Genomic DNA, 67,059 nt, shown 5'->3' with positions numbered 1-67,059 from the left:
TCATAAACTAAATGCAAAGCATCTCCGGGTTTTAGCAAATCTGTAGGTGGGAATGCAGCTCTGTCAGATGTTGTTTTGAGGAGAAAGTGATTAGTTTGCCGTCTCCATCGTGCCTCACCGCTGCTCTCTGCTCACCTGTTCCTCCTCCCCCATCAGCCACCTACCCGGCTGCCTACAGCCTGGTGGGACAGCCGTTCCCCCACCAGCCCACACTGGTGGCTCAGCAGCCGCAGCAGCCGCAGCAGCTGCAGCAGCGAGAAGGTAAACTCAAAGAGCCGTACACAAATATTCAGGTCTCGGAGAAAACTTCCAGGGGCTTTTGCATGTTTTTGCCCATTTACCATAAATCACACACACAATGGCATTTTAGTATATCTGTTGGTTTTCATTCATGGTTTTAATGATATGAAAACGTTTTGGCAGACTTTTACAACTCATTTGAATTATGTAAATCACCACAGTGGAGATAAAGACTGCAACTGCTGATTATTTACATCATAGACCAATCTATACAGGATCATTTTGTTACTGACAAATCACCACAGGCCAACATCGACATCTTCAAATCTCTTTTTTTTGTCCGACGAAGAATCAAAAAGCCCCAAAGATATTTGGGAAATATGTCCAACTATTCCTTTAAAGCACTTTTGAGATAAAGGTTTTCAAGTCATGTGAAGCATCTCTGATCATCTAAGTACCAGACAAGTAAAGCGTGTTATTATCATCGCACATTGAGTTACTCGCACTTATTTAACACTGCAGTCCTCACTGACGGCCTCACGTGTCTTCTCGTGTCTGTGTCGTCGTGTCTCTATCTGTGTCCAGGTCCAGAGGGCTGCAACATCTTCATCTACCACCTGCCACAGGAGTTCACTGACTCTGAGATACTGCAGATGTTCCTTCCCTTCGGAAACGTCATCTCTGCAAAAGTGTTTGTGGACCGCGCCACCAACCAGAGTAAATGCTTTGGTGAGTCACTGAGACGGCCGTGGTCCCCTTACGTAAAGAAGAAGAAACACGTGCTTTCACATCATTTTAGCATCATCTACTTTTACCTTTTTCTTCCTCATAAATGATGCAGCTGTTGGCGAATGCTCGTGTTTGATTCCCTCATTCTGTTTCTTCTCCCCCCCCCCTCTCAGGTTTCGTGAGCTTTGACAACCCGTCCAGCGCGCAGACCGCCATCCAGGCCATGAACGGCTTCCAGATCGGCATGAAGAGACTGAAGGTGCAGCTGAAGAGGCCCAAGGATGCCAACAGGCCTTACTGAAGGAGGTGAGTTATTGTGTATTGACATACTCGAGGAGACGCGGGTGGGCTCACCGAGGGATTGATAGACAACTGAAAATGGGACTGGAAGTTTTAGAGACAGAGTAGATGTAATTGGGGGGCTCAGCTTAAATGGCTGTCTTTCATGTGGAACCGAAGAAGTCAATAACCCTACAGTAGATTAACTTTAATGAGGTGGCAGCGCTCATCAATTTGAAATGCATTGTGTGCTCAGTACGTCGAGGGACAGTTTGATTGAGAGTCTTTTACTGGGTTCAAATGTTCTGTCTAACCAGTGTTCTGTCGCAGGGTTGAATGCCAACTGCTGTCCGTCATTAATTTTTTGTTTTACTTTTCATTTATTGTTTTTGTGCTGTGCCATATGCCATTTTTCCCGAAAAAAAACATCACGCCACTCTCAAGATTGTCCTCGTCCGTACATATATCGTGGAGACGTGCGTCGCTATGGCTACGGTTGCCTAGCAACCGCTAAAAACCTCCCCCCCTTCCTTCTCACTGCGTTGTAAGTTAATTGGCCTGTGTTGGTTGCTGTGGCGATATTGCCTGTGATGGTTGCCATTAGCAAATTTTTATTTTTGGGCCGTTGCCTTGATTCACCATGCTCAAAACTGCATGGCGGGTTACTGTGGCGACCATGAACTGTGTTTGGTGCGTTGTGAGTCTCCTCTTATTATTTTGTCCTGGTTTTAATCCTTCAAACACTGATCAATAACTGTCACTTTACCTCAGCATCTGTAAGTAATTGATTATCATGACCAAGACCTCTAAAAGCTTCAATGCTAAGAGCTAAATTAGCCTGTTGTCCATCAAACATGGATATATTAGATTTTATTTCCCTTTTAGACTTTTTTGGTTTTTGATTAGTTTCTTTTTTGTCTGTCATGATTATCATTCTTACACATTCCCTCTGTTTAGTTGGTTGGTGTGGTAGTTTTCGGTGAGTGCGGGGTTTTTGTTTGGTTGTAACTCAATTCCAAGTGACTTTGTGCCTGAACTTTGTTGTTTTTTTTGTGAAATTGGAAATGTACTGAACGTGCCCCTGTACATGGTCGACAACATGTTTCTTTGTGTGTGAATGATGGTGACGCGTGTGAGTGTTTTGTATTGGCTAGATGTGAACAAAATATTTATGTGTGTGTGTGTGTGTGTGTGTGTGTGTGTGTGTGTGTGTGTGTGTGTGTTGTACCAACTGAGACACTAACCTTACTCTAGAAGGTTTTGGGTAAAGCTGTTTGGTTCCTGTGACACGTGCTGCTGGCTGAGGAACTGTAATCCTCCGTAGGATTTCTGGGACTCTAAAACCATGCTATGCAACACCAAAAGCTACTCGTAGTGTTATAGTATTCAAAAGGTGCATCCAAAAATATCCCCTTGGCATTTCTAATAACCAAAAACACACAAAGTGGCTTGTGCACAGGGTTTCTGCAGTCTTCTAACCACGTTTAAAAAGGTTGTATATTGATTATCAGAAAATAATCAGAATTATAATTTATAGAAATCTAAGAAGGTTTAAACAAAGTTTGAGAGTTAATGACTACTTGTTGAGGATTTTTTTTTCTTTGTCAATATTTATAAGCTACAGATGATTTACATTTGTTGTTCAATAGTTTTATTTAGATGAACTGGCATTAATAAGGTCTTAAAATGTCACAAATAGATTGTTCTGGTACCTGCAGATGCCCTGTTTGCAGCAACCTGCATCACAAATCTCGTGGATGATTTGAATACTCTTACCTCTCTGAGAAACTACAGTTTGGTGAACATGGTTCTGAATATCATTAGAATAAATGTAAAATGAGCTCCAACTGTTTTCTAAAAATTTGGAGGTTAGAGTTATCCCCGCCAGAATTCCTGCTGTGCATGTTCTGAATTTATTTGCCTGCCAAAAGAGAGGACAAACTATTTTCTAAGAACGTGCATATACTTGCAGCAGTATGACTATCACTATTTGAGTTGCATGGACACGAGTTGATTAACGAGATTCCCCTGAGGCATCAGTACAAGCAGTGTGTATTGCAGACACCATTCCACTTCCAAAGTCTTAAATGTATGTGTTTGATGTGTGTGATTTGGTTTAAAAATGCTCTCTGCTTTTTGTCCCTTTTCTCTCTCCTCTTCTTCTTTGCATTCAGGAAAACCTAAGAGTTCAATCAAGAAAACCACTTGGGATGTCCCAGCCTTTTTTGGTTGTTTGACCAACCGTATAGCACAGGAGCAACACTTCACAAAAAGCAGTATCACGTGTATGCGCTTTCAAAAACAACAAACGACAGCAGTAATATCAGCGACAAAATACATCTACAGAATCCGCATCCGCAATATCAGAAGTGCTCCAGATTTCCTATCATTCCACAGCTGGATTCATTTATATTATGTACATACTCTATTGTCAGCAACAAGATCTACATGTTAAGAAAAAGCATATCAATGATGTTATTCTTCTGAACAGGGTTCTACTGTATAGTGTGATTTGTGGTCTACGGCATTAACAGAAAGCCAGTCTACCCAGTCGGAGGCGAAAAGAAAATACTATTCTGTATTATTACCATTGGTAATATTGTTATGTAGAGTTAGTTTTATTATTTATACGTAAATTAAAAACATGGGGTAATTAAACTGGAAGATATTTGAATTTCCTCTCGCTGTACATACCTTTGTTTAAAAATGGAGTTTAAGGACTTCACAAGTTAAGATTCTCTGCTGCCACTACTTTTCAAATTAACAAAGCTGAAGGAATGGCTGGGAATTTTTCTATCTTGATTTTTTACGTTTAATTTATTTGGTAATCAATTTGATGAGGGTGGGGCGGGTTCGGGGGGTATGTGACAATTTCTTTTTTTAATTTAAGAAGAAGAAAAAAAGAGGATTTCTGTGGTCTTCAAGACAATGAACACACTTATTATAGAGTTTTTAATTGCATAAATGTACCTATGGAAGTAAAAAAAAAACAATAACATAATGTTTCTTTATTTATTCTCTACAATCGCTGTTTTAAAACATATATCTTTAAAAGAAAATAAAGTACAATTTAGAATTAAAATGTGTGTCTGTTTAACTGTTCACATCATGCGATTTACCAAAAAAAATCCCATTTTTCCTCTGCATGATGAATCAGAAAATGATGGGATAGATTAAGGTTGTGTCAATGTTTGGGTGTTAGCTCATTTATGAGCTATCCAGGGGAGTTTGCTGCTCTCTATAGGCCTGAGGAAGTATTGAGCCGAGTGGAAAACATCTGGCCTCCTGTGTTGGTTGCATGAGAGAGACTGTTACCTGCTGGACCAACCTTACCGAGGACCAGGAAGAACGTTATTTTTGCTGCATTTTAAGTTCAGTATAATTACAAGTCCGTACACAATCGCCATTATAATTGCACACAATTATGTTAAATAATTGATAACCCAACCTCAGCCATGAGTTATTTACGACACCGCAGGCATAACTATCCAGGTCAGGTATGGAAAGGAGGGAAAAGGCTGAGAGGTGTGTGAGTAACCACATTCGGGGCGTGCTCAGTCCGTCTGCCGCGGCTCTTTGGTTTGGGTCCGACGCGTCCAAACAAGTCTCGGCCTCGATGGCAAGCCTAAAGGTATGAAGGGTGATTAATGCCATAAACGCATACCAGAATGAAGAAGGGGAATCTGTTATCTGATCAGAAAAACTGCTGCAAAAGACTGTAGCTTGACGATTTACTATTATTTACTATTAAGCAGCGCTTTAATATATATATATATATATATATATATATATATATATATATATATATATATATATATATATATATATATATTGTTACTGCATTGCCTATTTCCTGTTCACCCGGCTGCCATATGGAAAACAGTCGAGTCAAAACTATGCAGTGGCCGGAGTCTGGATGTAGTGGAGTATTGTCAACCTGAGCAGAGCATGAAGTGTCCCTCTCCTGTGTGTGTTGTGATCCGAGGGGGAGCATCTGCATTCATTGTTTATACAGCCAAGCTGATCAGGCGTGCTTTTAGTGCATGTTAGTGCGTGTGAGCGTGCCCCAAAGATTACACAGTGGTTACAGCTGATAACGCCGTCCTGGCAGACAGAGTTGCTGCAGAAGCATTGCTGTTGTTTGCACTGTTAGCATCGTTAGCTGAGAGCCACTGGCTCAGCCCACGCTATGTTGAGAGCGGTTGAGAGACAATCGCCCTGCCAATTTTGCATACTGCAGTTGTAATGTGTAGGTTAGGTCAAATACTAAGACACTCTTCATGTGGATATGACCGTACAACAAAGTCCAGTAGAGCAAGAAAAAGACACAAAGAACAGAGCATGCACACAATTGGAACGGTGGGAAATGCCACATGTTTAAGACACTTGTGTTATTGTTGTTATTTATTACATTGCAAGTCGACCTTATAAAACCACAATGATGATGATGAAAACTAAAAGAATAACAATAAGTAGAATACGCCTCAAAAGTTGTTACATTCAATTTGAGAGAACAGAGCAGTGCATTGGTTAAGTAGGCCACCTAGGTGGCAACAGGTCTGATGAAAGGCTCTAGATGGCACCAAGGACATGTTCATGTAATAATCATAATCATCCCATTTTTTTGGAAAAGATACCCTGTATAAATACATGTGAACTTACGTTGGTGGCCTACTTAACCAAAGCACTCCTCTCTGTTCCCTCAAATTTAATGTAACAACTTTTATTCTACTTGACTACAGTTTGGTTATTTCTTCAGGGACATTCAGGTAAATGATAGGCAACTATGTTAATGAATACTTCCAATATACGTTACACATTTCTAGTGATTCATTTTTTTAATTACTAACTTGACTCTTTCCACTGGAGGACATGTGTTCCTCACCACCCTCCCTCTTGTGGCACTAACCACCTCTCATACAGAGTAAAGGTCCACGTCACTTTAGCCCCCTCCCCTCTCCTATCCTAACATACAACCGTGATAACCACTATATCCCACCAATTGAACTACCCGGCTGAACGGCAACACGCCGAGGCCCACGTTACTTTGGGAAGACGGGAAAGTGTCAAGTTAGACTCTTTTGTCCTCGGTGGACAGAAGAGTTTCCGGGAGAAAGTGCGACACTTTTTGTCAGTTTCTTTGAGAATGTTGCAAACCTGAGTTTGTTGAGGAGAAGAAGGAAGGAGAAGGGGTTGTCGCTCATTTAACGTAACGTTAACGTTCGACAAGTTGGAGTGTTTTTGTTTTTTTTTTATGTCCAGAACTAACGCTACATGAAACCCCCTCCGCGACAACAGGAACAGAGGACGAGCAGCTGCTGCAGACGAGAGGAGACATTTTAAAAGCGGCGACGTTACCTGCCCGGATACAGTGAGGTGAGGAGAGGTAAGCTGGCTGCACCGTTAGCTAGCGTTACACGGAGGACGTGTCAGTTATGGTCGGTAACGCTGCTTTAACTCAAGTCATGGACGCTGCGTTACGCTAAGGGGAGAGTCTCCCGCGGGAGGCGTTTACGTGGAAGTTTAATCAGAAGTGTAACGTTAGGCGTCAAACTTCGCTGACCTGTTCTTAACGGTAACCATCGGGTTCAACCGTCAGGAGACGTCAAACGGGACTCGTTCAAAGTTTAGCTCGCTAACGGGCCTTTTTCTCGGTGTCGGGTCTATTTGTTAAGCTACACCGCGACAACCGGAGGCCGTGAAAGCAGTCGAGACTAACAGAGCTCAATGATCGACCCCTGATGAAATGCAGAAGTGGTTTCCACCGGATAAACGGCCGTGTGTGCCTCGGTTGTGGTGCGAGTTGTGAATGCGCTAAAAAGTTTGTTAACGTATACTGCAGAGTTGCCCACTTTGTTATGTTATTACACGGGGAACGCTAAATAACGAGTATCCGTGTCTTTCCTGTGTGGGCGAAAACAAATGAAGCTTAAACGCGAGTGAGTTGACGATTGTTTTGACAGTGTTGGAGAAACTTTTGGAAAGCTCCATCTCAAGTCAGGCAGTCTGTTCCGCTATGTCCGGGAGACTCCCCATTTACGCCATTCATGCGCACTCTGCCACTCCCTGCAAGAGTTTACGCAAACTGCGCAGTGGGCTGTGTGGCTGACAAATTGGACACTTTAAGTGTGGACGACCCTGAAGTTTAAAAAAAAACAAGGGTCTGCGGCGTCATTGCAGCCTGAAGGACGTTGCCTGTCTGACATTGTTTTGGATATTCAATGCGAGTCATGCTTTTGTGTCTGCTGTAGTCAAGTCAGTCTTATCCTATTAAGATCCAAGGACTTTGAAGTCTGTACAACAGGAGGCATAATCCGTCCTTCAAGGTTTTATTGAGGAAGGAAAATAACCTCATAAAGATCCTCTTTATTTTAAGCACCATTCCGCTATTTTATACTCATGAAGTTCAGTAAAACTCTCTGATATGCGTGTCTGTGCCTCAGGGGAGAGCTTTCCAAACTCTGAAAATGGCAGACTTTGTCTATCTTGCCTGGGCTTGAGGCGGTAAAACTTTAAAGGTGTGTCTTGGAATTTGTTAAAGTTTTTTAAACCTGCGCAGTTTACATCTTCAAAATCACTTTTGCTCGTTCATAATTGCATAACTTGGTTCGCCCTCCCCTGCTCAAAACCACACATTCTACTATTTAACAGGAAACTGGGGAAGTAGAGAAGAAACGACCACAAAGTGTTGCAAGATGACATATTGTTGTATGCCAGCCGTGGTAGTTGGCATTATACTGGTTTCCTCGACAAAAAGTAAATCAGAATCTGTTTCATTAACCATGTGTGTTTAGTTATGCATTGAATTTGATTCCGGTTTCACATAGCTTTCATTGTACATATGTACAAATTATATACAATAAACAAACTCTGTGCACATAATCTGACCCTTATTTTTTAACTCTGTTTTATTTGTCCTTCAGCTCATTACACACAAAATGTTTTCTTTCAAAGTATAGTTATCAGTCAAAACATTGCTCACAGATGGACTGTAGATGCGTAGCAGTTAATATATTAACAGTCTTTCTCGTACAGAGTATGCTACATACTGCTGAGATTTGAGAAAATAAATGGGAATTAAGATTGTAATTTGAGTTTAGACAAAGTCACTCTTCTTGGTGCCTGTCTAAAAACTTCACTCAGACATTAAACCATCGGTGGCACAGTGCACTTTGGTCTCTCCAAACACTTTAATGGAAATGTGCATTCATTAGCTGAGTGGCGAGTAATGAAAACAGATAGAGGACAATGCAACAAACCAATTATTACAGCGTGCATTAATCTGTTCCCTAATACAATTTCCACATGTCTGATGTTTCGTTTCCAAGTGGAATAGCATAAATGTTCAGAAATTGCTTGTTTGTTTTTGTTATAAAATCCCAATTGTGATAATTTGAAGGCCTATACTAAACTGTATACACCAGTCTACTGGTCTTACTTAGTACTTAGTAGATATAATCAACAGATCTGTAAAACTTAAGTTTCTCAACAATCACACAAAAGCCCCAATTGTAAATCTTGTGCTTACCTGAGATTTTCTCAAAGGTTTCTTTGAAATTAATCATTCGCCATGAAAAAGCATAATACATGAGTTGTCGACCAAAGAATTTGGACCAAAACTATAGACTATAAGGGAAGCAGCCCTACTCATTTGTTACATGCCATACTAGAAGATATGTCAACATAGTTCACTCAATTAAATGGAAGTTTACTTTAGCTTGCAGCAGTTGCACCGGCTAAACCGCTGTTACCTGACCTGTTCTTCTGTAAACTATTGAAGAAATCGCACACCAGCAGGAGCAACTGTAAAACTCTTTCTGGCTGGTGCTGCGGAAATATCTAGGAACACAGGGATGTGTATTGTGTTTAACCTGTGCACACTTTACTTCTGGTTGCTTGTAACATTGCCAGTTTGAAAATCGTCAGCTGCTGTCACATGATTGTGTGCTTTTTCAGCTTGGATCAGCTCACACAAATGAGTACTTTGCATGTAAGAAGTGGGATGTACAACTGACGGCTTTTGCAGCCCCATGGTTGGTTTCCAGTTTCCACTATTAGACCGAAAAAACATTTCCGTTTGTTGACCCAAATCATATAGTTCACTTCAGGACTAATTAGAAAACTTGCACTCATTAACATATTTTAAAACAATTCACAAAAAAAAAACACATTCTCTTTGAAGCATTCAAAAGCGTTAACGCAATCTTTTGTCAGTGAAGCGTAATGATGGACACATAAAGTCAAGTTAGACATTTTTGTATGGAATATATGAGAGTGGTGACACACAGGAGGCAGCAGGTTCACCCACAACCCCACACTGATTAACTTTAAATGATAGGATAAGTTGAGATATCACCGCTATTGATCCCAAGTGAAACTCCTCTGCTGACAAAGGTAGTCTGCATAAGTTACTGGGCATTCACAGTTTGCTAAGAACGGGTTAAAGTCCACACTTGTGTCATTATGAAGAGATCTTCCAGGAAATGTGTGACAACCGGAATTCCCCTCTTAAATGATATGCCCCATAAAGACGGTCACACTAAAGACACAAAACTTTTACTGAAAAAAAGAAAAGAAAAGCAGTAATATGAGGTCATCTGCTCAAAATCAGCTGATCCGAGATTAATTAATGACTTAATGTATAATTGAGGAGTTGCCAGTGATTATATCATCACTCCTGGCATCTTAGGTTGTTTGATAGCAGATCCTGTTGGTCTTTCTGCACTATAATAACGTAGTACAAAAGTCCGCTAAGTTGAACTTGGGCACTGTGCGATAACATTTGCTAATTAGCACTATACCCAAAGTACAGCTAACAGATATTTTGTCATAAATGAAAGTATTGGGCAAACTTAAATTTTAACCTGATGATACAGAGTGTCTCAGAAATTAGAAATTATTTTTAAAAAAAAGACATCATCACAACTCAGACGTTATTGGGTGTTCAAAAAAACAGTCTGTTAAGTTCTAAGGCCTTCTGGCAGCTATTTACGGCTCACTATTACGGGTTTATTACATATGGAGTGATTTCAGACGCGTGTCGGAGTAAAGATGTCATCCAGTTGCAGTAATAGTTTTTCAAGGAATTTGAATTGGTGCCAAACTGCAGTCTGGGTTAGAGAGCCTAATAAAATGCTCATGGGTTATTGATTACATTGTGCGCAGCCTAGCCAAAAAAAAAACTTCATCATTCCTCTTCATCTGGAACAGGAAGTGCCCAGATACGGCGCCTGTTGCAAAAGCCCAGTGAGATTCATCACCGCTAATCAATACTCATTCCTCTCTGTTTCCTTTTCTTTCTCTCGGCCTATTGTCACAGCTGAGTGAGTGCTATATTTATCAAATGGAAAATCTGAATAGAGATCACCAAGCAGACAAAACCTTTTTATTACCGGTCTCAATTTCCTTCCACATAATAGAAAAAAAACACACAAATCCTTTTTTCCCTTTTTTGTTTCATCTTTTAGGATGTGGTCTCAGTTTAGTGAGAAGATATGGGCGGACTGGATTTGGTTTCCAGAAGGCCACGGCTGGGCTGACCTGACGGACCACGATGGTCAAGTTTTCCCTAAAACACAGGACCTGTGGGCTACTATACCCATCGCACTGTGCTTCCTGGTGTGCAGACAGATTTTTGAGAGGTGAGTCATCTCCAGCGGTGACTGTGTAGGGTTTTATCTGTGTCATTTGCCTGTTGATCTGACTATCCCTTTCTGATTTGCGTTTTCCATTCCTGACAAATGTGAGATGACGTTTAAGTGAGGTTTTTCTCTTTTCAGGGTGGTGGCGACTCCTCTCGCTTCCCTGTTGGGAGTGAGTGACAAGCCGCGTGTTCGTACTCCTCCAAATCCCGTCCTGGAGTCCTATTTCTGCAGCACATCAAAGCATCCAACACAGGTAATGATCCTGCATACGTTAGGAAGCCAGTACTGTTTCATACTCCTGTGGCAATAGCACAGCTTGAGCCTAACCATAGAACGCAGAGATGTTTGAGGTGTAAACGGATGAGAGAGCCAATATAAAAATAACCATAAATCTTCAGTGTTTTATAACTTCAAACATTAAAGACAGTACTGACTCTTTCTTTCCCCTTTGTCCTGCTTTTGCTGTCAGAGCTCCATAGAGAGTTTAAGCAAACAGACGGGCTGTCCAGAGCGACAGGTCCAGAGGTGGTTCAGGCGGCGGAGAAACCAGGACAGACCCTGCAAACTCAAAAAGTTTCGGGAAGCATGGTAGCTAAACATCCCCAGCCAGACATCAAATACACCTTCAACCCATTGTCTATCTTTTATTCTAATTTGTGTGCTTGTAAACGCCTGATTTTAAACCCTAAAGAAGATTTTCTTCTGTATGTATTTCATGATTTGTTTGGATTGAAAATGCACGAGACCGCGAACACTCAAGTCACAATGAAATGGGGTTTTCTGTCATTTAGTGCGTTTTAGGTTCTAACAAAAAATTTGCAGAGGTCATGACGATAGATGCTAATTTGGATTTAAATTTTTTCTTTATCCGATCAATACCCAACCCTAGTTGACGATCATTACCCGTTAACTGAGATTGGTGCCTAGAATGCAGGGGAGCTGTGGTCGATGCACTAGGCTGTCCCCAGTCAACCCGTCCGGCAGAATAAAGCAGCTTTGTTTTTCTTGCATCAATTAGTTGAGCTGGGAGGTTGTGAGCTGCGTGTCTATTTGGCAGACTCTTGTCAGGGTTTCCACAGCGCTTGGTTGGCTCGGTGTAACAGGCCCTAGTATACCTCCAGTCCGGACTATACCAAGGGTTAAAGGTCACTATTTTTACTATATATTGCGGCCTCGGCCAATTCATACCCCTCACGCCAGGTTATACCGCGATTATATCAGTAATGATACACAAGAATTACTTTATTTTTCAACATTTTATTGGGGGTTCAGCTTTGTCAAAACATAGACTTTTATTACTTCAACCAGAAAAACACTTCTTAGTAATGTTACAGATTCAAATAAAAACAAATACCCAAAACATAATGCATTTGTAATTTAATGTAATTAAAGTAATAATGCCCTGAAACTTCAAAGACTAGCCAGGACAGTTTATCCCTGAGGGATACTCTGGCCTGGGCCAAAGTATACCCAGGTTAAATCTTGGCGGGACTTAATTACACCGGCGTTAAAAAAATAAAAAAATAATAATAAAAATATATATATATATATATATATATATATATATATATATATATATATATATATATATATATATATATATATATATATATATATATATTAAGCATTATAGCATTATTGAGTCAGAATAATTTTTGGCGGTGAATGATTTAACCGTTAATTATTAACCATTGTCATAACTTGCCAGTTAGATTTCAGGGGTCATGAGGTTATAAGAGAACAAAGTAGACAAATATAATTCTGCAATGCAAAGGTCATACAATCTTATAAATAAACTTCTGGCAACACCTCAGTCGGTGAGGTGCAACTTTGTTTTCACAAAACACCTCCACACACTGCACCCAAAACAAACGCTGCAAAATATAAAATGCGTCTATCAAAGGGAGGTTTTTTTTTCCCTGGTGAAATTGATTATTTGGGGATCAATAAAGTAATTATCTATTGAATTGGATGTTCAAACTCCAGTGACACGTGGGCTGGAGATTACGTTTTTTATTTTGTCAGTGACATTTGATTTTAAAATGTTAGCCCGTTTTATATTTCCTTTTATGATTTACAATATCTGATGTCAAAGGTAAACTTCCAATTTTCCTCAGCTGTTTCCAATAACCCCAAATTTGATTTCTGAGATCGCTGTGCATTCTCTTACAGTTGGAGATTTACGTTTTACCTTCTTGCTTTCTTTGCTGGCCTGGCAGTCCTTATTGATGTGAGTACTGTGTCAGAATCTGGCACTCAAAGTTTTCACAATGAGCAAAAAAAATCACTACATGTGTCATTCTGTGAAATCTAACCATGTAATAGTCATACTCTAGTCATAACTTGAAACATATTAATAATTATTTTCCTGGCAACTTTTGTCTTCCTGACTTGTTGCTTCCTCTGAAACAGGAGTTGTTTGCTACATACAAACAAAAGTACAGAAATGTAGGAAGTTTATATGTAACTCAACCACAAAACACTTTGTTTCCCACTTTGTTCTTGTTTAGTGTTTGTGCTCGAGAGTGCTTGTGGTGTTTTGTGGGACACTTAAACCCTCATTAATAATAAGTGTCCGTTTCTCCTCAGAAACCATGGTTGTATGATATGAAGCAGATGTGGGATGGCTTCCCGAAAATGGTATGCCAGTCCAGTCTAATCTGGAACCTCTCATTTCATTAAGTTTAGATTTTAATATTCTCACATTTATATAAAATTGTAAACAAGGTGAGAGGGCATGTAACTTGTAGAAACATAATCTAGTTTACCAAATGACTTGACTATCTAATAGATACAATTATTGGTTGCATCATCAGCTTTTCTTTCCTGTTTTCTTTCAGCCACTGTTGCCTTCACAGTACTGGTACTACATGATCGAACTGGGCTTCTATGTCTCGCTGATTTTTAGTGTAGCATCGGATGTGAAACGTAAGGTAAGTGAGCTGCCTGTCCCGTGTTTGCATCCATAAAGTCCCTCAGAAACCTTCCATCAGGAGAGGTTGTTCTCAGAGTGCATGACTTTATGAGAATGACCTGCTGTGTATTTTGAGGTTTGGATATTGATTTCTCCATTAAAATGTCCAGAGTTTATGCTTTTTATTGAGTGGAGCTGTCAGCATTCTGGACATTATAGATGATGTTCAACGCCACTCATCCGTTCCGCTCTGTCGGTTTGGTAAAGGCGGAGTGAGCGAGCAACAAAACTGCGCTGTGGTGCGCTGTGAGTTAATGTGTGACGGGAGCTCTGGTGCAATCGCACTGTGGAGAGACAGAGGGATCGTTTTGTCCACAGGTCCCTGTTGTGACAGACCTTCAAGCCGCCACCTCTGTGCCAGCCCTTGTTTTGTAACTCCAGCTCACAAATGTGAGGAACTAATCTGTTAAAACCAAAACAGTAACTTAACAGTTTTCCTGAGATCCCCTGTGTTGAAATCAACCTCTAACGTGAGGATTTGCTTCCGTCTGTGGATTTAGTTTATTTTCATAGCTGTGAGGCCATATAATCTGCCATGTGCAGAGAGTTAATCATTTGTAAATCCAGTATCAATCAATCAGAACACACACTGTTGATCGGTGACCAATCTTTACTGCTCGATCAATAAGTGACCAAACATGTTGTATCATGTTGTCTTTAACCCATCTCTTTCTGTTACTCTCTTTTTTCTCTCTTTCCAGGATTTCAAAGAGCAGATAATTCACCATGTGGCCACAATTTCCCTTATAAGTTTCTCCTGGCTGGTCAACTACATCCGGGCAGGGACTTTGATCATGTTGGTGCATGATTCCTCCGACTATTTAATGGAGGTATGACGACACGCTAATATGGCAGAAAAAGGGCTGTTTTACTGATAATGGCCTGAATTAGATTATTTAGTCGACACAAATAAATAAATTGTTAGGTTTGTCACATGCAAATAACAGGTGATGTGTCTTTCATTTTAAATCTAATTTCAATCTTAGTAAACATCATAAAAGCGACTGATTTGCTGCCCTCTAGAGGCGAATATTGGAAAAGGTGAAACTCTGATCTCTCTGCCTTTCATTGCAGTCTGCCAAAATGTTCAACTATGCAGGTTGGAGGAAAACCTGCAACTTCATCTTCACCATGTTTGCTGCAGTTTTCATTGGCACTCGCCTCGTAATACTCCCCTTCTGGTAAGACTGATGTCACTGTGTTAGTCACTGAGTTTACTGTAAGAAGGGAAAGTGCAACATTGACACACATTTTTTTTTTAAAATTTGTATCCTGTGGCATTTTGCAATGTGTGGAAAAAAAAGGTGTTTATTCTTGACTCGGGTGGAAAGGCTGGGATATGTAAAGAGAAGATGTGATAAAGACTGATTGTGAATACATCTCACAAAACTATGATTTTCATCCCACATTTGTAAGATATAGCTATTTCCTGAATATAGTCCCAAATAGTGATATCTGCTTCAAACTGCTTTAAGAAGTTACACAACTAATATAATAATAATAACTATTATTATTACTATTTTCTGGTAATGACAACAATATTAAATAATACCATATGAAGGTTAACTCTATCACAACAGCAGCTCAAAGGAGACAAAATCATTGCGATAAAATGCTATTATGAGTTACATGTGCTCCATTTTATTGATCATGACTTGCTGAATATGTCCACGTACAGGTAGCTGATGGAAACACGCACTGATTCTTTTTGCAGAAATGTTGTGAATTTGCTTAAAGCTTGAGCAACAATTTAATGGAAACGTAACAACAGACACATTGTGTACAGTTCTGGCTCCTCTCAATGGGCTTTTGATGGGGACTGTAGGTGGCTCTGACTGGACTCTCTGTTCTGCCTTTGTCCTCGTACAGGATCATATACACAACGTGGGTGTACCCCCTGACCCTCTACCCCCCCTTCCTCGGCTTCTACTTCTTCAACGGGCTAATGCTCGTGCTGCAGGCTCTGCACATCTTCTGGGCGGTGCTCATCGTGCGCATGGTCATAAAGTTCCTGCCAGCAAACGTACGAACTGCCACTTTCAACTTTCCTCATCCCACCACACAGCACGTTCACCTCAAGGCAGCAGCTGTACAGATGTTCTGTCTTGTTTTACCCCACAGGACATTGTCGAGGACGAGCGGAGCGATAAAGACGAGACCGAGACGGAAGATGAGGACGGTGGTCTCGAGCAGAATGAAAAGTTTAAGAACGGCCATGTGCAGAACGGCCACACTCTCCTGAACAACAACCACAGTAAGACGGACTAATTGAACTGTAAGAGCTGGAGATGAGGCTGTGTGAGGCGTGACGATGGGCCCTCGCATGTGGCCCTCACCTGAAAGCCAAAGAATGGGAGCAGGGCATGTTGAAAAGGGCAACAGGCAGCAACACACACACACACACACACACAATTTTCTTTACCCTCCTTTCTGAAACCCCAGTAGTCCAAAGTGGATAATTTCCCTTCTCTGCGGGTTACATTAACTTTACTTGGGGGAGGAAGACTGTAGTGGAGAACCACAATGATCTGCTTACCACCTAAGCAGCAGAGGGGTTATCTCATTACACACACCTTCTCCTCTTTTCTCACCTCCTTTGCTTCATGCTAAGATTTTGTGCTATTGACCGAGTTGTCACATGCCAAATCTAGCTTTATGTTTTGTCCATGGGAGTGTTTTAAAGAGACGCTGTGGTTAGGACGGTCACGCCCTTCCTGCACAGTTAATTAAAACTCTCCCGAGTATTACTGCCCTTAAACCTGACTGATTTTGAGTCTGAATAACCACACTGAAGTCAGTGACATGGTGAGGAAAGGCAAGGGGATGTCTTTTTATGGACCTTAAGCTGATTAAAATCTATTTTCTGAAGTATCGGTTGATAACAAATTTGTGCGATTCAGTTATTGCAGCTGCCAGTTTGTCACTTCGTTTTTTCTAAATTTGATTTGTTTCCATGTTTAAAACAAAAATAATCGGAGGTAAATAATGTTTTTAACAGTCTGAAAAATGAGCGATGAGGTGCTACATCTGCATCGTGTGTCGAAATGTGCCTTGAGTGGAAGTCTTGAATTCTTCTGCATTTTTTTTTTTTTTTTTTTTTGGAAAGCAAAATGCGCAGAGATTATTTTAAATGTTTTGTTTGTTTAATATTGTTTTAGTTGTATGATTTTGTTTTATTTGTTTTCAGTTCAGTCATTGGTTTAAATTTGGGAGCAATTTGTTTGAGTGTCCCAAACACATCAGTAACTGTTTATGAATTCTTTTGTGCTGAAAGAGTCAATAGCATTTCCATTCAGTGTTGTTTTTCTCATCCATCCAAAGATGCACTTTATGGTTCCCTCTATAGACCAGCCGTGGCTAAATATCTTGTGAACAAGCTTAGTCATAGAGTTTGATGTCACTTCAAACCAGGTTGCCTTTTTAGTTTAGAGGGTATGATTTAAATTTTGTTCATATTTATTCATGTCATCATCCTCCCAAGATCTTCCTCTTCGCTAGTGTTTTGGTACATTTTGTAAAAAGACAAAAACATGTTTAATGAAATTTAAGTCAAGAGGTAAAAATGAAACACCAAAGTATGGTTTACATTTTGTACTACCGTGTCATTTGCAAGTGCCTACATCATTTCAAGTGTTGATTGTAAAAAAAAAAAAAAAAAAATGTTATTTCTCTCCCATTTGTCTTTATTTCTGCTGTCTTTGTGCCCCATCACCACCAACACTCCTGCACTGTAACGCTCTGGGCCTCTAACGCTCCTCCTGCCTCGGCTCACGACAACCAATCACCTGCAGCTCCCTCTGAAGAGCTTTGCTACAGGAGTGGTTTTAATCTGCATTGTGTTGCTGGGATGTAAAATCATAATGACAATGATGATAAAGATAATTGTGGATAACTATCCTGTCTTTTACTTTTTTTCCCTCCTTTTTTCCATCAAAATTGGAAATTATCATTTAACTCATTATTGGGGCTTCAGGAACTAATAAGAAAACAAAAGAATAAAGGAAGAAAAAAGTATATTCCCTTGGCTTTGATTTGTTTTGACTGAACAAAGTCTCAATGATATTTAAAAAAAAATATGATTGAAAAAAAGAAATAACTGGAACCAGATTAAGTTCATATAGATGACTAAAATAGTGAATTGGTCATTAGAATAGTTTCCCACAAATTCTATGTCAATTAACTAATGTATTACATCTTTCTAGCAATTAACCTTTTAAAACCAGAAAAGCTCATAATGCAGTTATAAAGTAGCCTCTTGTTTTTTTATCCCTCTAGTGCTGCCTGTTAGCAAACCTTTAGAGAAAGGAACTGCTGAACGTGCCTCTCGTTGGAGATGCTCTGTCACTGCGGAAGTGGAGCAGACTCCGTCTGGCACGAGCAGCATCCATCAGTCACAGCTTCCGCTGGTGTAGAGTGGCCCCTGAAGGCACCGTGGAGCTACAGTATCAGGTGGCACAGTGTGGTGACACACGCCGCGCGGCACCGGGCTGGCACACTTTTGGGAGTCCCACCATTGCCAAAACACATCTCCAATGTTTTTATAATCATCCTGAGTGGAAGCGTTGGTCTTCATCCAGCTTGAAAGTTTGAGTGAGTTGATCAACTTCTTTTTTTCCATGTGCCTCTCAGAAGAAAAAAAAGAAACCAGTTCTCATGTCTCCCTACATCCTTTGCCACTTTCCCCTCCAGTATTTTTGGCTTCGGCCTAAAAGGCCTTCTTGGCTAATTGCACATGGAGCGGGATCACTTTACCCCGGTGCCTCCACGCTGTTCTTGTCACTGGCAGCCTCACTGTAACAATCTCCGCTTTAAAAAGCGGCAGGGTCAATTTCCACCCGGCCCTCGCATCTGGCTGCGCAATTTAATTGCTAATGCGTCTCCTGTTTCTACTGTTCCGACGTCTGGGCTTTCCTTAACACCCCCTTCTGTGTCCGGTCCTCCTCCTCCTCTGTAAATCTTAGCCTTTCCTTTCACATTACGTTTCCCCTCCTTCCTCCGTTGCCTTTTTCGGCCTTGCGTAATGAGAAAAAAAAAGCTCAGTGTCACCTTAGGTGCTTGAGTTCTAGTGGTGTGAAGTCTAATTGGCGACAGCTATGGAGGTCCCTGTGACAGGAGAACAAAGGCGCCGGGGTGTTTGATTCACTTGTGAGCTGTGTCGACTGTTATTCAATTCCTGCTTAAGTATTAATAAAGGCTTTACATGCCAGGGGGAGGTCGCAAGGTGCAAGTGCATGCTTGGGTGTCTCGCATGTGTATGTTTGTGTGTGTGTGTATGTGTGCGTGTTTGTGTGTGTGTGCTAATTTGTGGGCTGCTCATTTTTCCTGTGATGATCATGAGAGGAGGGGGACAGTTAAGTCTTCGGTGACGGATGACCGTCTTATGTAACTGGAGTAAAAAAAGGGACCTCAGAGGGAGTCGAGGTAGAGATGCTATGAACGCTTTTAAAAGCTTTGGATGAGCGGTGGAGAGACTGCAGCAACAAACGCCTGATGACGACGTAGCATGGTGAGTTTGAGATGGAGTGAAAATGTGTTTCATCTTTAAAATCATGTGCTGGTGTCAGTTTTTACACTTGATTATAACCACTATGTGACCTTAATGCTGAATTTTTCTTTGAACACGTTTAATAAGTACATGCGATAATTGTTTCTTACCATCTAGTTTCCATAATTCATTTTGTGACCTCATCTATCTGTGTTATTGAAACCGGAAAGGCTTTGTTCGCTGTGTTCCTCTAAACGACAACCAGACACAAAAATATTAACACTGACTAAATATCCCAGAACAGTGTGTTACAGGTGTGTTAACTTGTCCAATATAAAAGCAGTACATTTCAAAAGATTAGCGGATTAATTGAAGGGTAAACTGACATTAAAGTACTATATAAAGCACAAATTTTGATATTCAATTACATGTGCAAGTCATTTTTCAAGCTATAATATAAAATATTTTCTGGTTCTGCGTTCGATCAAATTTAACATTTGAATTTTTTGTTTATTGTGACAGTGAACCAAATATATTTGGGTTTTGGACCCCTGATTAATCAAACAAGCAATTTAGAGACTATCTTTCCAGGTTATTTTGATGCTAGTGTAATAGTGTAATGTGTAATTAATATAATTACACATTTAAAAAAAATAAAAGAAGAAGAGAGAGAGATACAACAAAGGTTCCAGAATCAAACAAAGGACATTACAGACATATAACATGCTTTAAGAAACAGGACTGAGTCCTCTCTCTGCATTCTGAATCATTTCTCTAATCTCTGTATGTTTTTATGATTTGTATTTCTGGCATCAGGTAGCCTAATCCCCATCATTTCCAGAGCAGCCATGCACACGCCTGTCCTCCGAGAGTGGTGTTGCTGAGCTTACATGGAAAACAGTGAAAGAAGGAACAGCAGTCGTCATCGCCCACATGGACCGGGCTCCTCGCCCCGCACCACAGTTTGAGGTCGACGTGGACCTGGGCTTCGCTCTCTTCTTCCTCTTTCTGCTGTGTTTCTTTCTGCTGGTGACTGTGGTGCGTTGTGCCCAGACTGTAGTGGATCCTTACGGCTCCATCTCCACCTCCACCTACCAGGAGGAGCAGATCACCTGAGAGAAAAGAGAGAGAGGGAGGGTGGTATCAGTCAGTATATGCAGGACTCACACTCACTGTTGTGGCAATACATTGTTTTAGACCATGCAGTTTTGAATGGATTTAAAGTTGACACCACATACATGAGACGGGCCACTTTTGAACAAAAAGGAGTCGTGGTTGGGCAACACTCATGGAAGTCACAAGACATGTATCAGGTTGTGTGTGAGTGTTTCTGTCTTAAATACCTTTCAAATAACTGATGGGTGGATTACTCAATGGAACTCCAGGGGTCCGAAACCTAAACCAGTCCGAAAGTGAAAGAGCTCTGTCAAAACAACAGTGTGTCCCTGATAATGATCTGTTGATAACAAGCCAATCTTAAGAGCAGTGAAATTTTATTTATTTTTATTACACATTTCTTTTTTTCTTTTTTATATGTAAAACAGATGCATTGTGCATAGGTAGTCAATAAGCCAACATTCCTATATAAAATGATAGTTACAAAATGTACATGACTGTGACTACTTACTGTAAATCTGTCCATAGTGGCTGTTGAAACAGCAGCGACGACCACATGTGCTTCTCTGAAGAGACCTGAACCATCCTCTTCAGTAGTGGGCCCACAACCCATCAAACAAATCCTTTGTCCGAGAGGAAATTGAAACTGCAGCGACAGAAATTACATTTATTATGTTATACAATAAACTCTTTGCAAGTCATATCATCTCTGAATTTGAGAGATATTATTTTTGACCTTCCATTAACAAGCAGAAAGACACCCTTTGGTTTATAATCCAGGGCCATCCATCCACTCCATACCAGCTGGTGGCGGTATGCGTCATGTTGGTGTTTGCTACCACTTTAAAGCACAAGAAGAAGAAGCATCACCAATTTCGACGGGAACCCAAAGTAGAAGAAGAAGAAGCAGCACTAGCGCGTAGAGACACACAGGGCATGTACGCTAACTGCATAACAACAGACGTCCAAATGGAGAAAGCTGGTTATTATGCGAATTGTGTATAATTCAGTTTATTAGAATAATCAATTTTGAAGTAATTCAGCATATTTTTAGTTTTCATTTGTTTAATATTGGTGACACAAACATACCACAAAGGTGTAGCTGTGTACGTCATTTCAAGCTTGTGCATTTCCAGCGCTAGCTAGCGGTGTTTGCTACCGTGGCTAGCTAAACTAGCTTCAGTTATTGCCAAAGATCACCGACACAAACCGCTGAGCTCGCTTATCTGCACGGCGGCGGAAAGGACACAAAGTCAGGTAAATTGATAATGTTTTGACCAACGCTGACGTTTCACCTTTTAGCTTAAAACAAGACTAATTACGTAACGTTTAAGGACTGATCTTCTAATATCTGGTCATCTAATCAGCTGGTGAAATGTCAAAATAAATGACAACGTGTCTACAGGCTGTCAACATACCTTTGTAGGCTTTTAGTCACTCCAAACAAAGATTGCATACGATTTGTGGTTTACCTTGAAAATAAAAGTCAGCATCAGGAAGAAGTTGAAGTGTCAGAAAATAGTACTTGGTATTTGTTATTTTTGTGGTTTATTTCAGTTAACTGGATTGTTATTTATATGTACACTGTGGTATAGTGATAGTATTCTGTAAAGTAGATTGGTGTATCGCTATGTATTTCAATATATTTTTGGCTGATTGTACTGTAAGGGGAATATATGCCCTGTGTATACCCTCCAGTACACCACTGTGATTAGTGGCTGATGACAGTCGGACTGATACAGCAACACAATATCAGACAGCTTACTGTCCATGCCAATATTATTGTGGGTATCAATTCTGCAATTTGTGTCCTTACACCTGAGGTATATGCTGGAGTTCAGACCTGAATTTTGTGTGTGTGTGTGTGTGTGTGTGTGTGTGTGTGTGTGTGTGTGTGTGTGTGTGTGTGTGTGTGTGTGTGTGTGTGTGTTGCAGTGACTATGGAAGTTGACGAGATGGAGACGAGAATACCGGATCTCCAAGAGTCTGACAAGAAAGTAGAAAACCAGACAAAGAGAGATAATGAAGGTGAAACATAATGCCTTGAATTATAATATAAACTTGGTAGCCTCAACTTCAACCTTGTTGTCCACATTGAACGCTCTTGGTAATTATTTGTCTCGTCTATGAAAAAGTTTTCCCCTTAAATTGTAATGGACAAAGGTTTAAATAATACAGCTGAAATGGAAGCGATCTCTAAATTCTCATATTTGAGAAGCTGAATATGTCTGAATATGTCATATTTTGCATTTCTGCTTAAAAAAATGGCTCAAGCAATGAATCAGTTATCATGGGATGCCTCTAGATGTTTTGTTTTTTTTGCAAGCCACAATTGCTCAAATGCTTTTTTCTTCGCAGAAAATATATCAGATTTTCCATCCAAGTCCTCCACAAATGAAACTCCCAACAAGGAGACACAATTGAAGGACGGTTCAGACTTGCTCCATGTAAAAAGTGCAGTGGTGGTCTTGACCCGACTCCCTGACTATAAGATCAGCGCTCTGCGACCACCAACGCCTCTGCAGTTCTACAGTGAAGACGACTCCCTCAGCAGCTCTGATTCTGATATGCAGTGGGAACCAGAAGATGACTCTTGTGACTCAGAATTCTCGCTTTCACAAAAGAAAAAGAAAACTGGAAAACACACTACTACAGCACACACGAGCAGAATAAACAACAACCTGAATGGTAATGCCATAACCTGAACATTAACATCACTTTCACTCACAAAGGAAATATCAAATTACCACCATAAGCATTTTAAAATGTGATTTGTATGTCATATTTATTTCATGAAAATCACATGACTAGTCATTCGTATGTAACAATCCCTCATGTGTGTACATTTCACAATGCAGATTTTGTGTTTTTCCACAGGGTCAGAATCAGCCCCTGTAATAATTTCATCGGCTTTTGCCCATTGCTCCAATGAAACCACGAAGAGCCGGCCCGACTTGCCAGAAGTAGAGATCAATGTGAACATGGTGGTCCTGGCCAGGAGGCGATCCATGAAATGGCACCGTGGAAAAATAATCGATACAGTAACAAAGGGTAAGCACACATTTTTCGTGGCAGCACTAGATTAATTTTTTTCACACAAATGTAGGAACCACATATTCTTCACATGCAGACAGAACACTGTGAGTTCATGGAGAACTGTGTTCACTTCTGTCAAAAAATTTGAAGCACCAAAGAACAAAACAATGGGGATTTAACTATTCAAAGTTTTGTCATTTCCAGAAGATGGACGGGTGAAGTACAAAATTATTTTTGAAGAAAAGGGGAAGAGCCTAGTGTCTGGCCACCACATCGCCTTTGACACCACACCGAGGCTGGAGCAGCTGTTTGTCGGTGCTCGTGTGGTGGTCAGATGTCCAGAAAACAAGTTCCTGTTCCGGCCGGGTGTTCTGGCAGAGCTCCCCAGCAGAAAGAACCGCTTACGGTGTGTGTTTGAATGAGTGTTTATCATTTTACAAGAAACTAATACTGTCTTATAGAAAATCTTAATGCTTTAGGTAAAATTTGATTAAATGTAATTTACTTACATTTTCTAGGTTCTTGGTCTTTTTGGATAGTCACAGGCCGGTCTACGTTGGTTTACCTTTATTTCACCTTGTATGCAGACCACGTAAGTTTGGCTGTTTACACACTCAATTATTTTTTTTCACACCCAAATACAACTGTAAATTCTCATATCCTTCCCATGGCCTTTATTTATCTCTAATGCAGAGAGAACAAGTCTTTATCTAAAACTAATTAGAGACGGACTTTTATTTCCATTCCCCTATTTTGTTTCGCTTATCCATTATTCATATAATGTCCGATTTGAAGGTACATTGCACAGTTTTTGATCTTTAGTAGGATTATGGTGCAGTTTAGTTTATATTGTGCACACCTCATCAATCACTAGAGACCAACATATCTGGCTAAAACTAATGGCAATTTAACTTTGGTGCAGGTTTTAAAAGGGAGTGGAGTGGGATGAAAAGAAACTACAATGACAGATATATTGCAAAGATGAGGCCTTCATAGGACTAACTATAAAATAAGCATTTATATTTGTATTTTTTAATTCGGGCGTTACAAAAACAGGCAATAGACTCCTTTAACCTGGCCACTAGGATAGTATAAAAAGTTGCAAAACCGTAAAAAGCCACATGGGAGCCAGTGAAAAAAAGATAAGGAGGTTACTTCTTTTTTTTAATATGTTCATTTGGCTTCTTCAAGGTACTGCGTCCATCCGGGTGTCTTATTTCTCTTAATGCCGATCAGAGCTGATTAATAACTTTGACAACAGCAGAGTCATCTGCCCGGGGATGCATGCAGATTGTAACCTTCCCACTCCAGTGTTAGTGTATGTTGGACAGTGGGAGAGGGATTTAAGAAGAGTGTCTGACGCTTTCTTTCTTTGTTTTTTTGACAGTGGAAAATGTTCTAGACGACGTACCAGACAGTTCTCACAAGGCTTTCATGACGCAATACCTGAAGGACTGGCCTTACCCTCATTTAACCCAGTACAGAGCTGGACAGAGCCTTAATGTCCTGTTATTTGGATCCCATCAGAGGTGTATGGTGCAAATGCTCGACAGCAGCTTGATGCATGTTGTTTTTCAGGTCAGTATCATATAGCGCTGCTGTTGTTTAACTATTGATGTTATATTTGTTTTAACTTCTGTGGTAAAGTTTTGGAAAAAATGTAAAAGTTGTTTTTGTCACTTAGGATAATCCACGTAAGGAGTGGATCCATCGAGGCTCCATGCGTCTTGAACACATGGCAAGATTCCTGGAAATGAAAAGAGCAGAAGAGCACAATGATGATGATTCTGACTGAACGCCCACAGACACAGAAACATAGCAATGTTAGTCTGGAATATACATCATAAATATAAAAATGTAATACATTTCCCATATTATGTGCCATTTAATTTTTTGAGCAAAGGTTACTGAACTATTTCAGCTCATAAGATTTGCAAATAATAAGGTAAGCGCACATGAATGACTCAAGATGGACATTTCTTTAAGTCTGCTTTGCTTTGTTTTTTTTTTTATTGTTAATAGTTAAAAATGGTCAACTTCGCGTGTCGCAGACAAAAATATAAGCTTATAGTTTTATTCTTTAGTTGTTCACAACGTGACACTCGGACCGAGATTTATTTCTATGATTTAAATGATGCATTTAATGCAGACTTTTGTATCAATTAAATAATTGTAGTGATATTTGTTTTGTAGATATTTATGAGTTCTAGGAAGATGGAAAGACCACGTCGGATGTTACAGTAAATATTTTTGCAACATATTCTTCAGTTGTTTAATTTTATTTGGACATGTCCTAATTACATTCCATACAATTTATTAAGCTGACATATTGATTTAAAGCGACTTACAAGTAGTGCATTCGACCATGTAGGGACAACAACAAAAGTTGCTGAAAATATGCAGGTTCATCAACTTCGTCAAATATACTGAACTGCATTTAGAAACAAAAGATGAAGAACAGTTTTAAATGTTTTTATTTTATGGGCAATAATCGGCAGTAAAAAAAAAGTCTCAAAGCATTTAGTTCTGGGCCCCATGCTTAAAGCGTAAACAACCGTGTCCCAGTTTAGAATGTTGACAATTTGGCGTGAGTCAAAACCGGCATAATCAGAAACTGTTAGAAAGCTTTTTGTATATAAATATCCTTCCATGAATACTTCACAGCAAAATCTTCTGTGTCATGATTCTAGAGTCTTAGAGTCATAACAAAAGACTGTTGATGTAATGATGATTTTAGATGAGAACATGCAGGGTATTGTAAACCCACGATCAATAATTGTTACAATTATGTTGTCATAATGCCATATCACCCATACTTGCACATGATAAAACTAAATAAGAATAAATACAAGTTTGTAAGAAAACTGTTGTAAAAAAATGGAGTCTTTTTAAGCTGAAATAATGAATATCATACACCCAGAACTCTGCAAAGAAGAGGTGTTGTTACAGTCGCAAGTAGACCGGAAAAGGGAGCAGTCAGGCTTCTGTCAGTTACACAGACATGGAGACATGGGAGCAGAACGTGTGGGGGCTTCCATGGAACATCCTATGGTGGAGTTCACCTTTCTCTACATTGTGGGATTGCTCTTTTACATTTTTTTAAATTATCTGAATGCTTTTTCCATTCTTGATGTTGATTTAACTTTAATTTGTTGACTGTAGTTTTTTTTGCCGGGGTGTATTGCAGGGCTGTATTGACAAACTGGCAACTTGATACCTATTTTATGTAATACATATAGTTATATTTTATTATTCACTGTTGTATTCATTTAATTTGATTGGGGTTTTGAGTTAAGTGAGAAACAAAAAGCCGAAAGATGGGCACACAGGGCTGAATAGTTCCCTCTATGTTTTTAAAAAACATAATGATGGGAAGTGTGAGATCTGTGGGGTAAAAGAAACAGTGGAACATGTGTTGGTGGTCTGTCAGAAATATGAGCGAGAGAGAGGAACTTTAAGTAATTATGAAGTATTATGAAGGTTCTAAAGAAACACTTTAGTAATGAATGTTGGGGAATAAACTGGAATATTTAGAGGCTACACGGCTAATTAACAGTCTTTTATTTAATTTTTAATTTTTATCTGTTTTAATGTTTGTTTGTCTGGTTTTCGTGGGGGGTGGTAACAGAAAAGTAGTTTCCTCGACCACACTCCAGATTAGTGGGTGGCGGTAACGCACCCGAAAGTTGTTTGCCAACCGCAATAAAACGCAAGCGAAGAAGAAGATGAAACGCCGAAAGACCTGTTGTTCCTGTGTACGGACGCAGGGGGCAGCAGTGAGTTTACGGATTGCGAAACAGCATCACACAAGGAAGACGCACTCTAACATTGTTCTACGTTGTACACATCAGGTAAGATTGAGTAAACTAAATGATTATAAGATTCCCTTTTACAAGAGAAACCCAAAAGCCGTCTGTCAGCCAGCGAGCGACGCAGTCAGCGGCCAAAGTTGGTAACGTAAAATATTTACAGAGAGAGAGAAAGGTGGTCAGGAAAAGGGAGAAGGAGCGCGAGATGGCCATTTGTTACAAAAACGTGCGTGCGCGGGTGTATGTATGTTGCGCGGGTGTGTGAGCGTCTGGCACTTCTTAGCTATACATTTAATATATTAATATAGCGTTACACCAAACCCATATTAGCCATATTAAACACCTCACAGCCTCCCACGACGCAGTACGACAAAGAAATGCTTTTATAAATTGATGATGCGTTAAACTTTGCCCAGAAACGTAAGCTGCTCATACCTAAAAGTGTAATGGCGTGTGACATCCATCCCCCTGGGACTCAGCAGCTGCACTTGGAGACCTAACTATCATAGCAGATTTAAAAAAAAAAAAATATTATTCAAATTTGAGTGTTCAGTTGGACTTGTGCAACAATATGTCCTTTTGTAATAAGAATTTAAGGACTGCCACCCCCTCATCTGCTGTACACCTTAGTGTTGGCACATGGTTTGAAACGTTGTGTGTTGCAGTGATTATGGAGGGGGATGAGATTGAGATGAGCACCGAGGAGCTCCATGCGTGGATCGAAGAGAAGGTAAAGACAAACAAGTTGATGTCCTCCGATGTGCTGATGAAATGCAGCCTGCTGGAATCTCTGCTAGAGAGGAGGAAGAAACAGGCTGGCCACCTCCGGAGGCTCTGCAGGTAAATGTTGAACCTACTCTGTGCCCTTGTTTCCACCAGAAAATAACTTCTGATCAGACAATTGTAGCAATATCCCCCCACACCAAAAAAATCCACATCAAACTCTGAAGAGAAAGTGGGAGTGATAACCAGGAGAAGCAACTAAATCCCAGCATTTAAATCCATCAAATCGAGTAGTCCTGAAGAAGAAACAAGCAGTTTCCTTAACACTCTCAACTATGTTCTTAAAATCAAAGGCCCCATATGCCAGACTGTTATAATATATTTCCAAATGCATCTATCCATTCTAACAACGTCATCAAATGTATGTATTAAAGAAGCATATATTTGTATTAGAATGTCAACTAGATTTCTTTTTTTAAATGGACCCTTCTACTAACTGTTCTTCACTTGATTCATGTTGTCTTTGTTGTTGTTGTCTTTCAGCGCAGTGTTAACATGTGAAGCGGTTGTGAAGAAACAATACTCAATGATGGGGTGGGAATACAGAGACACTGATTCCGATGGTGATACAATAAAAGGCTGTGGTAAGATGCCAATTGTTTGGTTAACGGAAAAAGTACTCTTTGTATGTCTGTGTCTCTTGCTCATGGCGCTGCTGTTTTAACCATGCACACTGGTTTATCTTAGTTTTTATGTTTTACCTTTTTTTTTTTCCATTGTAGGAAATTCGGTTACCAGCTCTCCAACTACTAATGGCTTAACTTCTCCGTTACCAAAGCGACATGACCGTGAGAATCTCAATGGAGTTGAGGGCAAAAAGAACTCCATCAGTCGAAAGGGAGAACCAGTTGTGGTCTTGACCAGGCTTTCTGCCAACGAGATCCGATCTTTATGTCCTTGGATGTCCTTGCATCACAGCAATGTCAAAATATCAGAAACCTCAATCGGTTCGGATTCTGATATGCAGTGGGAACCAGAAGAGGACTCAAGTGGCTCTGAATATTCTGTCTCAAACACTAAGACGGTGCCAAACAACAAGAGGAGAAAAATGGATCAAAAGACTAATAAGCTTGCTCCGAGTCGTGCCACACCCCAAGCGAGCGCAAATACTGGAGCCAAAAGCAACGTGACCTCAACAACAACGCTTCAAGCGGGTACAAACAGCAATGCGAAGAGCAACTTGACGGAAACATCAACACCACCAGCAACCACAAAGAGTAATGGTGATGAACACCACTCAAAAACAATACTTTTATTGCATGAATTCCTTTTTTTCTTGTCCAAAGAATTAAACTTAATTGCTTTCATTGAGGAAAAAAAACTTGACAAAGAAATATTTAGTCAACATCAATTTGACAAATGAAAAGACATTTTAGCGTCTTTTAGCTGAGGACAAGAGATCATGGAGTTCCTTAGCTGTTAGGCTTTGGTTAATTTCTCTGATTTAGAGATGGAACTGATGTTTTCCTATCTAACAAACAATAGGATCACTTTAACAATGACATGGCAGAGACATGGACGCCTGGTTTGGAGGATATTTAGACCTCACTTATGAGATGCAATTGTTGTTCTTATATTTCAAAATAAGTATAGAGGTACTTTAGAATGTATTTAACTTATTTACATCAATGTTGATATTAACATATTGTGTTCTTTTTTCAATGACAGGAGTATGCCCCACGAGCATAACTACCTTTCGCCAAACCGTTGACAAAACTCCCAAGACCTCTCCTAGATTGCCCCCAGTAGAGTTTAAGACAAACATGAGTATTCTGGCCAGGAAGAAGACCATGAGCTGGGTGCCGGGGAAAATTCTGGAAAAAGTAACAAAGGGTAAGAAGAAAAAAAAATATCTGTTCTGCACAATACAGAATACAATGCAACATTCCTCTTCAACTTGACAGGTTGTCTTCTAAAGGGATGTGTCGTGCAGTTGTGCCTCAACTAACAAATCATAGGATTGTCAAAATAGTCGTCAGTGTATACACAACAAATCTGTGGAATTCATTTGATGCTTACCTACAGTTCATGCACAGACTGCCACCAACCAACAAATTACACACTGTCTGTCATGAGACACACATGAGTAGCCTGTGGCTGAGGTCATGTCCACACTCGTACAAATACATCTGTTAAACAGCCGTGGCGGCGGCATTGTGTTCTCTGGTTTTACGACCCTCCAGTCTGTTTTTGTGAACGAAATATCTCAGGAACACCTGGGGCACGTTCCTTCAAATTTGGCACAAACGTCCACTTGGACTTTGGGATGAATTGATTATAATTTGGTGGTAACGGGTCTCTGTAACCTCACAAAACACATTTTTGGGACATAGCTCAAAGAAGGCATATGCTAATTATGTCAATTTAACACACATGTAGGATAACAATGATGACCTGATCTTATTTTAGCTAGACATGGATGTAAACTGCAACATGAATGGTTGGGGGAGGCATACAACTGCAAGGCTGTAATTCTAGTTTCCCTTTTTGATTTTGGCTGCCCATTCACACTGAGCCGCACCAAAAAACAAGCTATTGGGCAATGGCTGCACCACACCGTGTCATCGAGTAAGCCTGCCTTACGCCTGTCCCAAGTCAGTCAATCTGCCTGAGAACATAGGAACACTGAGCGACCCTGTGTAAAATGAGTTGAAACTCCTAGCATCGATGTAAAACTTGTACTGAACGCTGTTCTATTGGGATTTTATTGTAGGCCCATGATGTAACTAAATTACAAACTTTCTAAAAGTTCTCAAGTGTGGGGAAGTTGGAACATCACTTATTACCACAACAAACATGAGGAGTTAGCTCTTAAAATGTACCTGCCACATATTTCGAGTGCAGAGATATGACGTCGTTTAAAGAGGACTTTGCTTATTAGAATTTTTTTAATTTTTTTTTGCAGACAATGGTAAAATGAAATACAAGATTAAGTTTGAGGAGAAGGGGAAGAGCCTTGTCTCCGGTCACCATATCGCCTTTGACTGCATGCCAATGGTGGATCACCTGTTTGTCGGCGCTCGTGTGGTGGTCAAGCTTTCAGTCGACCTGTGCCAGTTCTGCCCTGGTGTCCTGGGAGAGCTCCCCAACAGAAGAAACCGCATGAGGTTTGTGTAATGGACAACCTTTTAAAGGCAAAGTCAGTTTAACATGTGGATAAAGTCACAATTTCCCAGATAAAAATGCAGTCGCTTTTGTCCAAATATGGTTTGGTGTGAAAAAAAAAAACCAATTATAAAAATGTTCTTTTTCCAGGTTCCTGGTCTTTGTTGATGATCACAAGCCGGTCTATGTTGCCTTGCCTTCCCTCCGCATGGTGTGCCAACCATGTAAGTGTGGGCGCTTTCATTCACAGACTGTTTGGAAGGTTTTATACAGACCCAATGTTGTCTGATCTAAAAGTTCGATACATTTGGTGCATTTTAAAAGATGTTAGGTCTACTCGACTCTGGTCTAGAAAATGAGTTTGTCTCTGTTCTATTCAAGTGTTTCAGTAAACCATGACAGTGTAACAATGAGACGACTTGTACTATGATAGAAATTATAACGTTTGGACATTTTAGACAGGTGACCCTGAATGGAAACAGAGCTAAAAATTCTTGCACCTGTCAAATAAGTACTATTATAACACAATTTTTTATTATTTCTTTTACTTTTCCGTCTTGACAGTGAACGACCCTTTGGACGATATTCCAGATGGCTTCCACAAGAATTTCATGAAGGGATATATGAAGGCCTGGCCTTATCCACCCCAGGGCCATTTCAAGATTGGACAGATAATTAATGTGAAACTTAAAGGAGTCATAGAGAGTTGTGTGGTGCGGGTCCTCGACTGCAGCCTTATGGAGGTTGTTGTTACGGTCAGTATACAAGAAAATCTTTCTTTGAATTCTTTCCAACTGGATTCTTGGTGTTATTTTCTGTTATATTTATTAAGACTGCGTGACTCATAGCAGTGTTTGTCATCAATCTTAGAACGATCAACATAGGGAATGGCTCTACCGGGGGTCCCCATGCTTGGTCCAGATTAATAATACGAAGAAGCCTTTGGAGTTGGGCAAGGATAAGCAGCAGAATAGCACATTTCCAAGTTCATGGTAAATTAAATTCTACCACTAATAAAATCATTATTTATGTTACTCCTACGATCTTATTTATCACTTCTGTATTTCCCTGTCTTGTATATTTCAGAGTCATCCAAGTGACGTGGATGCTGTATTCCAAGATGGTTCCCATGCGTTCAGTAAAAGTGGCTCACCAAGAATAAACTGAAATGTTTTTTTAGGCCTTTTATGCCCGAAAGAGCATCCACATGCTCAATATGGCTGATTTTGCCATTCAAAAAGGGCTATTAATATTACGCATCTGACTCGTTGCCACCTGCCATGGTCAATGCCTTTCCTGAGCAATGTAAGAAGAATGCATTGTATTTTTTTGCAATAACTGTATTTGTATTAAATAAAAACGAATTGTCTCATTTTCATCAAGTTTATTTGATCTATTAACTAAGAAAAACATCTCCTCCAGATGTGCGATCCATGAGTATACAAAAATGCAAACCATGGAAGAAATAATTGGAACACATTGTAGGGAAGCAAGTCCCTCAGTCTGGCTCAATATTACAGTCATGTTTTACATCACTCAAAAACTTACTGCACACTTTCCATTTTGATTGTCAAAAATGTGAATGAACGTTGGCTTCTGCAGGGTCGAAGCGTTGCGCTAACGGGTCACGCGGTCATGTGGTCGTGAATGACATGTCACTCGCACGGAGGCGTTCCCACCAGTCTGAACCAGAACGAGCGAACAGCAAACAACTGGCTGCCTGCAAGAGCTCTGAACACCGAGCTGGCGAGAAGATAAAAAAGACAAAACTGGAACGCAATCACGGATTTCTTGTGGGACAAACGCACAGGCCTCGCTGCTAAAACGGTAAACGCAGTCGCCGAGCCGTTTTGAGCCGTTACGTGAGCCGCATCCCGACCGAACGGTTAGTACGACGGCGAGCGAAAGTATCTCTGTTTTGCTAGCGGATGAACGCAGCTAAGCTAAGATGGCGGTCAAAGTATTTACGTTAGCTCACGTTAGCAGAGCGGGCTAACCGCCAGCGAGTGGCATCGTTTGCCAGCTAGTTGGAGTTTGTTAGTGTTTTTAAAATGCGACATGTTTAGTGACTGGACTTCGTGTCTCGGTGTTCACGGACGTTAACAGCGTTAGTGTCTTCAACGTCTTCGCGCTGCAGGGTAGGAGACGAGCTTCAAACGTTAGCAACTTGTTAGCGGTTAGTTCGTAGACTCATATCATGAACCGCAAACGATGGTGTTTATTTATGGGTTCCGCTTAGTGTTGCTGCGCTGGTGGTGGCATGACGGTAAAAGTAGTCGAGTGATGCGGGCACTTGTTTGACGCATCACTGTATTTACGCAAACCTGCGGAGGGTTGTTTCAACCGTTAACGTTCAATGTGTTTATGCAACAGGGTTGTTAAAATGTATCTCCTCTGTTCACATACTTCGAGGCCTCTCGCCGCAGCTATTCGTGCACAGATTTGTCTGCTGCATGGTTGATCTGTATGCTCGTACAAGTTGATGTTGTGTTTCTGTGGTTAGCTGTATTCAAATGTAGCGTTAGGTCTTCTACTCAAACTGGGTTTAACCAAATGTGTTCACCAAACTGGTGTCGTCAATCAGCCCATTAAATCTGAGTTGAGCTGTCATGAACAATGTCTGTAAAGCTTCTCGTACCGATGAATGCGTGTGCTAAAAAGGTGCGTTTCGGGCTGGCTATATAGTTTATTTTGAATTAAATCTTTTCTTGTTTCCTACTATTGCCCACCACAAATCACTTAACGCTAGAGTCTGCCAGTGGACACCTGTCCCACTGATGTGAATATTTTGGCAGGAAGCAAAATGTAAACAGGAGTAAATACTAAAAGTGACATTCAATTGTTTCCCATAGTTTGTAATTCAATAAGCATTTCACAAAGTTTAAATGGCCGTTTTTCCAAATTCTCAATGTTTTGTTTGTCCTAATAATCCAGCAGATGCCTCATACCAGACGGTACTCGTCTTCGGACAGGGACAGTCGAAGCAGCTACCAAGACCGTTACAGAGATAGAGGGCGAAGACACCGGCACAGAAGATCACCTTCTTTCTCCTCCAGCAGTGACCGAGACAGGGACCGGGACAGAAGGGGACGAGGACACAGACAGGAAGGAAGCTTTGTGCGCTCAAGGAGGTATGCTTCTGTGGCTAGTGAGACATATTTGATTTAACTGATCCACTGTAATTTTACATAACATGACAATCATTTTCTTTTACAAGTACCAACTGCAGATTTCTTTTTTTTGGGAGGGGGGGTTTGATAGTCAGTCTTACAATGTAGGCCTTTGTCCAATCATTCAGTCGTAGCTATGACAATCGCTCAACGGAGCAGCGGCCATTTGACCGAAGATACTGCGAGGGATACAGACGCTTGGATCAGAACCGAGATCAAGACCGCGACAGAGAAAGGGAGCCACATGGAGCCGCTGAAAATTACTATCCACGCGACTTCTCCCCAAACATGTACGACTACCGACGTGGCCGTGAACGGGAAGAGTCGTACCGGCGGAAAGGCAGCAGGCGTAAGCACAAACGAAGGCGGCGTAGAACCAGGTCCTATAGCCCATCCTCCTCGGTGAGTACAGCCAGTCCTGAGATTGTGTTTTAACTCTCCTCATCCTCTCTCCTTCCATCTGTCTCTTCCAATCAGCTCTTTCTGTCTCTGTCTTTCTCTAACCATTTCCTCCCCACAGCCCCTGGAATTGGTAAGTAGTAAAATCTTTATGATTTTGTTTTCATCCTTTCAGAGGGGTTTTATTTTTTTATTTTATGTTTTAGGTGGGTTTTGCTGAGATTGGCATTTCTTTTTGGCAGAGCATTTTCATTTTTATAGATATTTTTCCATTAATGATCAAGCACTAATTCTTGATGCTCTTCAGAAACATGCTCATCACATTTTTCCTAACTTTTTCTTTGAAAGCCTAGTTACACCTGGTCACACTTCATTCGTGTCAGTGGCCCTATCTTTCATAAAATAGTGTATGTTTGTGACTTCTTTTGTAAAAGGCCTAAATGCCTGTGGTAACGGCTAGTTGACCACTTGTGAACTTTAGTGCAGATAGGCTGAAAAAAGTGAAAATGTTCTACCAAACACTGCATTATTTAGGTCGAAATAAAATGCAGACTTTTCTTAGAATAAATTGGCATTTGAAATGTCTAAGATTTGTTGCATTTTTTATGTGGGTTATATTTTTCTCCCACATGTGTTTGAAGTAATATTAATTTAAGTGAGCAAGGGATTGAATCTGATGTAGTTTATATGCTGGGGTTTATCTTTAAACAGTACCTGCTTGAATACATATGGTCCTCAATTTTATTTTCCATCTTATTCTGAAAGTCAACCTCATAAGTTTGCATTAGTTATATTACTGTTTTTATTAGTTTTTGCGTTGATGAATGGATATGCCAGTTGCTTTCTTGTTTATAAGCAGCTGTGGGTTAAGATAGAGGGAGGAGAGGAGCAGAGGACAACATGTAATCTTTGACTTGTTCCCTTGCACTATATCCCTATCGTTATATATTTCCTTCACGTGGTGTCATGCGTGAATCGCCCCATGACCACCAAATCCACCTACAACCACAACTACCACCAACACCACCCTCCTCTTCCCTCCTCGTCTACCTGTGCGGCCTGACACCTTTGCTGCGGCTGCCCCTGAAAATCCCCTGTTCCCTCCGGTCGTGTCATGACCTGCTGATGGCGGTTTGGGTGTGAAAACAGCGGAGCGACAGCCGGACGCGGGCACTGAGTGTGAGGGACGACGAGGAAGGGCACCTGATCTGTCGGAGTGGGGACGTCCTGCAAGAGAGATGTACTCACTGCCACTACTCTATCGTAACCATTCTCCATATGAGTATTAAAGCATAGAGCATTTACATGACATGGGAGTGCCTGATGATGATGGTGCCTTGCTAGAATGCTCTTCGCTCTAGCTGAAATAGCAGGGTGGATTGCACGAATGTTGAAGATTTTGAGAGGGACTAGATACCTTCTCCTTTTTGTTCTAGGATTTTAAGCTGTGGAGCATTTTCTGTGTTTCACAGGTTACTTGACTTTCCCAAACATAGAATCCCATTTCCAGACATCTTCTCTGTTGCGTTGCAGTTTAAAACTCAGTTACAGTTCTATATCTGTAACATAAGATAGCTATTTTCCACGATGAGGGTTACAGGGATTTTCTTTTTTTCTTCTTTTTTTGTAGACATCTAACATGCACTTCACTTTTAATATCTTCCTCGTACAACCAGCGCACATTTAGACAGTGGATGTAACACTTTTTTTTTCCTTTTCAGTATCATGCAATGTTGAGTAGAAATACTAATCATTTTTTTCTGTTTTGCACAACACCCCTGTGTCCTTTGGGGAAAAAACAGCCACATCTTATTTTCGATGACTGCAAATTGGTCATATTTACATATGCTCACTTATTTTCTTCACATGGTTCATGCGATTCACATACTTATCTAAGATTACCTCAAATTGTCTCACGCCTGTCAGATTGGACAGGCAGCCATTTGAAAAAGGGATGGGCGCTAGAATTGATACGCCTGTCTGCATTTTTGCATTATGTATTTCTGCTTAAGTCCACATGTCTAATGCGTTTGTTCTTTCTTTCCCCGTCCTCCTTCTCTTCCCTTTCTCTCTGTGTTGTGTTGCAGATGAGATTGTCAGCACTTTGGGGGAAGGCACCTTTGGAAGGGTGATGCAGTGCATAGACCATCGAAGGTATGTATCAGTTGACACTGTTCTCACTGTGCTTCATTTTCAGAAACATGTTTATTTGTGTTATGTCCTGCGAGTAAGAATTTCGTCTAAAGAGATTAGTAAAATTATATTTAACCATTATTTTCCACCTTTACAGTGGTGGTTTTAAATGTAAAAATGGCTAAATCAGATTTTTTTCACCAACTGAAGCTGCATTATCAAGATGCTTTTTGCAAGCATGGACTTGTCATGTTCCCATTACATACAGCAACTGTAATGGATATCAGAGAGTTATTAAGTATTATGTGTTTACTGTAAAGTTGAATCATGTCACTTTTATGTCTGGAATTCAGTAAAAGCTTTTTCTAGGACTCAAAGTGATTCATACATACACATGTACTGCAAGTTTAGTTTATTTTTTTCCTGTTTTTTTTTTTTTGCTTCATACTATCATCTGTTTTACAGGGGAGGAGCCTCTGTTGCTCTGAAAATTATCAAAAATGTGGAGAAGTACAAGGAAGCAGCTCGTCTGGAGATAAATGTACTGGAGAAGATCAATGAAAAGGACCCTGATAACAAATTGTGAGTTCTGAGTATTGTGGCACTGCAATTAAATCAACTTTCAACCCTGCCTGAACAGACACCATTTGTAATATTAGAACTTGGCGATGAACCTAGAATTTAACAGTACTCATATAAGGTGTCAGCAACTTTTCGATAACAGCTGTTTAATAAAAGCCTCATAATTTCCTGGAAGCTTTCATCAGTGACCAAGAAATGTGCTAGATTAGTCTCTGTAAAAACATTTGGTTGAGCTTAAACTAAATACACTACATCACTGTAAAACCTCCTGTATCTTGTTTATCTTGCAGTCTGTGTGTACAGATGTATGACTGGTTTGACTACCACGGTCACATGTGCATCTCCTTTGAGCTGCTAGCACTCAGCACCTTCGATTTTCTAAAGGAAAACAACTACTTGCCCTATTCAATTGGTCAGGTCCGACACATGGCCTACCAAATCTGTCTCGCTGTGAAGTGTAAGTTTTCATTTTTTTATTTTGAATGTCCTTTATTTGTTTTTAGTTTAAAGAAAACTTTTATTATCGGGGATTCAGGAATATAATTATGCAACAAATGTACTGTATTTCTCAACATGTTACTAACAAGTAAAAGCAACCATGTTCAGTATAAACTCTCATAACTTGAACTTATGTGTTTTTGCGTTTAAGGATTTGGGTTTTAATGTCCCTAAAATAAGTATAGATTTGCAACAAACACGCCATTACTCAAAGGATGCGTCTTCATCAGTTGCATACATATTGCGTGGCTAGAGTGTCTCTTATCAATTTGTACTATTCCAGATGTTTTTCTCATACCCCTTTTTATTTAGTACACAATATCTACGTTGTTATCATTATACATTGTCTATTCTGAAAGAAATTAAGATCAGCACACTGCATGAATAACCACTTCACTCATGTTTCTTCTCTTTAGATCTCCACGACAATAAGCTGACGCACACAGACTTAAAGCCTGAGAACATCCTATTTGTCAACTCCGACTTTACAATGTCCTTCAATGTCGAGAAGGTAAGAAACAATTGATAACTAAGGGAAGAAAGTGAAAAACATTTATTGTGTATTTGCACGGCAGGTTGGTTGCAAACTAAAAAAATGCCACTTTTACTATGATACTGAACTTAGTTGAACTTTTGTAAAAATGTTGCTAATATAAATTGTTTAGTGGTCTCTTCTAACTCACAGCCGCAGGTGGACTATTGGCTATTTACAGACAATGTTTTTCATACTAATTTGTAAGTCAACTGTTCTGAAAAACACTGTTCTTGATTGCAGAAGCGAGAAGAGCGCACGGTTAAGAGCACGGCAGTACGTGTGGTGGACTTTGGCAGTGCTACTTTTGACCATGAGCACCACAGCACCATTGTGTCCACGCGGCATTACCGGGCTCCTGAGGTCATCCTAGGTGAGGATGTCCATAGGCTCTGGGCCATGAAATAATTGTAAACACTACTTTTTAGAATCAATTTTATGATTACGTCAAGCAATCTCAGTTCTGATTAAAATAGTCCCAGACATTGAACAGGGAAATCTGAAAATGTGTTTTTTGGTCGGCACAAGTCCTTTGTCGTTCCTACTTTGCCCTGTCGACCAAAGATTTACCTGCAGGCTTTTGTAGAAACGGGCTGTGCTCTACAAGTTGATACAAGGACAGTTCAGCATTTCTCTGCTGAAAAACATTTCTGCAAATCAATGTCCCCTCTTTGCGTCTTTCATATGTTTCACACTTTTGCCAATTTAATCAATATAATCTAGAAAGTGCTGCTTGAGTAATAAATAATGTCATCACATGGTTTCTCAAGCAGACTGCACTACCACTCGCACTACAATGACAGGCTGCACATTACAAATACCAAAAGATGTAATATTTTTTGCTTTTTTGGAACAGAAAACAGCCAAGTTAACCAACCACTCAGTCCGGCACTAGGCATTAGATGAGCATGATGGGAAATGTTTGTTGTCCCATTGCTACGATAGGGTAGGGAGGTCATATTATCCTCATCATCATCACTGGCTTAAGCCTATAAGCATTTAACACTGCTTAATTTAGCCTAGAGGCAAGCAGACCTTTCCTTACTCACAGCCCTTCTACTTTGACTTGTTTTTAAGTCAGTGCATCTCCCGACAGCTCACCACAGTTGAATTTTAGCTTTATTGAAAAAGACTAATTGCCAAAGGGTTGAATGCTGCTGCTCTGCTCTCATTTTGTGCACAAAGCTCTGCCCTCAGTGAGACACACAGAGGAACCGAGAGAAACTAGCGTGACAGTAAAGACTCACAATGAGCTGAGAATGAATTGAGTGCACATAAAGTAGGTAGTTAAAATATGTTGTTTCTTTCTGTCTGGCAATGTTAGGGGAAAGACTGAAGTTCATTGTTAAACTGTAAAATAATTGCCCCCAAACAACATGACACAACATGATGATGATGATGATTGATGTATGGTTTTTAACTTATGATAATGTAGAAAAACAGATTTAAAATTTTGGGGCGGCCACATTCATTCTGGAACGTTTCTGGGAGGTGAAAATGACCTCGCTGCAAACTGCAGCTTGACTACTCGGTGGAGGCGTACCTCCTCAAGGAGGTTATTCTAGTTGTCGATGTTTTCATTTATTCAATGCATGTGGTCGTCCCTCAGAGCTGGGTTGGAGCCATCCCTGTGACGTGTGGAGCATTGGCTGTATCCTGTTTGAGTACTACCTGGGCTTCACCTTGTTTCAGGTACAATTGCCCTCTGATGCAGCTGAGACTTTGACCTCAGTCAGACTTCATTCAAATGAGAATTTTATCCACTTCAGGACTTTTCTCTCTTCTGAATCAATCTTTACATCTTTCTCTGGTGCTCTTTTCTGCTCCATCATGGTTGTGCATTTCATATTTCTTCAGACTCATGACAACAGAGAGCATTTGGCCATGATGGAGAGAATCCTCGGACCAGTGCCCTCGAGGATGATCCGTAAGACGAGGTGAGAGAACATACAAACTCAGAAAAGAAATAAAAGAGTCTGTAACACACATTATTAATACAACTTTATTCACTCGGAACCTTCTTAGAAAGCAGAAGTATTTCTACCGTGGCCGCCTGGACTGGGACGAGAGCTCGTCAGCAGGAAAATACGTCAGAGAAAACTGCAAACCCTTACGGGTAAGAGGGATGGATGTTAACTATAAAAATAGTGCTTAGTACTGTAGGAACGAAAGCTTTTTAAAAATGTTGTACTGCAGTTATTTTCATGAGTATCTCAGTATTCCTCTTACAGTCTGTTTCTTGTCACCCTTCCTTTTTTGCACTGTCAGCGGTACTTGCTGTCGGAGGCGGAGGACCACCACCAGTTGTTCGACCTCATTGAAAGCATGCTGGAGTACGAGCCCTCCAAGAGGCTGGTTCTGGCCGACTCACTCAAACACCCTTTCTTTGAGAACAAGGTGATTAGCGAGGCGGGAAGCAGCAAAAACTGGGAAGGCAACCGGGACATCAGCCGGTGACCCATGAGCCTCCAAAGACTGAAGGACAAGGGAGATCAAGTCTTTTCTATATGGAGCAGGTGAACTGTTAACTTAAACGGAGCTTCTGGTGTTTTCTGTCGTTTGTCATTAAAGCATGGACACCTTAACTTCTCGCTCCACCACCCTGCTCCTCTGACGTCCACCTCTGCAGCCACAAGAGGCATGCTTTTGCAGCAGAGTCACCAAAAATGACCCTCGAAAGACTGGAAGAGAGTTGAAAAGAATAAGTATTTTATAGCCGTCACAGCCTGAATAGAGGACAATTATATGGAAGATTGTTTGTACCCAAAGTAGCCCTCTATGCAGCTCCTGTCTTCCTTTTGACTTCCAAACTACCTTCCGTCCGCCCGACTATTACTTTCATCAGCATGAAGAAAAATAATTCACATCCATAAGGAAATAAGCACTACAAAACTGGTAACACAGAAACTCAGTTTCGGGGAAGAAATGTCTTCCTGTTCTGAAGTCTAAGGAAAGGGTAAAAAGGAGATGGAGCTGTATGCAGTGCAAGTCCTCACTCACATTATTCTAAACATGGAGACATGCAAGATATTCTATTATGCCAACATCAAATTGAATGTCATATTTCCTTGGAATTTGCAAGTATCCCGAGCAGAGACAAACGTCTCAGGGTTTTTGTTTACGTTTTTTGTTCAGTGAACACTTGCTTTGCATATCCTTTTTCATGTTTGTTTGTCGAAAAGGGTTCTCCCTTTTTATATGGAGAGGCTTGCCCTTAATCTTGGGGTCGATAGGTCTGTTATTATTTGCCAATGAGATGATAATGGTGACGCACACACACGGGCCTCTGTGGTCTGTCTTATTGATGGTTATGTTTCTTACGTTATGCAATCTTTTGTGTGTGTGTGTGTGTGTGTGTGTGTGGGGATGGTGTGAGTGAGACGTTAATGTTTTGCTCAGCTTTAGTCATGGGGATATTCTTGCATACTTTTAAACACACAAAACATAAACTGCCTTTTCCGTGTGTCATTTGGTCAGACCTGAGGTCTCTTATTTAGGTGAAGCACACAGCTCCTGGTTGTAGCCAATGAGCCACACATGACTCCTTGTTGCCGGTATTTATTTGATTCATAATAGGTAATAATCCCTGACCCCCACCTGTACATGACTTGTTTTGTTTTTTGTATGAAATTAAAGCGTATAAAACTGTATATATGTATGATTGTGTAGAATTAAAGTGAAGTCCTCCTGACCAAAGGCTAATGGTGCTCTCAGTGTTGGGTTCGGCCTCTGGTAGCTACAGCGAGGCGCTCTGTCTTTACATTCATCCCTGTGTCCATCTCTTTAGCTCACTGACTGGACGAGGTTCAAGAGTCAGCCGTGCCAAGAATGTGTGCCGGTGGTGTCTCAGTAGTTCTATTTGAAGTGAACTCATTAGTCTTTAAAATGACTACACAAATATATTGCTTGCAGAAAAATAACATTACTTAACTTGTATTGACAAAAAAGAACTTAAATGTGTTATTTTTCTCTTGTCTTTTTAGGAAGTAGCTCAGGCATGCAGACCAATTAGGTTACACTATTAATATGTTGATTTGAAACTATTTTTTCATTGTGTTGACATGTCCCCTTGGTGGTCACATGGACAGGTATTGTATGCTTCCTCTAATGCTTAATTTATTGAGAGTTAATTACGGTTGGGAACTAATCTCTCTCCCTCTCCCAAAACTTAAGTTAAGCTGTCGGGAAGCGTGGAAACCGTGGGAGATCTGCTGCAACAGTTGTATCGACGCCTCGTCACGTAAGCTTTCCCATCTGTCGGTATGCTCACCCTGCTCGCTGTCCCCATTCTCTCTCCTGCCACCGTCCTGTGAATTAATCGATTATTTTGGGCTCTACTGCCTTGAATAGGCATCAGATATTGGCAAAGGACACATGGTCAAAAGTTACTTACGTTGCACCGTAATGCTGCGCCCATTGAGGATCGTCTGGGTCACTTACGACATAATATACTGTATATAAATATAATATACTATACTTTTATATGGCAAACTATACTATATGGAGTAGTATATTATAACTTTCTAAAAACACATGGAGGCGTTCTGTGTTCATGTTGTCGGCGCTTGCATCCCCATCCACTTTAACTCTTGTTATACTATACAGACATATAAGCTACCTTATGCTTTTGGACATATTATACTTTGTTTTTATGACTGCCTTTTCTTTTATTACATACAACACTGACATTTTAGTGAAAATTTCACAATTACTTTTTTGTTATATACTGACTTAATGGCATTCTATATCATTACGTTCTCATGACTTTTGATCTTTTAATGGCTAAAAGGAAAAAAGGATTAAAACAGGGCTATTTCCATTGTCAAATGCGGGTACAGCTGTCTGATTATCGGCTTTTAAGCTGTTTGCCAAAGGACTGCCCTTATATTATGCACTTCAGTGTTCCCTGCCAAAGAGCGCACGTGTTTGAACTGTTCTTGTTCTTTTTGTACTGCACTATGAATTTTAACTTTCCTGAAGTTGAGTGTGACTTCTGAACTAGGAACAGACCATTTAGCTCCAAACCTCAAACCGCAAACACATGTTTATACGAGCTATTGTAATGAGCACATTGAAAGAAACTGGCTGTTTGGATCGTTGCTAATGAGATAAACTTCTACGTCTTCAGCTAATCTTGTTTGAGGATCAGCGAGTCGTCGATCAAATCCCCATAAGACCAAACGGTAACAGCGCTGTATAGCCCACATGTACTGATGCTTCTGGAAGCAATGCAACAAATGGATACTATCAGCTGATTGTGCCTACACGAGATACCAGTAGCGGGGTGAGTGTTTCTTATAGCCATGTACTGTGAATAGTGTTCATTTGCACAGAAGACTTTAAGTTGATTTATGATGCCAACTGTAAATGTTGGCAGATGACATTCTGGGGCTTTTACTTCATTGACATTTAAAAAAAGAAATGAAGGCAAAATGAAAAAATATTGCTGTAAGTGATCATAATTGTTATTCTTTGTTGCAGATTGAAAAAAAAACGTATTCAACGGCGACTTTTTTGACACATCAGTGTGTAATCCTGTGAGCTTTTCACAGAAAACCCCACCACCTGCCAATCCACACAAGCAACATCCGCACAAGACGACTCTTGAAATGAATTCCCTCATGTCGCTGGGTGCCCCTCTGAAGCAGTTCACCAGCTGTGTGTCAGGGAAACGCAGCTCCACCAAGAGAGGAGCCAAGAGGAGCCAGTCTGTCCGCAGAAACAGCTTCACCCGCAGGAAGAGCGTCAGTAGGAGGAGAAGCCTTCCCTCCAGCAACCAGAAGGTCCCTGACTCCTGGCTCAGACTGTACCAGGATGACCTGAAGAGAGAAAGGTGGGGCAACACATTTATTCACGGCAGCAACAAAACAAATCGGATGTCCTTAACAGTCATCATCTCCAAAAAACAGCATTCTAGTCTCTTAAACACTATGGTGCCATCCAGTGATTCATCAATGTGTGTGGTAATACTTGTTAAAGAATGGTGTTAAAACATTTCTGACAGTGTGACTTCAGTTGTTATCCAACTGAGACTCTTGGCAAGGGCATATATGGATTAATGAGGATCAGGCTGTTGAATCACATGAATAAGCTGCTCGCCCATGTGCTGTTCCTAATGTTGCTCTGTGCCGTTTGCCAAAGGAAACGTCGGCAAGACATACTGGCCAAGAAGAACGCAGAGCGCACTGTTAGAACTTCCTTCAGGAGCCACCACTGCCTCCCAAGGGTAAGGGGACAATGCAATAAAAAAATGACTAAGAAATGTAATTGTCCATATGTAAAAATCTCACAATCTCATTCTCTTCCACATGCAGCAGACCACCGCTCCCAGAAAACCGGCCCCAGTGAAGGACGAGTCCTTCTTCGGGGCCTTCCAAGGGCTCAGTCTGGACGGACTGCTGGGAGATGGCAATGGGTCTCCCGCTGCCTCCATGCCTGCTGCTAGTGGAGATCAGTGCAAAGTTATGTGAGACCCAACAGTCCAGGACAATCAGACCGTTCATATGATGCTAATGCTCAAGAGACGTGAAGGACAAAGGGCCTATGAAGGGAGATGTTTTGAGTTGAAATGAAGTTTTAAAAAAAAAAAGATACTGATTTAGCTAAACATCTTAATTTCTTTTAGCTTTGTTCTCTATTCCTTGATGGTTGTTTTGCATTGAACTCTGTAAAGTTTTTCTCGTTTTGAAAAAAAATACATAAAATTAAGCAAATCTGACATGTTGGCCTTGAATTTTATTGATCCATTGTTCTCACGCCTGAGCTGCTTCCATTACGTATTTCTAGTTTGAAATCCAAAACTAAACAGGTATTTGGATTTTATTCAAGATTAAATGTGAAACAAATACTAGTCAGATGTTTCAATTGACAGTATTGCAAGAACATTCAAGGCAAGCAGAGAACTAAGACAATGCAAAACCTGCATTAGTACGGTAGACTTTTATTTTAACTGCACGACAGTCAGGAATATTTTCATGTCCTGCTCAGACTGCATTTTTCCAAGGATCTGTGTAAAACTGCTCGGTATCAGATCTGCGTGTTAGCATCTATGACAACCAGATTCTCAAAACCATGGCCACATACCTTTTACGCACCAACTCCCAAAATCTAGCCATACCTACCTTTTTAACTCCTGTTAATGTTAAACTCAGCCATGAAGACCAATATAAAGGTAGGCTTTTTAACACCAAGCTTTATTTAGTTAAAAAAAAATAAACAAAAACAATGACAAACCACATTTTTCAGTGACGGAAGAGGAAGATCCATAGTTTCTCTTTCTTACATGAGGCAGGTATGATCTCTGGGTCCAGATCACAGATATGTACATTAGAAAACCAAGTACAAAACTATGTTTGTCAGGATGAGGAAGTTTTCGTACGACAAGTATCCCAATGACTGCGATGACGACTTCACAGTTGATTGCAGACGAGGAGGTGAGGACACGGAACTGGGTGTTTTATAACAGTGGGTTTAATCTAAAAGTCCCGTTTTGCGGCATCATTCCCTCTGTTCCATCTTGACTTTCGGGGGCTTGAGGAAGGACCGGTTCTTTTTTTCCTTTGTCTTTTTGCCTTTGGCCTGGAAGGTTCTCCAACTGTCCACACGCCCATCTCTTGTTTCCTGGCAAAATGTGTTACCAAAGAATGCTCATTTAAGGAAATGACAAAACGCAATCATGTCTAAATTTAAAAGCCACCGCAGTTGTGGAGGAACGCACCTCAAAGTTTTTCTGCCATTCTCTCTCCCGCTTTGCCTTCTCTGCCGTCTCAATTTCTTCCTCTCTTGCCCTTTTCCTGGTAAATTAAGAGGAAAAAATAAACCTATGCGGCCACCAACCACTCACGTTGCAGTTTACATTCATGTCGGTCCAAAATGAGTTTATTTATTAAGATACTTTATTAATCCCCAAGGGGAAATGTGATGGCAGTGTAGCAGCTTACAGACAATATAAAAACAGATGAAAAAAAATGCACAGCGCGAAGAAAAACAATTTGTGTGGAATTCTTATTTAAAAACAAATTTAGAATGGCCAAAAACATGTTTCATGATGTCAGTGACCTTGACCGTTGACCTCCAAAATCTAATCCGTTTATCCTTGAGTGCAAGTGGATGTTTGGGGAACATTTGAAGAAAGTCTCGAGCCAGTCACGAGAACGGGACGCGTGTGAGGTCACAGTGGCCTTGACTTTTGACGGCAGAATCGATTCATTTGACTTCATACGTTTGCAGCCAATTTGAAGAAACGTCCTCCAGGCATTCCAGAGGCATCGCGTTCGTGAAAATTGTGCGTACGTACAGACGAACAACCCGAAAACAAAATTCTTCCAACCACAGCTGTACGGGATAAACATTCATGAAATTCTCAATTAACTCCTTTTCTGTTTTTATCAGATATTAAAATCACAACTTACGTTTGTTACCATCTTTTAAATCCATAAGAACAAACAGGTTGTAAACAGACTGTGCGAGTGATTTACCTTTCGTGCATGTCCTTTGCTTCCCTTTCCTTCCTCTTGATTTCGAGCTCTGCGAACAGCTTCATGGTCTGTTTGTACACGGCTTGCTTGAACTGGAAAAGCACAAGTTTGGTCTTGTATAATCCTTAACTGGTAGCATGACAAATATTTACTATATCACTATTGTGAGAATCCTGTTTGTCTAAAAAAATAATTAATTGATGAGATACAATGATTCAATGTTTCGACAGCTATCACCAATAACACCAATTACTATCTCAAAGGAAACTATAATATAGTTTTTCTATAACTTTGACTCACCATTTCAGGGTCATCCTCCTCTATATCCAATAGCTTCCCATCTTTCTTCAACTGTTTCTTTTTCTCCTTTACCTGTTTGGGAGCACATGTTGGCAGAATATAAAAAGTTAAGACAAACAGTCGCTCACGAGAGCCGAGTAACAGAGGCAAACAGCCTTGAACGTATCAACAGTGTATGACTCTCACATGGTGCTCAACGTATTCCTGTCCCGCATGGATCACATCTAAGGCTCTCTTCCTCTGTTCCGGTTCCAGCAGGAGTTTGTATGCCTTGTCCACCGCTAGAACCGTGAGACATTCAGGTGAAATAAAGCTTTGCTTTCCATCGACCGACAGCATGCGTAAAAGGAAGAAGCTGGACACAATATTATACGGTGTCGATTAACATCAGTCAAAACACATAGGGCAACATGTAACAAGTTCAATGCCAGCAGATGTATATTAACATAAAAGCAGTGAGGAATGTACCTTCAAAGGCTTTCTGCGCTCGGACTTGATCATCCTGATTTTTGTCTGGATGCACCAAAATGGACAACTGCATAGTTACCAAAAAAAGGAGACCAAATATTTGGAATTAGGAAACAAATAACATTATGGCACTATCAAAAAATCAGCAGGCAAGTCACGTCTTCACAGGAAAATGTAAGGATTAATTTTTGCTGCTTACCGCTCGAAATCTTTTCTTCAATTCATCATCTGTTGCCTCAGGATCAATTTGCAGCACCTGGAGATGATGTAAATATTGGGACGTTGATTCAACATCGGTATGTTCATTCTAAGAGACAACCTAATATAATCATTAAGCGGAAATCAAATTGTGATGAGAGTAATGGCAGCTCATACGTAGTGACAACAGAATATTTGTCGACCTTTATAAAATTCATCCAAAAGGATCAACACACAGGGCATGTTTTGCTGTTTTTGATGGGTGGAGTTCTTCCCATTTTCTCTGATACCGTTTTGGGAAATCTACATACATGGATGATAATAGAAATCTAAATGTCTGACCTATGAAGTCAATAATTAAAGTCCATTGCATTGATCAATCATGCAACATTTAATGTCCTTGTAAATCAGTACTTAAGATATTCGTTTAACTTGCCATCGTATCCAACAACTCCCTAATAAAAAAGGTAAATACTGTATGGGTGGGACGCTTACCTCAAAAGGGTTGAGATTGAAGTAGGACGAGCCGGGTCTGAGCAGTCTCTCGATCTGCTGCTTGGAGGTTAACACAGAGTCTCTCTTCTCGATCTGTTTTACCTGATAGAGAGACAATGGCCACTTTCAAAACACAAGCAGTCACTGAAGCTGCGCTGTCTGCTGCTTATTTTCTTTTTTACTAGTTCTTTCTTCTTCTGACGTCCTAGTTCAGCCAGCATTCAGGAGACACATTAGACCCAAAACAGAGGGCGGCTCTGCATCTCTTGTGGGAGTCAGACCTCATTCATTCGCTAACCATGAGACTGACTGAGCGAAGCGAGCCCAGACACAGGGCACCGCGATGGACAGACGCTGCTAACGTTACACGGAGGGCAGAAACCAGCCGCCATGGGAGCCACTGGAGATTAAGTGACGTGTGGGAGTCGAGGAAAAGAAAACTTAAAAAGACATAGGCGATCTTCAGCGGTGTCCTTATCACACCCGACGGACGTGTCTGCCCACAGCACGTCTCGCTGGACGTTAGCTCCTCAACGTTAGCTGACGGTAACGTCTGCGAGGCCCGTGGGGGGGGACGGACCAGCGCGAGAGCTGTTGCGCAACTTCAGCCGACTCACGGAGAGCGACCGACACCGTTGAAACACAAACTCACATAAGGTGCATCGTACCTCCGTGTAAAAGTTCTGAAATAATTCATCCGACACATTTGTCGTAGAAGGTTCTCCGCCGGCGGCCGCCATCTTCCCCCCCCGACTTACATGTGACGTCGTAGCGTCACGTGACCATGCGGTCTACTTAATGCAAATCGCGTCACGGTGCCTCTGAAGGGAAGACGAGCTTTATGAATGCGTTGGACGTTATCGTTACGTAAAGGATAGTCAATGAAAACCCAAGGCGACGTTAGAATGACTCGTTGTTTTTCGTTTCATGGTGTTAAAAAAAAGATGGGTGAGGAGGATGGCGGGATAAATGTTATCGTGCACAAAAAGACTGCATTTCTTATCAACTTAACTGTAACTTGTCAGGAGAAATCTCAGATTGTTTGTTTGGATTCACACGTTTCATTTAGAGATCACCCAGAAGAAAGACAGAGGCTTGCATTGCGTTTCCCACATCATACATTTACTGCTGCATTAAAAAAAAATTAAAAAAAATATAGAATTCCAGTTTTAAAGGCTTGCAATCCCTAAATCCAAGACAGCCCCAAACACCTTTCTGTAAACCTGGATTGTGCACGTGGATTGGTACAGAAATACCACTGACAGTTACACCAATTAGGTTCAACTGGTTCAGTTTGCAATAAACATGTTCATTTAATATAGGAACCACTTCTGAACTCCATGACGTTGCGCCAAATCCAAAATGACTTCCATTTTGAAGAACCTATTGAAAGTTGTGCACATAGTTTTTGGATTATTAATCACCAGGTCCATGTGAATATAAAACAATAGCATAAACATACATACACAAACACAATTACTTGGGTATTGACATGTATTAAACAATCAAGAGCAACAGTTAATTTACCTTTACATTAATAATGATTTAAATTGGATAAGCAAGGAGTAGTCTGTTGGATGGAGCTCTTGATTATGAAATCAACTGTATCCTCCTACACTTCTGGATCAAGTGGAAAGACATTAACCATTAGAATAAAGACATGTCTCAAGTCTGCACTCCTCTCCACACCCCTTATGAATCTCAGTTATGGCAGTGCAACTTTTTTTGAAAAATTAAATTAAAAAAACGTTCCAATGTGATGTTTACATCAATTGAGACTCGAGAAGTTGGTCCAAGGAACAGAAATACAGGCCCAACAAAAGCTCCAATACAGGAGTGACTGCACTAATCCAAAGTATTCCTCACCTGTGCAGTCTGCCGAGCTGGGAACAGGGACGCCAGCTTATGTTCCCGTGAGCACCGGACCTCAAGTGTACAGTCCAGTAAGGAGTTCACTCGGAGGGATGAGAAAACCTACGAAGACGCTGGCCCGCAGCTGATTGGGGACTCCTGACTGAGCTAGAAGAGAGCCACACAGACGAGGGCATATTGACAAAACTTGGTCAATCAGCTTCTTAGCATCAACATGACCAGAGAAGCAGACTGTATCGTCTTTAACATGATGCAATGCATCTATAACTACAAAAAAATGTGCAGACATGTGACCTTATGCAGAGTTAATCTTGTGAAAACTAACCCTAAACCTTACAGAACAAATTGGCTCTGGGAAGTATAGAGGTCAGAAATGATTTAAAATCGTAAAGTATAAACATGTTGAGACCTTCTAAGCATTAATACAGATAATGAACAATCTTACCAATCAGTCCCTTCCATTTGTGTGAACTCATTCACATGGATGGGGGCAGCTCCTTTACTGCCTGGTGACAAGAGGCAACATATAAAGACACAGTTCTGACATGAGAAACTGGAAAGGAAACGCCAGCATTTGATGGCACTGCAATACATCCCAAAATGTGTGATACAATACGTTTTCTGACACAACACTGTGCTCCCCATTTCAGTCTTACCTGTGCATTATGAACACTGGAGCACTACTACTGCCATCTTGTGGCGTTCAAGGGTACAGACATTTGTTTTGAGACTCATTGTTCCAACGTCAGCCAATTTGATCAGTATTTCATAGAGTACCCCGCCAGCTATTTGAATAAATTATAACAGCTCCTCTAATTAATACATGTGTATTCATTAGCAACATTCCAGCTCAGAAAATGGCCAGTAAAAGCAGTGTCGCATAAAAGGAACAATGGATCTCTAGTGGTGCTCGTGTGGGATTGCTACCTCTAGCGGCATTGAAGGGGAAATGCCCACCACCACCCTCCATTCACAGAATGTGTGCAGACAGCTGAGGTGTGGCTTTGGTGCAGTGAGCAAAGATGAGCAACAGATGTTTTGCAGGGTTTTGGAGTTCATAGTGCTTACAAATCCTTGACAGTATGACCTCTGACTGTTTAATCCAGTCTAAAGAAACAGCCATTTGGCTCTAAATTTGCACATGACTTTTTAAATTGGCTTACAGGGAAAGATATGCACGGCTGTGAAGGAAATATGCATGACTCCCGTGTTCTTTCACACAATGAATTTGAATATTTACAATAATTCTTGAGTCAACTTTAGTGACATGTGTTCTTCACATCCTGGAAAGAAAACCACAAAATCACACTCCCACTGCTGAGCTTAATTCGTAGTTAAACACATTAGTAAGGAAAACAATTAAAAGAACAAAGTAGAATGATGGCTAGCGTTTCTTCAGTGATTACAAATGGCTACAGGAGAGGAGACAGTACTCTGTGCAAGGCTAGCTCACCCTCGAGTACCGTTCAGGAGAGTTCCTCATTCTACTGGTGCCGCTCTCAATGCTTCTCCACCTAGGCAGGTTGGAATAAGAGGACAGACATATGAAACAAAATACAATGATACCATGGTACCAAAAGACACATTAAAAAAAAAATTTTTTTTTTTTTTTTTTTTTTTACAGTTAAGAGATTCTGACAGGTGGTCGCTTTCTATGGCAGAAGCATTTTAGAATTTTAACCCTTTGGATGGTCAGATCCTTGGTGTCCTCGAAAAGAAGTGCAGATGGTTGAGATGGTGCAGGTTTTTAAGAAGAAGAAAAAATAAATTAATTGGAAACAACTCAGCACACAAGTACAAATCCATTCAAAGTCAAATGTGTTCGAACTGTTGTTAGGGTCAGCATCAGGACCACACCAGTGCAAGTGACCTTTCATCAATTATACAGGACTGTCCATGCCTGTAAAGTTTGTGTTAACAGGTAAACACAGTATATGCTTCAGTAAATGTCAGCCTGTCTTAATAAACACCATTCAGGTTAAAAAGGTGTAAAACAACCAACAAAGTTTGGAGTTGCAGAGCACAGCAAATTCCCACCTGTGAAAAGAATCCATGGTTTCTTCTACTGAATTACTTCTACTTCATCCCATAATCGTCTGCGCACAATCTGTTAAACACATTGCTATGCTTCTGCACAAGAAATGAGTTTCCTTGGCTGTGTCCCAATAATGCTTCTCTGGCTGGCTCTGAAGAGGTAAAAGTGCAAAGTAAAAAGGACTGTACTGATTTTAAAAACAGTTGTTTTTTTTAAGCATTCTCAAATTAAACAAAAATAAATCACCTATAGGGAGCACTCTGGGTTTTTCTTTTCTTCATGAACAGCATCAGAGAAAGCTAAAATCTACTAAAGCATACACCGTTTACCTGTGCACACACATTTTCAAAGACAGGTACAATCTTGAGTAATTGAAAGCCAAAATTGCCAAACTTTTGGTCCTTTAACAGTCGTTTGTATTTCTTTAATGTTCACAATTTAAATTCTGAGTGCAGGAAATGACTGTAGTCTGATGTAACATGCACTGAAAATTAAAAGGGTTAAAATCCTGTGTTCATCCAAACACCATTCAAATTCTCTTGTGCAATGTCAGTCTTTTGTAATTATCCTTTGAGACAAAATTTGACTTGGAAAAGAAGATCTTCATCCAGATACGGGAATTGATAATCAAATACCGAATGACAACACTGAATTTGAGTATCTGACAATTGACTGATGCTCAGCTTAGTTTTATTGAAACGGAACAAACGTAAAAGTTATAAATACAAAGAACATCAGAACAAACTGCTAAGGCTCTTAAGGTAAGCCAAACCAAATTCTACTGGGCAAGTTCAAAGAAAACATAGGAAGTTATGGTATCAGTTAAAAAAAAAACACAATTCGTCTATCTCTAGAAATGCTAGGCATACACTTTGAACATTACAAAACTTTGATTTCTTCCTTCCTGTGGATTCTTTTCTCCACCATTGCAAAAAAATGAAGTATGAAGCTCTAATCATATGCATTTATTTACAAGCAAGTCCCTAAGCAACTATGAGAAACCACATATAAAGGGAGTACAAGAAGGGGAAGGAGGAAAGGGGCATGGGCAAAAACGTCCTGCGCGGCAATATCACTATTTAATGTCCTCTCAGACTTTTGAAAATGAATGTCCACTTTTTAGTAATGTTCATGGTTGGCTTTAAAAGAATCTGGAACAAAACGTAACAATAAAAGTGTTTTAGGTGTTTTTTTTAAAGACACGTCCCAATGTAACCGTAGAGTAAGAAATGATTCACCACAACGGTTACGTTCCCTTCTTCAGCCAAAAGGCTTTCCAGCCAATCATCTTGAGCCAATTCTGGGGTCTGTCCGTTTTTTCTGAGATATATACAGATATTTTTTTCATGGAGGGGTGAAGAATAAAAAGTCAATCAAAAAATTGTGGCCAATCACCTTTTTTTTTTTTTTTTTTACTGTTGTTTTTCTCTTTTTTTTTGTTGCCACTTTGCCAAATACCTTTGGGTGCATCTACTTCCACTGCTGCCCATAAGAATCCTGTGAAAACTCCAGGGTGTCATTACTGTAACCATAGTTACCGGAATAGTCGGCCCCTTGCTGCAGGGGCTGCTGGGCGATGGGCTGGGACCCCCAGTTCTGCTGGTTGTTGGTCTGGCGGCGCTTGGAGTCAGGCTGGTTAAACACGTCTGCCTTCCTCTTTCCGCCGACGTTACCGCCACGATTGCCCCTGGCCCCGCGAGGACCGCGCCCCCTCTGCGGCTGGAAAGGGGCTCCACGCCCTCCTCGGCCACCCCTTGGACCACCAAGGGGGGGCCCTCTTTGGGCGTAGCCCCCTCGACCTCTTGCCGGGGGTGCTCCACGAGCTCTAGGTGGAGGAGGACCGCCCCTGCTGGGACGAGAGCCACGCCCCCTCATGCTGTACACATCTTCGTAGCCGTAGTAAGGGTCTTCATAGCCACCCCGGTAGTCATGATAGTCATAGCCATAGTAGTCATCATAGTAGTCGTCATATCCATAGTAATCTGGAGGATAGGCATAGCCCCCTCGGCCACCACGACCCCTGCCTCGGCCGGGTGGGGGCATGCGTGGAGGTGGGTAGTAGTAGTAGTCATCATACCTGCAAAGGTGGGGGGATAGAGTTACATTTAACACATTCCTTATGAGAGAAGAAGTCAGGCAGTTGACGAGTCACATGTTTCTGTCCTTTACCCTGAATTCCTGGTGGTCTGCCGAGCTGCTTGGCGCTCTTTCCTCTTCTTGTCTGGGGGCTTTGCCAGGACTATCTCAATTTCCTCTCCTCCTAGCTCTTTCCCATTCATCTCATCCATTGCCTAGCCAAATAAAACAATCCATAACTCTGACATACACAGAATCAATAGACGTGCAAAATATCTCATCTAAAGCAAGAAAACTCACCTTTACGGCAGCATCCCTTTCTTCAAAATGGACAAAAGCATAGTCTTTCAATTTCTTCACCCGCTCCAGCTTTCCAAACTGAGAGAATGTTTTTTCAAGGAGCTCTTCAGTCACTGCTGTGGCCAGTTTCCTTACAAAGAGCACCTTGACCTATAAAAAGACAAAAAAGCGGTGTAAGTGCTGACAGAGAGGGGTGCTTCTGCAATGACACGGTCAGTAGGGATGACGTTATCAAGTATAACCACCGAATGAGGGAGGTGCAGAGCGGCGGACGTGAGGTCTCTGGCATGCACCAACAAGCACGCACAGCCTTTTAAAAGAGAAAGACACAAAGACTAACCTTGGCCATGATATCAGGGTCTGGCTCAGCAACGGGGTCGGCCCACTCTACAGTGACGGGGTTCCCCCACACCTTGACCTTGCCACTCATGAGGCGGCGGCGAGCCTGTGCTGCAGACTTGTGATCCTCGTACTCCAAGAAGCAGAAGCCACGGTTTTTCTTCTTGTCATCTGGCTGGTGGTACAATATCACCTCTTGGAGACCCTCTGTGCGATAAAAACAATATAATTATCTTCTAAAACTGTTGTCAAGGTATATCATCTTTAATGACTGAGGATTTGTTTTGATCAGTTTCTAAGACAAATTTGTAGTTGTTTTTTTTTAACTGACCTGTAACTTTTCCAAAGTCTTCCAATATACTTTCCCTTGTCTTGTTCTTTGGAATTGATCCAACAAACAGGCGATTGTTTGCAACAGATATACACACTCCCAAGTACTTGCCAGAGCGGATTTCATGGTTATCACACTGAAAATAAAATGGGAAGCTTGAATTATTTTCTTGTTTTTAAAGTTACACTTCAGAGATCAAGTCAGACTCATTAAACAGATTCTGGATCGTTCCTTTAAAACTAACTCTGTTATGTGGTTTGAGATGTTTTTTTTCAAAGTTGTGCTATTCTACTTACAAGCTTTACAGCCTTTTGTGCATCATCCTTATTGCAGTAGGTAATGAAGGCATAGCCTCTATTCTGACCAGAGAGAGGGTCCATCATTAGCCTGAGGTCCCAGATGGGACCAGCAGACTCAAAGAGCGGCACCAGTTCATCTTCATACAAATCCCTCGGTATCTTTCCGACAAACACCTGATGAATAAGAAAGAAAGAGGTGAACAAGTGTAAGGATTTGTTAAGTCCAATATGCAGTATCTTCTGCAGGATTCTGTTACTGCAGCGCAGATATATATGTATAAAACGTATCTACCTCAGTTCCAATCCCTGGTTGAGTTCCTTTGAACACATCATCAGGCGGAGGACCTCCATATTTTCTCTGCCCTGTGGTGACATCCAGGGTATATGCAGTCCGCTCCAACAGTGCCTGAAAAGCACAACAAAAAAGTTCACTGGGATAAATGGTGGCAGAGACATGTTTAAATGACAATCATTCTGACCTTCTGCACAAAAAAGCTCAGTCACAGGACTTTGTTTACCTTAATTTTGGCTTCATCTGGGCCCTTAGTGGACTCTTGTACTTTACTTCCTTGTTTTTCTCTCTGCCTGTAAGTCTTCATCACTCCACAAAGGAAAGCGCTTTTATTCTATATTTAAAAAAATTTGAATAAATGGGGTACATAAAAAAAATCAGGTTACTTATGGTGTCCAGACATAAAAAGCCAATCAAAGACAAAACAGGGTGCAATTGATCCACGTGGTTACCTGTACGTGGGACAGGTCGCTCTCCTTGAATTGTTGTAGCACAGTAAGCGCTCCCTCCTCATTGAATTCACGCAGGGCATCAATGGCCCTTTCGTCCAGGTCAACATACTCCACCAAGCCTACAATTACAAAGCATGTTCACTGCCAGGCTCAGCGACAGTGGTGACATCCCATAGCTTCTCTGAGTCAAAAAACACTCATCGCCCACCTGTCTGGAAGATGTTATCTAGACTTTCTGCTACTTTCTGGGGCAGCCCTGCGTCCACCAGCGTCTGGTAGTTCTCTGTGTGCGTGGTGCTCACATCCATGGGCTCCTCTTCCTCCTTCGCAGGAGCGGAGCTACCGTTCACCTCAGCAGCAGCCATCGTCCTGTAACATAGCAACGAAGAAACACAATGTGGTCAGTGAAAGTTAAACATAAGGTTGTATTTTTGCTTGATGAGGAAAGATCCCACAAATACTGTTTTTTTTATTGTCACCCTCCAAAAATGAACATGTGTTTAAATGATTCTTTCTGCAAATATTTTTCAAACGCGTGGATGTGATCTGACTTTGAGGTAACATAACACGTTAGAGACAGCTAACGTTACCGTCCCGCCCCCTTCACATGCAGCGAGCTAACGAGGCGGACACATTTTATCTCCACATTTACGTGCACGCGCTCCTACTTGCCGCGCGCAGTTTTCAACAGTCGGGTGAATTTTTCTTTTACAAATGTCAGAGCAAAATCGACCTTAAGCATTTTTTATTATTTATCTCGAGCTAAGAATAAAAGTGTTCAGCAGGCTGGCTGACGAGCTTGTACTTAGGCCTCGCCGTGCAGAGGACGCTTTCAGACACACAAACACACGCTCCGTACAAGGTGCTAACAGATAGCTAGCAAAACTCACCGGTCTGATTCGGGACACTAACAGTGGCACGTGTTAAAATGTGGAACGAGTATCTGGTCGCGCGTTCAAAAATTGTCCAATATGAATAATATGTTTTAGTCTAAACCACGAGACAAATTTCCAGACAGCTATGGTCTCGTCGTCGGCTCGCCCGAACAACGCAACTGCTCCGCAATCATCGCGAGATGTGACTAACTGCGCGCCGAGGGGCGGGTGTGCTCGTTTTGGCTTCTTTTCACACACAACCGCGCAGTGCTGGAGTCTGACTTCTGCGCCTTTATGTTGAGCACGTAGCGGATCCAAAGAGAATACCATCACAATCTTAGTATGAGACATACGCTTACGTTACACGAGGTAGGGAAGTAGCTTTAATTTATTTGAACAATGCTACAGCAAAGTTGCATCACAGCTAAATGGCTCCCACAATCAACCTAACCGGAAGGCGAGGTGACTGAAAACGAGCGCTTCCTCAACTATCCATCGACAGACTATAGATGCAGTCTAATTACAGGTACAGACTAATTATTCTAACACTTAGTTACTCATATCCTAATATATATTTGACATTTGACAATTAAGATGTATACAAAGATGCACAAACATGCTCAAAAGCGTTCATGAAATGCCAACAAATTAAGGATTTTATTGGTATTTATGGTGCCAGTATCAAGTCATACAAGACCTGCATTGACAAGCAGTAAATTAATCAATATTTGATAACAATTGACTTGGCAATCAGATGGTCGGAAGGAGAAATTACAACAGCTTTAGTCATCATGGTTCAGCTTTCTGATTTTCCCCTTGTGACGGTCAATCTCCTTTTGTAGGCGCTCAATCTCCTTTTTGTGGTGCTCAATCTCCTCCACGTGATGCTTCCTCAGCGCCTCCATCTGCTCCTTCTCCTTCTGCCTGCAGGCACAAACACAGTGATACAATGGATTCAAAATGTGTGTGATTACCAGGTACTACGAATATAATAGCATGCTTTCAGTGTCAATTTTAGATTCTGGAGGGGCTCCATTAATGGCAGTTTTTTGAACGATAAATCAACTTGTATTTCATTTATGGAGAGCCTTATGGTCTTCTGACAAACCGATGGCACAGAACAATGCTTGGAGCAATTTGGGAGCAATGTTTGGTCCAAGCACACTTCCACAACCTGCTCAACTTGCTGAGCCACAGCTGTGAATGTGTAAGATAACATTGTATGTATGACAGATACAAGTAGCTATCTGACTGTACTAAATGTATCTAACACAGCATAGGGGTGCTGTAGCACTGTATAGTGCCTTTGAGAGGTTTAAGAGGGTTCATACTTGTCATTACAAAACGTGCCAATGATTGGCCATCGGGGAACCCTTTTATAAACTTTTTTTTTGGTTTCCCTTGCCTGATTGTGCACCCGTTTTCTCACCTGAAGTACCGCTCCTCCTCTGCCGCTTCTCGCTTTCCAAAAGCGCCCCCTGCCGCCCTTACAGAGCCTCCTCCACCTCCACCTTTGCCTGCACCCTTGCCCAACTCGCCAAGCTGAAATAAGCAGAATGAAGCCTCACAATTCACATACAAGTCACCACCCACCACCATCAATCTATGAATGTGCATTTGAATGGGTGAATGAGAGGCAAAGTGTAAAGCATGTTGTTGGATAAGGTGGGAAGGTGTCATAGAAGTGCAGTTCATTAACCATCAGTATTTAACAAATGAGAACACATAAAAAGGTATTTCTTCTCTTTTGCTTATTGAGGAAGCCTGAAATACAATTAATGTGTTTATTGTAGATACTCATGTATTCAAAATAGGGTTGCAAAAATTCCGGTAATATTCAAAGTTGGAAACTTTATACGGGATTATACAGGAATTAACAGGATTTAACTGGAAATTTTGGGGTAATTTAACTGTATTTACCTTGTCATAAGCAGACATGCATGCAAACATTTATAATACAACTTTTAAAAATGACTTTTTTTGACATTCCTAAAGCCGAGAGTAATCGAGGTGATGGTGTACTTTTGTGTGGACATACATACTTCCTACTCTCACTGCTGTAAAAAAGTCTACTGTAAACAAATAAACTTGGTATTAAAATGAACATGGCTTCAGTTTACCAAGTAATCTCTATGCTAATGACAAACAGTGTTGGGAAACTTCACTTTCTACATGAACAGGTTCAGTTCATAGTCCATAATTCAAAATTTTGAACTAAGTTCACAGCTCCAAAAAATGAACTAGTTCAGTTATTTTTTTCAATATGTTACAAACTATAATTGAAATCTCTATCTGTCTGCAATACCGCTCTTGGCTTCTACGCAACTCGGCGCTGTCACACTTGCCAGGCATCGGGCTGAAACATTCAGACGCAACACTGATGACAAACACGTCAAAACAGAATGTTTTATGTTTATGTTTCTGCCAAACAATGTTCCCAACAAGTTGCATTCAGGTACAGCTGAGCTCGGCGTGCATCATCTTGTTCTCAACTACATTTAAGTTCCCTGTTATATGCTTTTGCAAAAAAACTTAGGCACATTTCTTTTTTTCAAAATTCCCGAGCCAAAATTCCCGTGGAAATTTTCCGAACACTTTCCAATAATGTACCGCCAGTTGGCAACCCTAATTCAAAATAAGGTTGTACATATGCCTCCCTGTTAGTGGCTACAGTATACAAATTCATTTAGCACACATGACAGTCTTTCAACTTCTTTAGAAAAATACATCTACAAAAACACCACAACATGTTCCTAAGATTTGACTCTTTATTATGCAATCTCTTCAACAATCTCTACAACAGCAACAGAAAACAACATTGCTCTTTCGGGACGACATGGTAAAGCGCATGTGATGTCTTGTTTACTCATATCCTTGTTAGGCCGCCCTCTGCTTCAGGTTACAAACATACAACTGCACCTTAACCCATTTACTGCTCGGTCGCTGCCACTGCGTGTGCTTCCCATAGGGTGGTGCGCATAAACACAGAGAGCAGACTGTTTTTCACTAGTGTGCATTTCATTATTATCGCACACTCCATCGTTGACTGCTGGAGTAACTTTAAAAACACAAAGTTACCACTAACAGCAACATGTCCGACGCTACATTGTGGCCATAAACAACACGCTGCAGTCTTGACGCGTGACACGCAGAAAGGTCATCTGTGCACGCGCACAATAAGTGGACCTCTGAACACACGAGCTAACGACTAGCTCGCCGGGCTAACCCCGTCTCCGATACCAACAACTTTACTAATATTAGCAAGCTAATGCTAACGTTCACTAAGTCAGCTGTCACCAGTCACACATCGGACGTTGCGTTACCTGATCAGAAGCCATTCTAATCTGAGAGGTGACGCATCTCCTAATGTCTGCTCTAAGAAGAAAGCGTGACATTGTGCTGGTTGTTGTTAAGGTGCAGCTGCAACGGGGCAGAGGCCACTTTGGTGTTTCTTCTGCCCAACTCGAAATGCGGAAATATGAAATAAACGTCTCTCTTGTGGGTGTGGAAACCATGGATGTATAGGTGGTGACCAGTCTCTCTGTGTGCGCGTTGCTGACGCCCGGCGGCGAGGGGTGGGAACTGAGTTGTGTGCAGTCGACTCTGTATGCTTGAACTGCAAGTGTGTCAACAAACAGGTCAACAAAGAAACTAGTTAACCGCAATGTGTGTATATATATATATATAACTTTCTTTGAAAATGCAACTTGAATACCCCATACTCAATTATTGTTGGAAAATAAGTATTTTTATTTTGCTTCCCCATCATATTTTTACATGTGTAACTGACCTGCTCTTCTCCGACTGCTCTGCTCTCTGGATATCACAAGCATTTTGTTATCATTATAAGAAGTATATATTAATTCAGCATTGCCATTTCCCCTGTGATTAGCAATACATGTAATTGGTCTTTCAGGAAACTTTCATATTTGTGTTGCTGTCACCGAATCGTATGAATTTTTAAAATATATTTCATGGTGGATTTATGATTATTTTGGTCAATATATTGTGTCTCCCACAGTCCTTGTATGCAACTGAAGAAGCACTGTAAAGATAGAGAATTTTTCCTCGACCCACATTTTCAACCAATGATTCCTGTTTAAAAACCTATTGCAGCATAAACAGATCCTCAAGGTCTCAAGTTCAAGACAGATAAGTGTGGCGCCATGCAAACAGGAAAAACAGGCACATGCCCATAATATTTCACTCATTTGTAATAGCCTGTCTTAGATTTTGGTTTTCAACAATGCAAAATACAAAGATTCACCAAATTCTTTCATTTTCAGTCATTTGTATCTATTGATCACTCGTAAAAAGCTGCACGGACCTATCTAATTAATGCCATGCTCATATTTTGTAAGCACTGTCTGAAAACCTCTGATATCGTTGTGTTGTGGGCTTATTATTTAAAAGGCTGAGACCCGGTGCTCATCTGTGAAGTGCTGGATGAGCCACACTCATCAGCACAAAGGGAAGCTTTTCACAGTAAAGGGAGGTGGTGGGTGTTTAGTACAGATGAGTCATAATGGAGTTCCACTGATAAAGAGACCTCCCTGCCCGACAATGCTCAAGCCTGCAGTGGCGTATGTGTGAGGTCACCTTAAGTGCCTAAAACTCCCCTTTCATTGTCTGAATCCTGCAGAGTTGATGCTCAATGAGCAAATGTAGGAGGAGGATGACGTGTTGCATCCTGTTAAGCTGTTTAAGTTCAGCAATGACCATGATGATTCAGAAGCTCCAGTGAAAAGAAAAGCATACTTGTTGAGCACTTGTATTCTGCCATGCAACATCCTTGGTCTGTAGTATGAAGGGAAGAAACAAAGATGAGGGATGTATAAAAGCGTTGACACAACTTGGAGACTGTAAGAACAGGGTCAATGAGAAAACACTTGTTCAGTGTTTCTCTGAAATAAAGGAGGTCCCTTGCATTGCAGGGTTGATTTGAACACTTCAATATACTTTTTGGACATTACTTTCCTTTTTGCACATCAGTAAGAGCAAAGTATACCAGAGAGGTAGTAACACCATTGGAACAAATGGTGGCAGTATACTCTCGTACAGATTGAGACCATCCGCCTTTTGTAGTCACTATGTGAAGGCTTCATATGACATTCATGTAGAACAATTCCCTTTTCTCTTGTAATAGATGTGTTGCACTCATTTAGTTTCAAATGAGGGTGGAAATTGAGTTTCACATAGAACTTTGAATATGTATATCCAATGTTGTCAGAGGTTGCTGGCTTGTGCTGCATAACAGCATCAAACAACAAAATAACTGATAACTTAAAAAAAAATAAATCACAGAAACATCTTAAGAGTAATGACGGCAGCATCCTTGATCCTAAACCGATTGACATATTATTTCCATTTTAATCAATTTGGATGTCAAATTAAATCTGTGTATACAATAAATCCTTGTTGATAGAACCGGAAGTCCGTTTGTTGTGTCTGTGAGAAAATATCAGTGAACACATTAAGGCCAACTGAACTTTTAAGGGACGTTTTGTGTGTGTGGCCGTGCACAAACCGTGCATGTTTTTTCGATGGCCATGTATGGACTTCCGGTCCACTGGAGACAGAGCCGCCCGTTAACTGGGTCCTTTCAGAGCTGCTCACCTCGCAGGCTCAAGTGTTGCCATAGGAAATAGTATCCTGGCAACAGCACTAACCTGAGCAAAGACAAAGTAAGGTCACGCAGACAACAAGAAAGTGGACGTTCCTGTATGAACAACTCATTTTATAACCGGTGCTTGCAAGAAATTCACTATAACTGTGTCATACTTTGCTTTCAGCAATTTTGCATTATTATTCAGTATGACATTTAGCGTGAACACACATTATTCTTGCATGGTTACGTTAAAGAAACTTTTTGCTTCAGTCTTTTTTAAAATCATGCTTGGATGTCTTGCACAATGCTCATAATGTGCCTCCGTCTACCAGTGCACTATCAATAATTTGAATGAATCCGAAAACCATTCATACCTCTACCATATTGCTGAGGTAATAGCACGGTGTTAGTTTTGAGTCACTATAGAAGGGTACTGGAATGACAAATGCATTTATTTCCTAGAAGCCTGTAGAGCACATTTATGAAAAATTGAATACATGGAAATTTGAATTGCAATGCAGGAAACGGTACACTATGCTAGTTTGTATGCATATCTCTTATTTGTATTTTAAAGTGTTCAGACTTCTTGGTTTCCTCGATGTGCACTCAGCTCATCTAATTCTCATAACCTGCTGCTGAAACTCCTCGTTCCTCATCGCCCTTACGAGCAGCCTGGATGTTGCCACTGTTGCCATGGCGACAATCAGAATTGATATAGGGGGTCCAGATTATTTCTGTTGTGTAAAAGGGTCTTTTAGCCAAGGAGCATTGGCGGGCATTTAGCGGATTCACCGGATTCAAAGGCAGCCTTGCAATAATTAACAGAGGATTGACTCATTTAGGGAGCTGATTGCAGGGTGTTTAATGGGAGCGCATCCACAAAAAGACAATCAGTTCTTTTGAAAGAGACACGGTGGCCTGCATCACCTTTTCCCCAACCTGACAGCACAGACTCAGAATGCTCTCTAAAAGTGCTCCTGTATTCCCATATCTAACTTTGCATCCAATAACATTGGTAATTGACAATCACAGAATTGTCTGTAATAGTGAGACATGAGAGGCTCTGTTTGGCTATCGGAGCTGAATGCTAATGTCACTATGCTAACATGCTCGTAGCAGCTATAATGCACACAATCTTCACGTTTTAATTTGGTGTGTTAGTTCAGCATGCTAACATTTGCTGATTAGCACTCAGCACAAAGTACACTACACAGGGGGCTCGTAGCATTCATTTATAGCTGCATTATAATGTTAAAGCTTGGACCCTCATTGCATTGATAATTGATGTATGATCACAGAATTGTCTGGAATAATGATGAGACAAACATATAAATGAACAATATTTTACAGCAATGCTACCTACTCGATTACTTCTGCGCTAAATGGTAATCTCATAGGCTAACAATGACGATGCTGGCACGCTTATAGCAGGTATTATGTTTACCATATTCTCCATACTCATTTTTGTGCGTTAACTGACCTCAATTGGAAAATAGCATTAAACATAGAGCAGGTTGCAAATGGAGCTGATGTCAACAGTCTGTGAAAATGGCACTACATGAAAAGTCAAGGGATTAAAAAAGTGATACAAGAGGGCATGAATATGTGTGGATTAACTACAATTAACTGCAAAGTGCTCTTGCACATTTTGAGACCACATTGAGCCTCTTTATTCCAGCAGATTTCATTGGACAAAATGTCACAATTCCATATCAAAGCTGTCTGCACTCCACCAGCACCAGAGCTGGTCATTAGCCCCCCAGTCAAGTCCCCCTGGGCTTAGCATACGGTCTGAAGGTAAGACTAGTGACAACACCCTCCAGGAAAAAATACACTCAAGAGACTGCTGGCATTTATAGCTATGACGCACAGACACAGCTGTAATCCACCGCATTTGACTTCTTGTCTTTCAGAGGTAAAAGAGCCACATCAGGAGGTAAAGTGCGAGAAAAAGAGAGTGTGTGGGAAGAGGAGAAAGAGAGAAAGACACACCAATAGTGTTAGATATGTGTAAGTGCTTATTTCTGATTAGTGAGTGACATTATACAGTAATATAAATCATACAGTCATCATTATTTCTGCTCACTGTGCTGAATTCCTGAGTAGTCTGTGATTGCTTTAAATGTGTATTGACAGTCAAGAGTAACAGATAAGCCTATAGCTCTCAGATCTGTTACGTTCTGAAACAAAGAGTATCATTTGAGCTGAGGGACATGTTGTGCCTGAGCTGAAAACTACCAACCAGTTTTGTTTTCCAGCAACAAAACCCAGCACGACGCAGCACTTTGAACTGAACACAATGCAATCAGTTTCTGTTATAAGCACCATAAAAGAAAGAGAAAAAAACTCTGGCTGTTTTCTGACATTACCAATAGGGAGAAATTGGATGCTTATAAGGAAAAACTGATGATCTCTAAGTACATTTTGGGTGGGTGTTTATGAATATTAAAGATTTTAAACTCGTACTTTGAATATTAATAATATGAATATACATCCTTATAATATGGAAGCATTCAATGCACCAACACCACAAAAGAGTTCGGAGTTCATATCACCAGATCTTCTTCAGCAGATTCAGGAGTCTTTCCAGTTGTTGGGGATTTGAACGTTTTCTATTTCTCTCTCAAATCTGAAAATCAAACATGTTATTGATAAGGGATCAGAATTGATGATGTCTGAACATGCAGTTCCATGACAATGCTGACTAACTCAATCTGCTGATGAGGACGGTGTCTCATGTGGTTGAAAGCTAACTAAATGGACCTTGTGACAAGAACCTGTTGCTGTTTTATTATTATTATTATTATTATTATTATTATTATTATTATTATTATTATTATTATTATTATTGCCTCCATGTAAATAATAGTAAATTACACATAAAGGCACGAGTTAGCAGGAGGTACTTCAGTGACTTGCTTATCGACGGTTTCAATTGATACTATCGAAAAGACACGACAGGTTCCAGAGATTTAATCCATAAACCAACTCTTAATTGTCTCTCCAATTACTGCTCCTGTCCAGCATCTCAGATAAAATGTCACCTCACAATGTCATAACATTTATAGGTGACATGCGGATAGCGGTATTAATGGTTCATGCATAGAGAGACGAAGCTATGTTTACTTTCACTGATGCCCTCAAACTTTCTTTTTGTTCTCCTTGTGCTGTATCGTAAATACATACTTTAGAAATCAAAATACATTCAATTACTACCTATACAATTCTAAATTGTCATTCAGGGTTAACTAAAGCGATAATGCAGTTAATCAAGCCTTCTCTTTTTCATTGTTTTTCATTTCCTCGAGTTTAATAATTATATTAACAACAGGAGATGAAAACAATTCACAATTCACCCTTACTGCCGCCCTCGATGATTACAATAATTTAATGTGCTGCTGACAATCATTATCAGGACATTACTGCCGGTGGAAAGAAATGGGAGTTTAAAGACTTCTTCTTCTTCTTCTTCTTCTTCTTCTTCTTCTTCTTCTTCTTCTTCTTCTTCTTCTTCTTCTTCTTCTTCTTCTTCTTCTTCTTCTTCTTCTTCTTCTTCTTCTTCTTCTTCTTCTTCTTCTTCTTCTTCTTTTTCGCCGGCCTTCCTTTAGGATTAACATCTACTGTTCCTATAGCAACAGCCTTCAATTAAGAGACAGCCAGGGCCTCGCTGTGACTGCCAGCAAGGTGCTAATTGATACTGGATTTCACGTCGCGAGGGGTAGGGGGTTGAGATGAGAAGCAAGAGTTGTGTGTGTGTGTGTGTGTATGTGTGTGTGTGTGTGTGTGTGTGTGTGTGTGTGTGAGTCGGATGATGGGGGTTGGTTAGTCATCGACAGCTTTAGGATGTTATTAGCATTGGGACTCTGTTTTTTCATACACACATACATATACACACACACACACACACACACACACACACACACACACACACACACACACACACACACACATGCAGACAGAGAAAGAGAGAAAAAGAGAGGGAGAGAATCAGAGTCAGACAGCATTTGCATATACTAATTATTGTGATTTTGATTGGATTGAATGTAGTAATGGCTGTTGAGGGGAGAGAGGCTGCATCCTTGTAGATATTAAACATGCACCATGCGGCCTCTTTGAAGCTTCATACTA

The 67,059-nt window shown here is 40.7% G+C and overlaps 9 protein-coding genes across 31 annotated transcripts in view; 6 read left to right on the top strand and 3 right to left on the bottom strand.

The window, feature by feature from the left end:
* Positions 1 to 4,272, top strand: part of celf3a (cugbp, Elav-like family member 3a) — a 30,139-nt gene extending 25,867 nt beyond the window's left edge. For 4 of the 5 annotated variants that reach the window (XM_068575923.1, XM_068575921.1, XM_068575922.1 and 1 more), the window contains exons 14-17: positions 157 to 261; positions 826 to 969; positions 1,143 to 1,275; positions 3,423 to 4,272. In XM_068575923.1, coding sequence (XP_068432024.1) covers positions 157 to 261; positions 826 to 969; positions 1,143 to 1,270 — 377 coding nt within the window. In that variant the 3' untranslated portion in view covers positions 1,271 to 1,275; positions 3,423 to 4,272. Of the gene's footprint in view, positions 1 to 156; positions 262 to 825; positions 970 to 1,142; positions 1,276 to 1,692; positions 1,793 to 3,422 lie in introns of all 5 variants that reach the window. The other variant, XR_011077444.1, reaches the window with a different exon arrangement.
* Positions 4,273 to 6,239: 1,967 nt separating this feature from the next.
* Positions 6,240 to 17,761, top strand: cers2a (ceramide synthase 2a). 2 transcript variants are annotated; one of them, XM_068575862.1, is made up of 11 exons: positions 6,240 to 6,624; positions 10,716 to 10,889; positions 11,028 to 11,145; positions 11,362 to 11,480; positions 13,065 to 13,122; positions 13,482 to 13,532; positions 13,733 to 13,825; positions 14,568 to 14,696; positions 14,941 to 15,047; positions 15,736 to 15,889; positions 15,988 to 17,761. In XM_068575862.1, the coding sequence occupies exons 2-11, from the start codon at positions 10,717 to 10,719 to the stop codon at positions 16,132 to 16,134; spliced, it is 1,149 nt and encodes a 382-aa protein (XP_068431963.1). In that variant the 5' UTR covers positions 6,240 to 6,624; position 10,716; the 3' UTR covers positions 16,135 to 17,761. The 2 variants fall into 2 exon arrangements, with proteins under 2 accessions (XP_068431963.1, XP_068431962.1); XM_068575861.1 differs by having other exon boundaries at positions 6,240 to 6,634.
* Positions 17,762 to 21,383: 3,622 nt separating this feature from the next.
* On the top strand, positions 21,384 to 26,344 carry LOC137784781 (histone-lysine N-methyltransferase SETDB1-B-like). 2 transcript variants are annotated; one of them, XM_068575699.1, is made up of 8 exons: positions 21,384 to 21,405; positions 22,403 to 22,495; positions 22,826 to 23,155; positions 23,345 to 23,518; positions 23,708 to 23,909; positions 24,022 to 24,095; positions 24,891 to 25,081; positions 25,188 to 26,344. In XM_068575699.1, the coding sequence occupies exons 2-8, from the start codon at positions 22,408 to 22,410 to the stop codon at positions 25,296 to 25,298; spliced, it is 1,170 nt and encodes a 389-aa protein (XP_068431800.1). In that variant the 5' UTR covers positions 21,384 to 21,405; positions 22,403 to 22,407; the 3' UTR covers positions 25,299 to 26,344. The 2 variants fall into 2 exon arrangements, with proteins under 2 accessions (XP_068431800.1, XP_068431799.1); XM_068575698.1 differs by lacking the exon at positions 21,384 to 21,405 and adding an exon at positions 21,640 to 21,724.
* A 935-nt stretch (positions 26,345 to 27,279) lies between these two features.
* Positions 27,280 to 32,313, top strand: LOC137785019 (histone-lysine N-methyltransferase SETDB1-B-like). 3 transcript variants are annotated; one of them, XM_068576036.1, is made up of 10 exons: positions 27,280 to 27,354; positions 27,978 to 28,152; positions 28,579 to 28,679; positions 28,818 to 29,312; positions 29,764 to 29,928; positions 31,001 to 31,202; positions 31,351 to 31,424; positions 31,765 to 31,955; positions 32,071 to 32,192; positions 32,287 to 32,313. In XM_068576036.1, coding segments are annotated over exons 2-10 (1,521 nt in total). In that variant the 5' UTR covers positions 27,280 to 27,354; positions 27,978 to 27,982; the 3' UTR covers positions 32,288 to 32,313. The 3 variants fall into 3 exon arrangements, with proteins under 3 accessions (XP_068432137.1, XP_068432135.1, XP_068432138.1); XM_068576034.1 differs by having other exon boundaries at positions 28,818 to 29,318; XM_068576037.1 differs by lacking the exon at positions 27,280 to 27,354 and having other exon boundaries at positions 28,014 to 28,152; positions 28,584 to 28,679; positions 28,818 to 29,318.
* A 526-nt stretch (positions 32,314 to 32,839) lies between these two features.
* clk2a (CDC-like kinase 2a) lies at positions 32,840 to 42,479 on the top strand. Of its 8 annotated transcripts, none has more exons than XM_068575168.1 (14): positions 32,840 to 33,027; positions 34,138 to 34,331; positions 34,499 to 34,772; positions 35,919 to 36,009; positions 36,857 to 36,923; positions 37,368 to 37,484; positions 37,775 to 37,941; positions 38,399 to 38,493; positions 38,758 to 38,887; positions 40,124 to 40,206; positions 40,372 to 40,451; positions 40,540 to 40,630; positions 40,783 to 40,911; positions 41,086 to 42,479. In XM_068575168.1, the coding sequence occupies exons 2-14, from the start codon at positions 34,138 to 34,140 to the stop codon at positions 41,182 to 41,184; spliced, it is 1,617 nt and encodes a 538-aa protein (XP_068431269.1). In that variant the 5' UTR covers positions 32,840 to 33,027; the 3' UTR covers positions 41,185 to 42,479. The 8 variants fall into 8 exon arrangements, with proteins under 8 accessions (XP_068431269.1, XP_068431267.1, XP_068431270.1 ...); XM_068575166.1 differs by having other exon boundaries at positions 34,135 to 34,331; XM_068575169.1 differs by having other exon boundaries at positions 32,840 to 33,085.
* On the top strand, positions 41,011 to 45,232 carry si:ch211-81a5.8 (uncharacterized protein LOC560648 homolog). Of its 3 annotated transcripts, XM_068575176.1 has the most exons (7): positions 41,011 to 41,030; positions 42,498 to 42,602; positions 42,688 to 42,754; positions 43,643 to 43,798; positions 43,996 to 44,347; positions 44,656 to 44,740; positions 44,832 to 45,232. In XM_068575176.1, exons 5-7 carry the CDS (start codon positions 44,124 to 44,126, stop codon positions 44,982 to 44,984), a joined length of 462 nt encoding a protein of 153 aa, XP_068431277.1. In that variant the 5' UTR covers positions 41,011 to 41,030; positions 42,498 to 42,602; positions 42,688 to 42,754; positions 43,643 to 43,798; positions 43,996 to 44,123; the 3' UTR covers positions 44,985 to 45,232. The 3 variants fall into 3 exon arrangements, with proteins under 3 accessions (XP_068431277.1, XP_068431276.1, XP_068431275.1); XM_068575175.1 differs by lacking the exon at positions 41,011 to 41,030 and having other exon boundaries at positions 44,067 to 44,347; positions 44,829 to 45,232; XM_068575174.1 differs by lacking the exon at positions 41,011 to 41,030 and having other exon boundaries at positions 44,829 to 45,232.
* A 456-nt stretch (positions 45,233 to 45,688) lies between these two features.
* Positions 45,689 to 49,215, bottom strand: dnajc8 (DnaJ (Hsp40) homolog, subfamily C, member 8). Its single transcript, XM_068574998.1, has 9 exons — positions 49,121 to 49,215; positions 48,453 to 48,554; positions 47,959 to 48,015; positions 47,760 to 47,826; positions 47,478 to 47,572; positions 47,292 to 47,363; positions 46,992 to 47,083; positions 46,232 to 46,307; positions 45,689 to 46,134 (listed from the first exon to the last, which is right to left on the bottom strand). Exons 1-9 carry the CDS (start codon positions 49,190 to 49,192, stop codon positions 46,012 to 46,014), a joined length of 756 nt encoding a protein of 251 aa, XP_068431099.1. The 5' UTR covers positions 49,193 to 49,215; the 3' UTR covers positions 45,689 to 46,011.
* On the bottom strand, positions 48,453 to 57,501 carry LOC137784393 (heterogeneous nuclear ribonucleoprotein R). Of its 6 annotated transcripts, XR_011077405.1 has the most exons (16): positions 57,339 to 57,501; positions 56,657 to 56,817; positions 56,449 to 56,567; positions 56,223 to 56,330; positions 55,997 to 56,110; positions 55,702 to 55,878; positions 55,406 to 55,541; positions 55,076 to 55,281; positions 54,736 to 54,885; positions 54,529 to 54,650; positions 53,898 to 54,436; positions 51,778 to 51,838; positions 50,770 to 50,830; positions 50,319 to 50,471; positions 49,980 to 50,072; positions 49,544 to 49,835 (listed from the first exon to the last, which is right to left on the bottom strand). XR_011077405.1 is itself a non-coding variant. In XM_068574997.1 (12 exons), the coding sequence occupies exons 2-12, from the start codon at positions 56,811 to 56,813 to the stop codon at positions 51,804 to 51,806; spliced, it is 1,863 nt and encodes a 620-aa protein (XP_068431098.1). In that variant the 5' UTR covers positions 56,814 to 56,817; positions 57,339 to 57,501; the 3' UTR covers positions 50,882 to 51,803. The 6 variants fall into 6 exon arrangements, 3 of the variants coding, with proteins under 3 accessions (XP_068431098.1, XP_068431096.1, XP_068431097.1); XR_011077403.1 differs by lacking the exons at positions 49,544 to 49,835; positions 49,980 to 50,072 and adding an exon at positions 48,453 to 48,554; XR_011077404.1 differs by having other exon boundaries at positions 49,542 to 50,072.
* Positions 57,502 to 57,956: 455 nt separating this feature from the next.
* Positions 57,957 to 60,853, bottom strand: LOC137784396 (ATPase inhibitor A, mitochondrial-like). Its single transcript, XM_068575000.1, has 3 exons — positions 60,647 to 60,853; positions 58,753 to 58,865; positions 57,957 to 58,247 (listed from the first exon to the last, which is right to left on the bottom strand). Exons 1-3 carry the CDS (start codon positions 60,836 to 60,838, stop codon positions 58,106 to 58,108), a joined length of 447 nt encoding a protein of 148 aa, XP_068431101.1. The 5' UTR covers positions 60,839 to 60,853; the 3' UTR covers positions 57,957 to 58,105.
* Between the last annotated feature and the right edge of the window lie 6,206 nt (positions 60,854 to 67,059).

Source organism: Clinocottus analis, unplaced genomic scaffold, assembly GCF_023055335.1.
Source record: "Clinocottus analis isolate CAN_PGR_092001 unplaced genomic scaffold, fCliAna1.0.p SCAF_14, whole genome shotgun sequence".
Taxonomy (NCBI): Eukaryota; Metazoa; Chordata; class Actinopteri; order Perciformes; family Cottidae; genus Clinocottus; species Clinocottus analis.
This window is presented reverse-complemented; position numbering and strand designations above follow the sequence as displayed.

Bases quoted from the DNA above. Each gene is read 5' to 3' on its own strand.
- clk2a (XM_068575168.1), top strand. From the start codon at position 34,138: ATGCCTCATACCAGACGGTACTCGTCTTCGGACAGGGACAGTCGAAGC. The intron at 36,010-36,856 runs GTACTCACTGCC...GTTGTGTTGCAG, and splicing joins GGACGTCCTGCAAGAGAGAT to ATGAGATTGTCAGCACTTTG. The intron at 38,494-38,757 runs GTAAGAAACAAT...TCTTGATTGCAG, and splicing joins TGTCCTTCAATGTCGAGAAG to AAGCGAGAAGAGCGCACGGT.
- LOC137784781 (XM_068575699.1), top strand. From the start codon at position 22,408: ATGGAAGTTGACGAGATGGAGACGAGAATACCGGATCTCCAAGAGTCT. The intron at 23,156-23,344 runs GTAATGCCATAA...GTTTTTCCACAG, and splicing joins AATAAACAACAACCTGAATG to GGTCAGAATCAGCCCCTGTA. The intron at 24,096-24,890 runs GTAAGTTTGGCT...TTTTTTTGACAG, and splicing joins TCACCTTGTATGCAGACCAC to TGGAAAATGTTCTAGACGAC.
- dnajc8 (XM_068574998.1), bottom strand. From the start codon at position 49,192: ATGGCGGCCGCCGGCGGAGAACCTTCTACGACAAATGTGTCGGATGAA. The intron at 47,573-47,759 runs GTACATTCCTCA...TCACGGTTCTAG, and splicing joins AGCGCAGAAAGCCTTTGAAG to CGGTGGACAAGGCATACAAA. The intron at 46,135-46,231 runs GTGCGTTCCTCC...ACATTTTGCCAG, and splicing joins AATGGCAGAAAAACTTTGAG to GAAACAAGAGATGGGCGTGT.
- cers2a (XM_068575862.1), top strand. From the start codon at position 10,717: ATGTGGTCTCAGTTTAGTGAGAAGATATGGGCGGACTGGATTTGGTTT. The intron at 11,146-11,361 runs GTAATGATCCTG...TTTTGCTGTCAG, and splicing joins CATCAAAGCATCCAACACAG to AGCTCCATAGAGAGTTTAAG. The intron at 15,048-15,735 runs GTAAGACTGATG...GTCCTCGTACAG, and splicing joins CTCGTAATACTCCCCTTCTG to GATCATATACACAACGTGGG.
- LOC137784396 (XM_068575000.1), bottom strand. From the start codon at position 60,838: ATGGTTTCCACACCCACAAGAGAGACGTTTATTTCATATTTCCGCATT. The intron at 58,866-60,646 runs GTAACGCAACGT...TGCTTATTTCAG, and splicing joins TTAGAATGGCTTCTGATCAG to CTTGGCGAGTTGGGCAAGGG. The intron at 58,248-58,752 runs GTGAGAAAACGG...TTGTGCCTGCAG, and splicing joins GAGGAGGAGCGGTACTTCAG to GCAGAAGGAGAAGGAGCAGA.
- LOC137785019 (XM_068576034.1), top strand. From the start codon at position 27,983: ATGGAGGGGGATGAGATTGAGATGAGCACCGAGGAGCTCCATGCGTGG. The intron at 28,680-28,817 runs GTAAGATGCCAA...TTTCCATTGTAG, and splicing joins TGATACAATAAAAGGCTGTG to GAAATTCGGTTACCAGCTCT. The intron at 31,203-31,350 runs GTTTGTGTAATG...TTCTTTTTCCAG, and splicing joins AACAGAAGAAACCGCATGAG to GTTCCTGGTCTTTGTTGATG.
- si:ch211-81a5.8 (XM_068575175.1), top strand. From the start codon at position 44,124: ATGAATTCCCTCATGTCGCTGGGTGCCCCTCTGAAGCAGTTCACCAGC. The intron at 44,348-44,655 runs GTGGGGCAACAC...CGTTTGCCAAAG, and splicing joins GATGACCTGAAGAGAGAAAG to GAAACGTCGGCAAGACATAC. The intron at 44,741-44,828 runs GTAAGGGGACAA...TTCCACATGCAG, and splicing joins GCCACCACTGCCTCCCAAGG to CAGACCACCGCTCCCAGAAA.
- LOC137784393 (XM_068574995.1), bottom strand. From the start codon at position 56,813: ATGGCTGCTGCTGAGGTGAACGGTAGCTCCGCTCCTGCGAAGGAGGAA. The intron at 55,542-55,701 runs GTAAGTAGAATA...TTTTATTTTCAG, and splicing joins CACAAAAGGCTGTAAAGCTT to TGTGATAACCATGAAATCCG. The intron at 52,511-53,897 runs GTAACTATGGTT...TTACCTCTTCAG, and splicing joins GCAAGGGGCCGACTATTCCG to AGCCAGCCAGAGAAGCATTA.